General features: G+C 41.9%; 6 protein-coding genes and 1 long non-coding RNA gene across 20 annotated transcripts in view; 3 read left to right on the top strand and 4 right to left on the bottom strand.

The window, feature by feature from the left end:
* Window positions 1–1,397: 1,397 nt before the first annotated feature.
* On the bottom strand, window positions 1,398–3,293 carry LOC144711804 (Terpenoid synthases superfamily protein). The gene is made up of 2 exons (XM_078585879.1): window positions 3,136–3,293; window positions 1,398–2,528 (listed from the first exon to the last, which is right to left on the bottom strand). The coding sequence occupies exons 1-2, from the start codon at window positions 3,205–3,207 to the stop codon at window positions 1,602–1,604; spliced, it is 999 nt and encodes a 332-aa protein (XP_078442005.1). The 5' UTR covers window positions 3,208–3,293; the 3' UTR covers window positions 1,398–1,601.
* Window positions 3,126–29,393, top strand: LOC144711802 (uncharacterized). Of its 6 annotated transcripts, XM_078585873.1 has the most exons (23): window positions 3,126–3,265; window positions 3,376–3,476; window positions 3,546–3,979; window positions 4,226–4,460; window positions 5,024–5,087; window positions 20,059–20,183; window positions 20,292–20,385; window positions 20,489–20,592; window positions 20,739–20,929; window positions 21,030–21,169; window positions 21,393–21,674; window positions 22,879–23,022; window positions 23,432–23,686; window positions 23,927–24,067; window positions 24,151–24,471; window positions 24,546–24,719; window positions 25,188–26,127; window positions 26,205–26,443; window positions 26,613–26,714; window positions 26,801–27,847; window positions 27,921–28,598; window positions 28,678–28,885; window positions 28,975–29,393. In XM_078585873.1, the coding sequence occupies exons 3-23, from the start codon at window positions 3,757–3,759 to the stop codon at window positions 29,301–29,303; spliced, it is 6,036 nt and encodes a 2,011-aa protein (XP_078441999.1). In that variant the 5' UTR covers window positions 3,126–3,265; window positions 3,376–3,476; window positions 3,546–3,756; the 3' UTR covers window positions 29,304–29,393. The 6 variants fall into 6 exon arrangements, with proteins under 6 accessions (XP_078441999.1, XP_078442000.1, XP_078442003.1 ...); XM_078585874.1 differs by lacking the exon at window positions 3,376–3,476 and having other exon boundaries at window positions 3,131–3,265; XM_078585877.1 differs by lacking the exon at window positions 3,126–3,265 and having other exon boundaries at window positions 3,284–3,979; window positions 24,002–24,067.
* Window positions 29,394–29,522: 129 nt separating this feature from the next.
* On the bottom strand, window positions 29,523–31,838 carry LOC144712520 (Tetratricopeptide repeat (TPR)-like superfamily protein). The gene has a single exon (XM_078586813.1). The coding sequence runs from the start codon at window positions 31,836–31,838 to the stop codon at window positions 29,523–29,525; it is 2,316 nt and encodes a 771-aa protein (XP_078442939.1).
* A 5,817-nt stretch (window positions 31,839–37,655) lies between these two features.
* On the bottom strand, window positions 37,656–42,104 carry LOC144712398 (uncharacterized). Of its 2 annotated transcripts, none has more exons than XR_013583786.1 (2): window positions 41,200–42,104; window positions 37,656–37,891 (listed from the first exon to the last, which is right to left on the bottom strand). It is a non-coding gene; the product is annotated as an uncharacterized LOC144712398 (long non-coding RNA). The 2 variants fall into 2 exon arrangements; XR_013583785.1 differs by having other exon boundaries at window positions 37,656–37,906.
* A 14,380-nt stretch (window positions 42,105–56,484) lies between these two features.
* Window positions 56,485–60,552, bottom strand: LOC144711677 (26S proteasome non-ATPase regulatory subunit 7 homolog A). The gene is made up of 10 exons (XM_078585676.1): window positions 60,366–60,552; window positions 58,656–58,748; window positions 58,504–58,585; window positions 58,156–58,252; window positions 58,003–58,078; window positions 57,266–57,324; window positions 57,055–57,177; window positions 56,905–56,962; window positions 56,745–56,830; window positions 56,485–56,663 (listed from the first exon to the last, which is right to left on the bottom strand). The coding sequence occupies exons 1-10, from the start codon at window positions 60,550–60,552 to the stop codon at window positions 56,610–56,612; spliced, it is 915 nt and encodes a 304-aa protein (XP_078441802.1). The 3' UTR covers window positions 56,485–56,609.
* A 94-nt stretch (window positions 60,553–60,646) lies between these two features.
* GTF2H2 (general transcription factor II H2) lies at window positions 60,647–63,230 on the top strand. Of its 4 annotated transcripts, none has more exons than XR_013583634.1 (5): window positions 60,647–61,108; window positions 61,191–62,032; window positions 62,335–62,476; window positions 62,574–62,736; window positions 62,935–63,230. XR_013583634.1 is itself a non-coding variant. In XM_078585674.1 (4 exons), exons 1-3 carry the CDS (start codon window positions 60,785–60,787, stop codon window positions 62,462–62,464), a joined length of 1,296 nt encoding a protein of 431 aa, XP_078441800.1. In that variant the 5' UTR covers window positions 60,647–60,784; the 3' UTR covers window positions 62,465–62,476; window positions 62,574–62,875. The 4 variants fall into 4 exon arrangements, 2 of the variants coding, with proteins under 2 accessions (XP_078441800.1, XP_078441801.1); XR_013583635.1 differs by having other exon boundaries at window positions 62,958–63,230; XM_078585674.1 differs by lacking the exon at window positions 62,935–63,230 and having other exon boundaries at window positions 62,574–62,875.
* A 5,406-nt stretch (window positions 63,231–68,636) lies between these two features.
* LOC144711798 (VIN3-like protein 1) overlaps window positions 68,637–69,726 on the top strand; it is a 4,590-nt gene continuing 3,500 nt past the window's right edge. For 2 of the 5 annotated variants that reach the window (XM_078585863.1, XM_078585860.1), the window contains exon 1: window positions 69,220–69,440. The gene's annotated coding sequence lies outside the window, so the exon portion shown is untranslated. The other 3 variants (XM_078585861.1, XM_078585862.1, XM_078585859.1) reach the window with 3 other exon arrangements.

Below are 69,726 nucleotides of genomic sequence, written 5' to 3' on the forward strand. Positions count from 1 at the left end.
TATTTCGATCGCATCAAGAACCGAGAGGAGCTTTGGGGAAGGCTTATGAACAATTCTGGCATAGTTAAATTTCATTCCGAGCCTTCCTCTATTATCTGATTATAGAACCTTTGTCTTCATTTTTTTTATATCATAATTAACTTTTGGTTGCTCCTAAATTCATCTAACTCATAAAACTGTTACTTAAACAATCCCAATGTTTAAAATTATTTAATAACAATATTTTTATAATATCAATCGACAAATGCTATTTATAAACATGTATCTATAAAACTTTAAATCAAATTTCGACGAATCACTTATTTTTGAATGCTGGGGAATTTTCTCAGAGCCGGCATGCCAGCGACATGAATGCAAAATCAAACCCACTTTGCTTTACGAATTTCTCAATAACTCAGTGTTCCACTTTAGAAGGAATGATTGAAGGAGACAAATTTCGTCAGCATTTCCTCGCAGAATCTTCTCAGTCATCGCTCTTCCATCTCCATTAATGGAACACTGCGTCCACCTCCAACCAACGATTATTTTAAATACAACCCACTTTGCTTATAGCTAGTGTTCGCCCGTCCCGATGCCGGTATTGGACGGATGCTGAACCGGATACCAGAAATAAATTTTCCGGTATCCGTTTTTTCCGATATCCGGATACTGGATGTCGGTATCGGATATCGGTTGCTACAGTGCCGATATCCGGATACTGGATGTCGGTATCAGATATCGGTTGCTACAGTGCCGATATCCGATACCGGTATCCGTCCGATACCGGCATCCGTCTCCGTCTCAGGGGGACAGATGACAGTACCGGATATCGGTTTTCGATATCCGCATCGAATTATTTATCTCTCTCTCTTTCACTCGTTCAGTCTCTCTCCTTCTCTCCCTCTCTCCCTCTCCCCCTCTCCCCCTCTCTCTCTCTCTCTCTCTCCAGCTTTTCATGCCTCGCTCTCTGAAAATATGAAAAGCACATGAAATCATGTTTCTCTCTCCTAAAACTATGGTCGGCTGACATTTCATATTTCGTAGGGGTAACGTTGGCAATGGGGACATCAGAAGAAATTATTATTTCGTCATACAACTAAGTTATTATATACAGGTTACTTTTTTTTATTTGTTCCATAAGGGATAAAGGGATTCTGGTTTTGTGTTAAATGGAATCCCTTTATTCCATTTGGAAAGATAAAAAACAATTTGTTACTATTTATTCGAATGCATATAGTAATAATTAAATTAATATGTACATATAACGCTCTTAAAATGATGATTATAGGCATAGCTATTATTTTAATATTTAATATATATCGACCTCATTTAATATATACTAATAAAAGTTTCTAAAATCTCCCATGTGGGTAACTGGATCCAGAGTTTACGTTAACTTTGAATCCTGTTATCTCATATGGAAGAAAAAAAGAAAAATGCACACTACATAATAACGGGCATTGAATACATATTAAAATCTACCAATGTGATTAAAACTAACTAATATAATATCTACCAATGATGGACGGCGAACACTACAACGAACGCCTCCAAATAGCTATAAGTTTAGTCCGGGTCCTCCGTCATCCTCGGCTGGCAGCAAGTTCGCAAGGAAGCAACGATCAGTAGGAGCTCCTCCACGCGTGCCAGGCCACCTTCATCTGAAACCACAGCGGCGAGACGCCCATCACGCCGCGGGCCAGCCTCGGGTCGAAGACGTCGAACCCAGCCCGGCGCAAAGAATCGAGGAAGACCTGCGCCGCCACCGCGGGCAGCAGCACAGGCAGCGCCGGCGGCGGCACCGAGCCGCGCAGCTCCCGCGCCCTCTGAAGATGCGCGTTCGCCGCCGCCGCCACCTCGAACACCGCCTCGGAGAACTTCTCCGACGGCTCGACCGCAACGTCCCGGCTCCCCGCCGCCACCAAGCCGTGCTTCTCCGCCACCTCCCTGGGCAAGTGTGTAATCCTCCCCGTCCGGCCCAGATGGTAAGGGAAGGCCTTGAGGAGCAGGAGGAGTCCGCTCGCCTTGCCCAGGTGAGACGCCGCGTGGTCCGCGGCGGCGCTCCGCACCCCGGCGGCCTGCAGAATCGAGTACAGGATGCCAGACTGGGTGTTCTCCGCGTACCTCTCCATCTCCGCCATGGTCTCCGGCGGCTCGCCGCGCTCTCTCTGCGCGTCGCTCACCCGGGCCTCCACCGAGCGCTTCAGCCAGCGCTTGCTGATGACTCGCTGCTCGCTGCCGAGGGAGGAGGACAGGGCCTGCGCGACGGGGTGCTCGACGGGCCGGCCGGAGAAGACTTTGTCGAGGGCTTCCTGCCACCAGAGGAGGCGCATCAGCCCGGTTCTGGGGTTGGAGGACGTGTCCATGGCTTTTGCCGTCTCGATGTTGAACGCTCGGAGCGCGAAGGCCGCCTGCCGCGCGGCGGGCGGAAGACGGAGGAGGCAGAGGTAGTGGTGGTACTCGTACGTCCGCACCTGCCGCGCGCAGTACGAGAAGGCTGCCCGCGCGCCCGCGCTGCCGCCGGCTGCCGAGAGACCGCTCATCGCTTCCTGATAATCAACATCGCGATTATCAACAATTGCTCGCGAAAATAATCCACCATTCAGAGAATAGCCCGGTTCATCCACAAAGATGATCGATGAGCATCACCGGCGCAAGACGGGAGTGGGACAAAGAACGAGGATCAGCTCGAGGAACCCAATTTTTTTCTCAGGTTCCGCCTCTATAAATGTATTGCTCTCCAAAAGAGGGGAGGCAAGATGATCAAATGTTGCGCGGATTCGTCGGTGAGTAGGTTTCATCGGACACCGAGATCTCACCAGAATCTGGCTATTCTCGGAGAGAATTCTAGATGACCTGCCGAGTCCATACAGCTCGAAGGGAGAATCTAGGTCGAGATTTTCCGCGGACGAATGGGACGCAAAACTATGAAGGATTAGAACGAGAGGGAAAGAATTCATCAAATTAAACCTGAAATTAAGGTCCATCTTCACACCGTGATCGAATAAGTTTCAGATAATCGCGAGAAAACTCTGCGCGCGCGATGGGGAGACGGATCAGCGGAGTTGGAGGACACAGCGGTGTCCGAGAAGAAGCACAAGGCTAAAACCCAGAAGAGAAGGCGAAGAAGACGGCGAGATCCCACGATGCATATACCTTCAACGCGCCTTCTTCACCCCGCACGACGGCACGACAGCGCAGCCGGAGCAGAGAGCTCGAGACCGACATTCAATGGCGGTGGACGCTTTATAAATTCAGCTTCCTCGACGAGGAAGACAGCCCGGGGGTAAAATAGTCTTCTCTTCTCAACTTCTTGCGCGGGCTTCAGGTCTCTATTCTTCTGGCAGAGTCTGTTTCTTGACTTGCTTCCGCCATCTTCGTTGCGGTTCCGCGCAGACGCTGTAACTGATGATCATCGCCTGCGGCGATTGAAGCGATCGTTATCCTCATCATCATCATCATCATCTCTCGTTCGACTGCCGACTGTTCTTCCCTCGGTTGTTTGCCATTCTTCCGATTTCTGCTGTTCTTGTGGGTTAATGATTCATGTCTCATTTTGCCGGCAGCCATGATAATCGCTAAAGAAAGACGAAGCCATTGCTAAAGGACGAAGCCGTCGGGGAAGAGAGTTCTGCGGCTGGGGTTTTCCATGACGGCGCGTTCCATTCTGAGAACTCCGACGTTTCTCCAGCCTACAATATCAGCTCAATCCCGCTCGCTGGAAGGTCGAGGAGAATCGCGTCATCTCAGCCGTCAGACTCTGAAGGAAGAGAGGAGATGAGCCGTAGTTCATCGGGGGGGTCCAGCAGACGTAGAGAGGATGCATCGCCGAAGACTGTTTGTGGGACAAACTTTGTACGAATCTCCTGCGGAGATGAAACCCCAACGTCCATCAATGCGGGATCGGGAGATATGCCGTCGAATCCTGACAATGTTAGACGGAAGAGAAGGTTGAACGCTCTCACATACAGGACATTGCTGCAACGGAAGATAAAGCCTGGTATGGATACTGCGACGGCTTTCGACTCTGTTATATTTTCACTCAGTGTGTCGTATTTGTTGCGTTTTCTTCTTTGACTGCGTCTGCTTGCATTTATTGGCCTTGGAGTCTGCTTGAACGCTCTCATATATTTATAAAGAATGTTGCCTGAAATTTGGCCTTGGAGATGATTTTTTTTCTCAGATTTTGTGGGTAATCAAGGAAATGATTCTAATATTGGAGGTTCGGCTGTTGATCTAATTCCAGAACCCTTAACGGATCGAAATGAAGATGTGAATGAGGGGCATTCCTCTGGCAACCTCAAAGGAGAGGATGAAGCCCCTAAATCCTGCAGTCAAATTATTTCTGAAGGAATGTCCGTGGAATCAATAGAGAACCGGGAGTCAAATCAAAGCGCGTCGTTGGAAGTTTCTCACTCCCTTTCTCCTCAAGGGGACTGTGATCATCTCAGCACACCGCCTGCTGAAGTTGATAATCAAAGGTTTTAATTGCTCTCTATTTCCAAACGATATACACCTCTCTGAACCTGTTTTTTTTCATATATAGCTTTGAATTTTTCATCCTTGAAATCATTTGTGTACTCTAAAAAATTATGTGTCGCTTTGTAATTTGTTGTAGAAAGAAGCTCTCACGATACCTTTGTTTTACTTTCTTGCTTCTACCCTGTGGGCGTAAATTAGTTGTTGTATGTAGATCCTTCGTATGGATTAATTACAAATATATTATATTTTATTTTTTTGATAAATTTTTACCAATACAATCTAGGTATTCACCAACAATTTCTTTTTTCCGAGGTGGCGACATGTAAAATAATAGATTATGATATATATGGATATATTTTATTTTCTCTGCTCTTTATGGTATACATTTTGTGCTCCCTTTTCTAGCATGAAGGCATACGCTCTATTGGCAAGAAAATAAGATCTTTTTTTTTTGAATTGTATTTCTGAAAACTGTGAGTGCCAACTGTCGTTTTGTTGCATTCTTTGAGATACGTGAGAACCCTTTCATAGCTTGCACGGACAATTTTATAATTCCTTTCAGGATCCATAACAATTTAAGTGGGAATCTTTCTGCGGAGAGTGAGATCACAAGTGTAGTTCATGAGGTCAGCTCGAATCCTACAGTTTAAATATTTCTTTTGCTGTTTTTTTTCCTGATATATATTTCTGGACTAATATTTTTGTTATCCTGCAGTACAAGCATGCTTTCATTCATTTTTGTCTTTCTATTTTTATTTTGCGATGTGAGCATTTAGTAGCCTAGAACTCTGTATAAATTAATCCAAAAACTCCTGTTGAGGAAGTTTGATCACCAGGAGGGGTATTGACAAAAAGCTTCTTGACAACGAGACATGAAGAAAGAAAAATAATAGATTTCGTTTATGGATTTCCCTTAAATAAGTTTACTTATAAAGGTTTGGGCCAAGATTTGTTTAGCCTGTCACATAGGGACCAATTTCCTTGGTGAGATCTCTGGCGAGACCTCCACCTGTCATCGCGCAATGGCTGGAATGAAAGAGACCCAAAAAGTTTCTCAGGATTTTAATTGATTTATGAAAGAGACCCAAAAAACACCAGTTACAAAATGAGAGGGCTCATTATGACTTTATTCTCTAGAGTATGCTGGCATACCAAAATGGGACCCTGAAAGGAACTCTACTGCAGACATACCAATGGAGTGTGGCGACACCCCGAGAATATTGCAAACACACTGCCTGGCTGTTGGCGCAATGTGGCCAGACTGCAGGACAGACTGCAAGAGTGTGGATGCACAAAGGAAGACTGTCTCCTCCTCCTCTCTTAGGTATGCCCTGTTATTGGGCCTATCTGGGCTGATCTGTCAGCTTTCTGCTCGGGCCTGGGTCGTCCTTCATACGTGGGATTGCGTACCGCATCAAGGTCCAATATGTGCTCATGTTGAGGTTGAGTAAAGGCCGTGTTCCTATGTCTATCTACAGCCTCTCTTTTTTTATTCCAAATGTTACTGGTATTGGGTCAGACGTGAAATAGCCCCATACTGCACTGGGTTTGCCTTGCAGAGAGGAGGTGAATCGGATATTATATATGGTCTCGTGACTTGCTCCATAAATTTGGTCCCAGGTCTTCAATCTATCCTGAAATATGGCACTGAATTAACCTCTCTATAGGCCAAGTTGGATCACTACATGCTCCTGATCCCTACTCAGTTGATCGCAGGTACGTTCTTCAAGTCTGGTTTTTCAAAATCCTAATGGGATTGAATCCAGAGTATGAGTCTCTGCCGCCAGTTCATCGATTTGGAGAAAATTCTAACCTGTAACCTTCGTCTTGTTCATGCTGAACCAGCCTCTGTGATGGCTCTTCACCAGATTCAGAGCTCTCATCATGAGCCATTTGGGGGGGGATCACATATGCGACACGAGGTGATGAAGCCATGCATGGCTTCCTTGGCCATGAATTCAGCATTGCCTGGTCAAGGAGCCAAAGGAGATAATTCTCTTTTCTGAGATTATTGTAAGAAAGTTAGTCATGGTGAGGAGGCATGATACAAGCTCTGGCACACGACTACTCACCATAATCGTTTGGTGACCACTCTGGATTTCGTCAGATCCATATGTAAAATTGTGTGGAGGTAAAGACCGCTGCTTAGTAATCTATAAATCATATAAGATACTGGGTGCAAGGTTAATATTTTAAATCAGACTTGACCAGTTATCGGCTTTGCATTCAGCTTACTGAGCCAGTTTATTCATGATCCTTGTGGATTACACCTCTTGGCTGCCCACCTAAAAGGTACTTCAGGATAAGGGATACACTTGAGAAATGCAGTGATAGAACCATCAATATCTACACTGATGCCAATTATGTTGGGAAGATATAGAGGTTCAGATCTGGATACTGAGCACTTTTATATGAGAGCTAAGTTAGCTGGGAGAGCAAGAAGCATACAGTTGTAGCCAGATTGAGTGCTGAAACGCAGATCACTTTGACATGTGATTTGTGAAGGTATCTTTATTGGAAGGATTCTACAGGGACCAAAGGTGATGCCTGATGAACCTATTATGTTATACTGTAAAAATATAGCAATTGCATTTAATCTGGTGTGATGTGAATGGACTAAGCATGTTGCAATTGACTGTCATTTTTCAAGGATAAGGTGGAAAGTGGAGATGCTAATCTGATTTTTTGGGATGATGTGACCAGGTTGCAAATATATTTACGAAGGGGATACGGTTGATTACACATTGGAGACAATAAAATATGTGGATGGAAGAAAAAAAGGGCATAAGACATCGTTAGTACAATGGCAGGTTGGAAGTTAAAGAAGTCAACTACCAGGACAGTCCTGCTAGTCATCGTTATTACAAGGCAGGTGGGAAGTTAAAGAAGTCAACTACCAGGACAGACCTGGTAGTCATCGTTAGTACAATGGCAGGTGGGAAGTTAAAGAAGTCCACTACCAGGACAGATCTGGTAGTCATAGTTAGTACAACGGCTGGTGGGAAGTTAAAGAAGTCAACTACCAGGGCAGACCTGGTAGTGGAGGAAGAAATTTCTTGATTCTATATCAGGAAGGCCCAGGGGGAAGAACATGGCTTTGGGTTTGTGGCGGAATTGCAGAGAGGGCAGCATCTTCAGAGCTGGGGACTGTATGCAGCTGGAGAAATATACACAACCATATCGAATGGTAAAAATTTCTGATGAATGGGACTTACAGATTGGATCCTCACTCCTAGCCCTCGTCGTACAAGAACACCCCGACTTTGTCTTCGTTCTTGCCTGCAGCCACATCCCCTGAAGAGCCTCATGCCGATTACAGCTCCTGCTCCTCAAGAATTGCTCGCTCCACGAAAAGCCCCAAAGCTTCCGTGCTTATTTCCCGTCCTGTATCCTTATTTATAACTCCCTCTTTATTTCCTTCCTGAGCTACTTTTCAAGAAACAATGTGTATACCCCACAACAGTGCTCAGGAGGGTGTATTACATGAATCATCTTGTGTGTATACCCCACAACAGAACAGGTTAGCAGAAAGGAGGATAGGTCATGTAACTACAATGGCTCGATCATTGCTCTCACATTATGCAGTTCCCAAAAGCCTCTAGGCAGCGGGTGCATATAATTAATAGATTGCCATAAAAAACTTTGAACTATGAAAGCCCTGTAAATCTGATGATGAAATTTTATCCACGGGCTCGGTAGACTGATCTGACTCCAAGGATATTTGGTTGTACAGCATTTGTGCATATCCATAATCCAAGAGATAAATTTAGTCTTCGAGCTGGGAGATGTGTGTTTCTGGGTTATTCGCATAATCAAAAGTGGTATATGTGGTATGATCCGACTTCGAGGAGAATGGTGATATCAGCGAATGTTACAAGACTCGAATCATATCATATATTTGAGATGAAAGACTTCCAAGGACTGAATATGATCAGGCTGAAACATCAAGTGAAGCTGGTGAGAATGAAAGTGGTGAAGTTGGAGAACCTGCAGAGAAAGACGCAATTGACACTCTTGGTCGATCAGCCGAGGTGGAAAAAGATGATAGTGGATGTCCTATTGCCCTGAGGGAAGGAAAAAGGCTATGTACTCAGAAGGACAAGTATCCACTTTCCAATGTGGTATGCTATCAACACTTAGGGCGTGCATGCCAGTCTTTTATTACAGCTCTCAGTTCCGTGTCTATCCCAAGAATACATGATGAAGCACTCAAAGAAATGAACTGGAAGAAGGCTATGGATATTGTGATGGGAGCACTAATTAAAAATAACACTTGGGAGATTGTCGATGCTCCACTTGGTAAACGTCCCGTGTGTTGTCGATGGGTTTTTGCTGTGAAATATCAAGCTGATGGTACTCTAGAAAGATATAAGGAAAGACTTGTAGCTAGACATGGTCCAAACCGTGCGAGCGGATCCCGCTCGTGCGGTTGGGCGCATGTGCGGAGCGGTTGTGCGGTAATTCGCACGGCATATTCGCACACCGCACCGCCCACCACACAGGGGTCGGTGCGGTGCGAAAATTTCCTGTTGTGCGAAAATCCCAACCCCTCCCCTTCTGCCGGTCGGTCCCCTCCGGTTGTCCCCGCTGCCTCCTCAGGTCCCGCCGCCGGCTTCCCCCTCTAGCCCTCGCCCCCTCCGGCCACCCCCCTGGGCTGAATGTTCATACTAATAATGCCAACTACTGGAAGTAGTGTGCCATCAGCAGTTTGAACATGCTTTCCAGGAGCAATTTTCTCATATGTTATAAAGATTTCTCTTCTAGATGACATATGGTCTGTTGCTCCTGAGTCTAGGATCCAAGCCTTTTCTGGATTCCTAGTAAACAAAGTAATATGAGTGAATATTTCCCTTTTACCAATGTTGGCCATGGACGTTGACCCGATGACAGCACCCCCAGAGATGATTGACTTCAAGGTCTGGAATTCTTGGATCATCTTCTGGAAGTCCTGGGCTGAGGGTAAGTTTTCTGAATTGGTTGCTCCTTGTTGTGCTAGATGTGCTCTGGCAATATGTGGAGGCTTTCCATGAAGCTTCCAGCACTTGTCTTTGATATGGCCCTTCTTCTTGCAGTAGTTGCAGACCAATTCTTCCTTGTTTATTCTCTCAGTTCCAGCAAGATTCTGAGACTTTGTAGCATATGCTGTATTCTCAATTGCGCCACGAGCTGCATTTAAGCGGCTTTCTTCCTGCTTAACTTTGGACACTGCTTGATCGAAAGTGGGCTCTTCCTCCCTATTGTACAATTTACTCCTGATTAGTTCAAACTCAGGCCTGAGCCCTTGTAGGAACTGACACAGCCGATTCGTTGCTTCATGAGCTCTGGCAACTGGATCTGTAGACGGTGGTCGACAGTGATCCAGCTCATTATGGATATCTCGTAGCTTGTTTGAATAAGTCAAGACATCCATATCTCCTTGCCTGATAGTGTATGCTTGTACAATAAGATCAATAATCTTCGTCTTATCATCCCTTTTAGAATGACTTCGATGAATTGCTTCCCACAAGGATTTTGCTGTTCCACATGTTGAAAATCTTGTTAATTGCTCAGATGCAATTGAATCTTGCATCCATGCGAACAAGAACTCCTCCTCTGTTGTCCACTTTGGAAAACTTGGATGAGTCTCCTCTGGAGCATTTTCTGTGAGATGATGAGTAAGCTTACTGGGCTTCAAGACTGCCTGGATATTCCTCTCCCACAGTAGAAGATTATTTCCGTTGAAAATATTGCACTTGGCAATCACTGGAAATTGGGTAAGCCATCTATGAGCGAACAGAATTTGATGGCTTGAAGTAACCACTTGAGAAGAAACTTTTGCAGCTTCGTGTGCCATAATAAAGAAAATTTTTCTGATGAGATGAAATTCAGCTCCAACGATCTAGAAGAAGATCCTCCCGTGGGATGAACTTCTCCTTAGCAGCAATCTTGGAGCTTCAGCTTTCAACAGGTGATCACAAAGCCTGCTCTGATACCATGTCGATTCTTCAAGTAACTTGCAAGAATGATCTCATGAGGAGAAGGCAACAAGAAGAGAAGGAAAATGTATATTAAAACTGTAAAGAAAAATACAATGGGAGATCCCTTTTTATAGGGTAGTAACTAGCCGTTTGTAACGGCTAGTTCTAACGGCTAGAAAACTAGCCGAGGACTTACCCGATTTGATATTTTCAAATCGGGTAATGGGCCTAAGGTGTTAAGTGACTTTTATTTTAGCCCGATAGAGATTACAATGAGTTTATTGGGCTTAATTATGCCCCGTACATTCAACAGTATACATAGATGCTGACTGGGAAGGATCACTGATAGACAGGAGGTTAACGTCAGGCTATTGCTCATTTCTTTGAGGAAATTTAATAACCTGGAGGAGTAAGAAGCAACCTGAAATTTCATTATCTAGCGCTGAGGCAGAATATAGGGCATTAGTGAAGGTATTAGTGAGACATTGTGGATCAGAAATATTCTTACCGAACTTGGGCAGAAGCAACAGAAGCGTACGGCTCTATATTGCCACAGTAAAGCAGCAATTGATATTTCCCACAACCCTGTTCCATATGACAGAACAAAGCACATTGAGCTAAACAAGCATTGGATCAGGGAGAAGATTGACCAGGGACGTGTTCTGATTAAGCAAGTCAGGTCTGCTAACCACATTGCAGATCTCTTTACCAAAGGACTGAAGAGAACATTTTTGGTCGCATACAGAGCAAGCTTGGGATCAGAAGCATCTGTGCACTGGCTTGTGAGGGGTGTCAACAAGGGACCTCGTCAAGACTTTATTTATTTCCTTTATGTCTTTTTTTCTCTCACTTGTATTTCTCTTAAAAACTTTCTACTTGTAAGTGTCTACGACCCAGTTAGTTTGGGCCCACTATGTAACCCATAAGACTATGGGGGCTAATGAGAAAAAATGAGATTACTTTTTCCAAAACCCTAGCCGATGGATCTCCCTCAGGAAGCTCGACCATGAGGGAGTTCTTCTTCAGTGTAACACAAATCCTAAGCTATTCTCTTTTATGTTCTTTTACGGCCTCTGTGCCCCTGACGCTGAATCATGGTATGTTAGTAATACTGTGGGTAGCAATGAGGAATTCTCCACTAGCACCAGTCTGCCTTTATACAATAGGGTACCATGATGAAGTTTGAATTTGGGATTTGATAGAGGATTGAGTTTCAAATCTCTAATCACCTTCTGAAACTTCGGGTCTTGAGAGATCTCTTTCTGAATAATGGATTGGTCTAACAGTTTTAGTTGTGATATGTGCAAAGACTATGATATGGTTCCCATTATAATATATGAGAGGAGGAAAAGAAGGGGAGCCAAGTAAAGAATGTTGACAAGTCAACAGGCACGAGGGTACCTGATGGCCCATGTGATGCTGACGTGGCTACTAACTCCCAGTCTTGACTGGGAGTGGTAAGAGAATAGATTATGTCTATAAATAAGAGGTGAGACCTCCAAGAAAGGACCTGTGGTCAGTTAGACTTCTTGGAGGGTGTGGGGAGATCTTGGAGAGACCAGCTGTATGCGGCAAGGGTCTTCTGAGGGCGTTTATACCAATAAGGGGAGCTAGCTACTAGGGGATCGGCGTCAACGATATTGGGGTTTTCTTACCAATTCGATACAAATCATATCAGACTGGAGGTCTGAGAGTATTGGGGCTCGGGATAAGGCATCTGCTACTATATTACTCTACCTGGGTTGTACTCAATCTCAAAATTGAAACCCAGTAGTATATCGACCCATTTGTTGTAAGGTTCTTGAATCTGCTTCTGACATAACAAATATTTAAGACTGTACTGATCAGTGCATATGATAAAACGCATATAAGTCAAATATTTAAGACTCCCTCTTTATTTCCCTCCTAAGCTATTTTTCAAGAAACCGTTGCTTACTTGGGCGGCTCTGCACCAGCTGACCCACTAACTTTCAGGCCCTTCCTTTTTCTCCTTTCATATGTTCTTATAGGGACCGTATCAGAGAGTTTGAGGAGAAGTGTCTGAAATGGGATTTCCACTTCTGCCTGAGGATTGACATTCTATCATTTGTTTCTGTGATTATTTCTTCTTCTTTCAAGAATTCGGTCTTGGTTTGGTTGGGACCAAATCAGATGCCAGCATCAAACTTCCATAAACTGACCTGCAACCTCGGTAACTATCCACACCGGGTTTGATTTTTTTTGTTGAAGTGATATGATCATCAACCCTTTATATGAACAAAGAATCCACCAATTCAATATGCTCCTCGTGGGGGGTTGAAGGTGCCTTGTCAGACCAACGACTGACTGATTTCTTGGGCTTGCAACAAGCTCTTAATCAGATCCGCTCTAACCCGTGGGAATCAGATGGTTGGGATTGGACAAGAGCTCCTTTCTCAGAGGGGAAAGCCTATGCACAGATCTGACAGGGCAACGTGGAAGACAAAAATTTGATCCAGGCGTGTCAAGCTGTCTGGCATCTTAAGGTTCCGCTTAAGGCCAAGATTTTTGGGTGGCTCTTGCTCCGAAAAAGACAGATGACCCGTGTCTTTCTCAAGAGAATGTATCCAGATGCCCGGAGGGTATGCGTGTTGTGCACGAGAGATGGCGATTTTGGATGCCCTTTTGCACGCACAGCTGGCGGTGAACACGTCATCAGAGGAGGCCTTTTGGGAGTCCATGCAGAGGACCGGTCCCAGGCATAGAGAAGTGGGGGGACGAGCGCTGACAGTGCTCTCGAGAATCTGGCTACACAGAAATGAGGTGATCTTCCGAGGGGGAAAGGCCTCTACCGACGGGCTCGCTCATGAGATAGAAGGTCTCATAGCATCATGGTTTTCCTCATGATGGGGATGAAGAGGAAAGAGGAAAATGTATACATGTAATAGAGTCCTAGGGCTCGAACCATGTACTTGTCAGGTGGTTACTGATTTGTTCGGGTGACCGCCTCATATGTTTTCAAAAAAAAAAAGCTCCTCGTGGGACGTGTTGACTTGCACCAATTCTGTAACAATAGAATGGAATTGAGGAGATTTGAGAGATAAAGTTCCTGAGATGAAGAGGAGAAAGTGAATGGTCAAGTCGAGGTTGAATGGAGGAGGTAGGGATCGACAGAGGACAAGCAACCTGAATATGCGGTGAAGAGGAGACAATCACAGGAGACGAAGATGGGGATTGCATGTCGACGGAGAAGGTACGAGTGCGTCCAGTAGTCTCCCTGCTCCGTTTCATTCTCTTAGTCGGCCATTTGTTTGGGATATTATAACCTAGGTTCCCAAACTTCGAATAGATGGTGGAGCATAGGTGGCAAGCTGTTATGTAGATTTGATGCTTTAGTCGTAGATGCTTCTCCAGCTCTCGCAATAATTGTTTGGGAGTCTTTCTTGGAGGGACTTCCCAAATTACTGTTGCGGGGAATTCTACTATACTTTGCAGATATGGTTATTGATCCCACGAAGCCTATTCGAAGGTTCAGGCCAGATTGTAGCACTTTTGTGTTTCTATGAGAAGCTCTATGGCACCCACATTCCCAGTTAGGAGTCATTGGCATATTACGCCTAATAAATTATTTTTCAATCAAAAAGGGCCAGCTTACGGGACAGGTGTCTCTCTTACCTGATAACAAGTATCACTTCCCGACACAGCTCTATTAACTGGCCGCTTCTATCGCAAAAGTTTAAAAGGTATTTCATTGTTAAATTTTGATTAAACTTTAAAAGGTACTATAGAATTCGGCCTTCTGGACCAATCCAACGGCTTCTATGAGGAAGGTGTCGCAAAGGAGGCTCGAGGGCTTGTTTAGGAAACCAGCAAGTGTCCAATTTAAGGCGCTTAGGGAGAACGGTAAAACAGTAGTTTTCTGGTCCCCCCTGCTCTGGGGGCGCTTGCGAGCACTGTATGGCTTGTGACTACTTGATCTAGATGTCAGTTAGGTAAGAAAGACCCGATATGAATAATCCATAAGTAGGCGCTCTGAAGGAAAAAAACATATGTGATTTAAGTAGGACACCTGTCATTAAGGGATTGTTTTCTTGACACAATACCAGTTAGGAAGGATACACTGAAACCTTATTATATGAAAGGACTCATGACCAAACGTATGTGTTACGCAATGGAGTTTCATTGATCTGCTTTTGAATTTGATATTTTGGAAGTAGGAATAACAATGAGGACGTTGGTTATGTTACTGTGAAGTGTATTCCCTCTTTTTTCTCCACAACTTCTCATGGTCCCGAGTCTGAACAATTCTTGATACTCAAACAAAGAGATTACAAGGGGTTTTATAGGGAGCCCTAATGGGCTAATAATAGAAAGGGCCCTTAATGGGCTAATAATAGAAAGGAGCTAATAATAGAAAGAAGAAAAGAAAAAGGAAAGGAGACAATAATGTCAACACTCCCCCTCAAGCTTGAGCGTGGATGTTTTCCACACCCAGCTTGGAACAGAGCTCCTCAAACCGAGGGGCATGAAGCCCTTTGGTGAAGATGTCTGCAAGCTGTTCAGCTGACGGAACATATGGCGTGCAGAAATTTCCCGACTCAAGCTTCTCTTTAATGAAATGTCGATCGATCTCAATGTGTTTTGTACGATCATGCTGGACGGGATCATGAGCAATGCTGATAGCCGATTTGTTGTCACAGAACAGCTGAACAGGGGAAGAAAACGGACACCTTAGTTCACGAAGCAGTTGGGTAATCCAAAGTGCTTCACAAAGACCATGCACAAGGGCACGGAACTCCGCTTCAGCACTTGATCGAGGGACCACTTTCTGTTTCTTACTCCTCCAAGTAATAAGATTGCCTCCCAAGAAGGTGCAGTACCCAGAGGTCGACCGACGATCAACCACAGATCCTGCGTGTCGGCATCAGTGTAGACTTCTACGCAGACCACTGTGACGACTAACATTAATCCACGGCCAATGGTGCCCTTCAAGAAAGCGGAGGCGATGGGCAGCATGAAGATGACTCATTCGAGGTTCTGCATAAACTGACTTAGAACACCCACTGTATATGCAATGTCGGGACGGGTGTGGGTGAGATAGAGCAGTTTGCCCACAAGTCTTCGATATTGTCCGGGCTCAGCGGATCTTCATTCTCATCCGCACCAAGTCGATGACTCACATCAATCGGTGTCGAAATAGGCTTGGAGTCTTCCTTTCCCAGCTCGCAAAGAAGATCCACTGTATATTTCCGCTGACAGATGAAAATCCCACTCGAAGAATAAGCCACCTCAATACCAAGAAAATATCGTAATGGGCCAAGATGACGTATGGCAAAGTCCGGCGACAGATACATAGCCAGTTGAGTAATGGACTCGTATCATCACCCGTGATGATAATGTCATCCACGTACACGAGAAGAATAGCCACTCCCCCGGACGTGGAATGACGGTGGAAAAGCGTGTGATCTCCATTACACTGACGGTATCCCCGGTTCTTCATGGCCATGGTGAAACGGCCAAACCAAGCACGAGGAGATTGCTTCAAACCGTACAGCGCTTTCTTCAGGCGACAAACAACTGAACTCGGAGTAGACGGCACTAAGGAGGCATATCCAGGAGGTAAGGCCATATAGATCTCCTCAGTCAAATCACCATGAAGAAAAGCATTCTTGACATCATATTGCTGCAATATCCAGCCCCGATCGGCGGCAAGAGCCAAGAGAATCCGGACAGTGTTCATCTTGGCCACAGGGGCAAACGTTTCCTGATAATCAATGCCATACTGTTGGGTAAACCCTTGAGCCACAACACGTGCCTTGTGCCTTTCAGTAGAGCCGTCGGAATTGTGCTTTACAGCATAAACCCAACGACTGCCAACCAAGTGCTTGCCCGGCGGTAGTGGAACCAGATCCCATGTGTCATTTAGGGCAAGTGCTTGTAGCTCCTCCTCCATTGCCCGGCCAATGAGGAAGAGAGGGCTACGTCCACCGTCTTTGGAAGGGAGATAGTGTCAAGGGAGGTGAGAAGAGCGTGGTAGGATGGGGAAAGACGATGAGATGAGATGGATGCGGCTAATGGATACAATGGAGAAGGATGAGGGCAAGACACAAGTGCTAATGAAGGATTTTCAAGAGGAGTGGATGAGGAGGATGAGGGAACTTCAGGGGTAGGAGGAACACAAGGCTTGCGAGCAAGAGTGATACCATAGCGTTTTCTGGCGGGCAGCGTATAGGTAAAGGGGCACAACATAGTGGGATAGAGGGATCCGATGGGGACTCTGCAGGAGGGTTCGATGAAGCAGAGGATGGATCTTTAGTAAGGACAGGTGGATTTGGGATTGGTGCAGGCAGAGGATCAGAGGACAAGGTGTTCATGGGAATATCAGATGGAGGCTCTTTGAGAGGAACAGGCAAGGAAGGACTTGGGACTGGTGACGAGGGAGATGAGTTAGGAAGAATAAGAAATTCAAGGGGATCTGATTGAGGTGGTAAAGAAGGAGAAGGCGGAGAAGAAGAGGGGTAATACGGAGTGAATTCGTCAAAGGTAGCATCCTTGGTGACAATAAATCGACGAGAGGGTGGATGATAACATCGATAACCCTTTTGAGTAGAAGCATAGCCGACGAAGACACATTGGATGGCCCGAGGATCAAGCTTGTCACGACCAAGATGGTGGTTAGGAGCAAAGCAAACGCACCCAAAGACACGAGGGGTAAGATTGGTTCGAGAGAAATGTTGGGGAAGGAATGCTGGAGACAATCAATGGGAGTAGAGTAGTTAAATCGCGAGACGGAAGACGGTTGAGAAGATGAATGGCAGTTAGGACAGCTTCAGCCCAAAATACTTTGGCACATGCATGTGAAATAAGAGGCTCGAGCCATTTCAAAAATGTGTGAAATTTTCGTTCTGCAACTCCATTTTGCTGGGGGGTGTAAGGACATGTGGTTTCATGGATGATGCCTTTTTCTTGGAAGAAAGTACTTAACGTGGAATTGACATAGTCTCGGGCATTGTCGGAGCGGAAGCGACGAATAGAAGTGCAGAATTGAGTTTGAATGAGAGAGTAGAACTGAGGAATAACAAGGGAGATCTCTGATTTATTTTTCAAGAGATAGGCCCACATGAAACGAGTAGCGTCATCAATGAATATACATAACCACCGAGCACCGGACGTGCTATGAACAGGGGAGGGTCCCCACACGTCGGTGTGAACGAGAGCAAAAGGAGTCATCAAATGGGAAGAAGAAATAGGATACGTAGTACGATGATGTTTAGCAATTCGACAAGCATCACAAACAAAGCGGTCCACAGAGTGGCCTTGGAAAAGTTTTGGAAATAAACGATAAAGAGTAGCAAAGGATGGATGGCCGAGGCGTCGATGGAGAAGCCACAAACTCTCATGAGGCGCCGAAAGGGGAACTGCAGCGGCAGCAACAGCGAGGAGACAAGGAGATCGAACAAGATAGAGACCCTCATGCTCCTCAGCAATGGAAATCGTCCTCCCCGACACCTTATCACGATAAAAACAGGTATTAGGAGTGAATGTAAGATCTTGGTTCAGATCACGAACAAGGCGGGATAAAGAAAGAAGATGATGAGCAAGCCGTGGAACATGAAGAACTTTAGTGAGGTTCATCGAAGGAGAGAGAGACACACGACCAATCCCAGCCACAGTGAGAAGATCACCGGAAGCTGTTTTAACTTTGGAGGAGCCGGAAACGGGTTCATAGGTCACAAAAGCTCTAGGATTGGGTGTCATGTGGGCAGTGGCACCAGAGTCAAGAAGCCAAGTGGATGATGATGGCAGCGGAGATGGTGCAGGAGGAGGAGAAGGAATGGTGGACATACCCGCGTTAGCTAGAGAGCACGAGCCCACGACTGGAGGGTCAAGCAATCGCCGAAGACGTTCCACTTCTTCAGGTGTAAAGCCGGGAAGAGAAGCACTCGCCGAAGATGCTCCACTTGGAAGAAGACCATAGGACAGAGGCACTTGACCAGGCATCGGTACTTGGTTGACAGAAGGTGCAACCGTAGCGAGATTGCTCTGTTGTGTTCGCTTCCGTTGAAGCTTAAAGCACGTCTCCTTGGAGTGACCCCGCTTTTTGCAGTAATTGCAGAAAAGGGAAGGATTGCCTTTGGAGGATTCCTCAGTCCGAGTAGATGGACCACGAGACGAAGCTCCTGCTCCAGTCGATGTGGTCGTCACCGAGGAGCGCGTGGAGGAAGACGAATGTGCTACAAGTGCAGAAGCCGGGGTCTGGGACTGCTGGCGAGATTCTTCAATTCTCGCGCTGCGAAGCGCATCCTTGAAGGAAAGCTCTTTCTCCCGGTGTATAAGCTGAGCCCGTACCGCTTCATATTCCGGGTTAAGTCCTATAAGGAACTGAAAAACCCGAAGTTGAAGAGTGTACTTGCGATCCACCGAGTGAGGGTCCGGAGGCATGTAGTGATCAATCTCATTCCATAGAGAAATGAGTTCTGTGCTGTACTCCATGATCGTCCTGTCTCCTTGACGCAGATTGGCGGCCCGATGCACTAGCTCATACAGTGTGGCAATATTATTTTTCTTGGAGTGGCTGTCAAGGGCCGCTTCCCACACGGCCCGGGCAGACTCAAGAGACAGAAATTCACCCTTGATACTCGGTGAAATACTATCCAAAAGCCATCGATGGACCACCCCTTCAACGTCTAGCCAGTCATAGTACTTGGAGTCTGTCTTGGAAGGCCCTTCTTCAAGTAAATGACGCATCAGTCGTCCCTTGAGAGTAATCTGGATATATTGCTGCCACTGAAGAAGGTTAAAGCCGGTGAACATCCCATCTGGAGGCATCCGAGGCAGAGAAAACGGTCCAGGTGAAGCCGACCAATTCCCCGACTCAAGAGGTGCCTCCGAAGCATTTGACGTTTGACCCACACTGGGTGGCGTCGATGCTGGCGTCACACCGGAAACCGATACAGGCTCCGTCATCTTGATCACAGAATGAAGTGTCGCACGAGGAGCACACGGCTGCAGGAACGCCCGCAGCTATTGGCTGCGTGCGCGGCTGAAGAGTCGAGGAGGGAGCGCGGCCGCGACCGAGAGGAGAGCGCGCGGTCGAGAGGGAAGCGTACGCTGCCAAGAGAGAAGCACAGCCGAGGAGGGAGTGCGGTGCGGGAAGTGGGAAATGTGGCCGGAAAGAAGCTGCGCCGCCAGGAGCAGGTAGCCAACCGGAAGGAGGAGGAGCTCAAGATCGTGGCGAATGTAGAAACGCCAGAGATCGGAGCTACGGTTGAGCCCAGGAACCCGGATTAGGGTTAGGGTTAGGGTTCTGATACCATGAAGACAAGAAGAAAGAACAATTCTTGATACTCAAACAAAGAGATTACAAGGGGTTTTATAGGGAGCCCTAATGGGCTAATAATAGAAAGGGCCCTTAATGGGCTAATAATAGAAAGGAGCTAATAATAGAAAGAAGAAAAGAAAAAGGAAAGGAGACAATAATGTCAACAGTATTCCCTCTTTTTTCTCCACAACTTCTCATGGTCCCGAGTCTGAAGAATTTTCTTCAGGAATGATATCATTTTCTGCGGGGATATATATCTATTGTGACGTGGAAAATGGGCTTCTAATGAAACTTTTGTGTCAACCCTTGAGATTTTCATTTCATTCAAGTGATTGCAATGATTCTATTCCTTCATTGTAGGGTATCTGTGATCTCAACCATGAATTAGAATGCGATGAAGAAATTGCAGCTAACGTTCCAAAAAAAGGTGACCCTGTCCAAATGTTCGATAAGACTAGCGCAGAGGCATCGAATGAATTAGAGGGGTACGCTTCTTTTCCCACATTTCTCTGTCCGTGTTTATGTTTTCAAATGTTATGCGTTCATTTCGTCGGATGATTTCTTATCATTGTTTGAAAGGAATCTCAGTTCAGTATTTGGCACATTTTCCCCTGCAAGATTTGCAGACAAAAAGCCCATCCTATTTTGTCGGGAAATTCAGATCTGGATTCCTTTGCTTCTGAAGAGGTTTATTTCTTCCTTTGATTTTACCTGTTTTCAGATCCAATTACATCTGATCGTTACACTGTAACTGACGGTCTCAAGTCTTACTTGAAACTTTCCAAATCAGGTTGGAGATGAAAACGGACCATTAAAAGTCCTTGACGCAAGTAATGGCATTCGATATACTGTCCATGATATATGTGTCATATGCGAACGCCCAGGGCTGCTATTGTGAGTGGCGCTCATTTTCTTTTCTTCAGCTTTCTGCTCATCTTTCAAATCTGTGTTTGTTCCACTCTTGCCTATCCTTGTTCTAGAATGTGTACTAGGAGGTTTTATTTATTCAGTTAGAGACTACTGATTTTAGTATTTTACAGGCATTGTAATGGTCAAGGCTGTAGCAGAAGGTATCATCTTTCTTGCCTTGATATGCCTCCATCGGAGTTTCCTTCTGGACGTTGGTATTGCCATTGCTGCTCAGAGAAGATGAAGCTCACGCCTCTTTCATTTTCTGAAGAAATAGAGTCTATTATCGATGCACGTGTAGTGTGTTCATCAGATTCAAGCGGTATGAATGAGCAGTTGATTATCTTCATTTTCTGGTTCACTCATACTTGATGAATGTGATTTGTTGTTTGCGAATGGAATTTGAATCTTCTTACCTCTAGGAACAGGACAAAAGAAAGAATTCTTGGTCAAATATAGAGGTCTTTCTCATGTCCATAACAAATGGGTGTCTGAAAAAGAGCTTCTTAACAAGGCTTCGCATCTTCTTGAGGAGTTCAAAAGAAGAAATAGGACAGAGAAGGTTCGTCACTTTTAGTTCTGCGATGGATATTATTTAGTTTTCTATGTGATCTTTTTCAGTTGATCTTTTTATGGGCTATCAAGCCGTGTTGATTATGGATTTCTGAAACGTAGTATCTTATATTTCAATGGAAAAGCGGTTTTAATGTATTCATAGGCCTGGATTGATCATGCTTGTACATCGAATTCTGAGGTGCTTTTAACCTCATTATTTTGGTTTCCAGGCAAAACTCTGGAATACAGAGTGGACAATTCCTGAGCGTTTGTTGAAGAGAAAACTAATTTTACCCCCAGCTATTGCCGATGAATCTTGTAGTGATCGCTTTGCAACACCTTGCGACCACGTGTGGCTAGTAAAATGGACTGGCCTTGGTTATGAACATGCAACATGGGAATCCGATAAATCATTGTGTTTAAACTCACCCAAAGGCATTGCTCTTATAAAAAGCTTTGAAAGCCGCCAAAATGAAGCAAGAAAATCATTCATCTCTCCAGAAACGGATGAGGTTCCCTCCAAGCCTGAGTTCTTGAATTAATTGTAGACGTATTGCCGATTAATGGACTCTGTTTACAATGGTTGATAATTTTCTCGATTTGAATGTGTTTTCTATTGCAGACTAGCGGGTGGTCCATAACTTATTACCCTAGTACCCTTGTAACTTAATAGTTAAACAGTGCTCCCCAGTTCATATCTTGCAATTTTGTTCCTCTAGTCAATTAATTTTCAGTTTCAGTTGTAAAATATGTCACGAGCTTCCCCTTCTTCCTCAAATTTTTTTTGGAAGAGATTTCTTCCTCTAGTTTTTATAAAAAATAATTATCTTCGGCTAATCTATCAGTGCTATCTTTCTAGTGGATGGGGAAATTTGACTTTAGTCATTTGTATATTCGGGCATTGGGAAATCTTGTCTACTTGAAATATCAGAGTGATCGTGCTAATCGTTTTGTAGCAGAGCTATCTGATGGCCACAATATAGTTCAAAAAAAAAAAAAAATCTGATGGCCACATTCATCGTCAAAGTTGTTTGCTGTTGACCAATATTCGTTTTACATGAAGTAGAGTGCAACATGAGGTGAAAGATCATGATCGAAGGGTATGTGCGTGGTCATGTTTGCTAAAGCCAAACCAACAAAGCCCCGATTTGATTGCCAGTCTAATGTCATTTGCCTAGAGAGAATGAGAAGGCCTATATGAAGGGTGCCTGTGTTGTTTACCTCTTGTGCTTTCTCGTTCTTTAGGAAGAAAAAGGCTGATGCTCAAATTAGCTCATCTTGTTCAGCTTGTTTCACAACAATCCTGTGCTGATTGAGAATAAAGGGCGTTTGATTCGTTTGTCACTTAATTGGTATGTGCAAGTTTGAGGAAGATGTGGTACCACAGGTCCACCATAGAAGTGCCATCAGTATAACAGTGGTCTGTTGGGAAGTCTACTTTTATAGAATTCACAAAATATACGCGTTCTATACTTTGCCAGTCGATGCTGTTTGTATTCTATTTTCTTTGCGGCAGGCTGTCCGATCTTTATATTTACTTCTCGTATAATATTCTCTTTATGTTCTTTCAAAAAAAAAGTCTTTATGCGTAAATAATAACTTCTCTGAAAATAGTTAACATTTTCTCTAATTGATTCGGATCATAATTTCAAATATTTTTCTTCTTCTTTCTCGTCATCTTGTCACTGACAGGAATAATGGTTTGTTTTCGTGAAGCTAAGACAATCGGCAGTCATGTCTAAGTTGCCGTTGCTGCCAGAAGGTTCTCTGTCTGGACAAGTTGACGATTATCTGCATACTCTTAATCAGCTGCGAGAGAATTGGCTCAAGGGCCGGAGTCTAGTTTTATTGGATGAGCAGGTAGTGTTCATATTTGCTAATGTTTTGACATTTAAGTCGGGTATCTTACCGTTTGCTGTGCTTTCTCATTTTGAATGGCCTTAAATATAATTTACCTCACGCGTTTGTGCTTGCTCCAAAATACTCGAAATTATAAGTTGATGCGTTCATGTAAGTATTAGAAAGGAACCAGCGTAGAAATAATTGGTACTTGATCGCTTTCTAACGTGAGCCTCGGGTACTTCTCGCCTTCTACTATATCCTTCATTGATAGGAATCCCATAATTTGTTTTGAGATTTTATGTGTAAGGCCAGGTGTACATTTTATAGTTGAAAGCCATGCCTTTTATTTCCTGTCTTTTTTGCTTTTACCATGACTTGCCAAACTTTTTTATTCTCTTTGAGATTGTCTAATCTCAGAATGCTGCAGGAGAAAATGGCTAAAGTAATACTATTCATATTATCGACGGAGACAGATGTCACTTCGCCATTCTTGATCTTATCGAGCGGGGAATCTATCCCCCTTTGGGAGTCCGAGTTTAAACGCTTGGCCCCTTCCATCAACGTTATTGCTTACCGTGGAAGCAAAGATGGCCGAAAGATCATCAGAGATATAGAGTTTTATCGGGAAGACGGTTCCCTTATGTTTCAAGTTATTATATCTCTTCCAGAGTTGATTCTTGAGGTACCTTCGTGTTTCTGCTTCTCTTTCTCGACAACTTATAATGTTTCTGTTATTTAACTCGTCATGTTTGATTAATCTGCTCATGATAAAAATTGATGCAATTTTTGTCTTCACTATTGAGAAAATTATCAATGTGAACTACGTAAACTTGGAGTACAAGGTCGGCAGCTACTTAGCACGGTTTCTTGCCATTTATCTTGTATTCTTGACGTTAAGAACAGTTTTCTATCCATTGTTTAGGATTATGATTCTTTGAGCCTTTTTCGTTGGGAAGCATTGATAGTTGACGATTGTCATAATTTTCGAGTATCCAAGCATTTGGACCAGCTAAATAAACTTCCGTCTGATTTTCGGCTTATTCTGGTTGACGGTCAATTACAGGTATGTCGATAACGTGTCAATGTCATTCTCTTATTGCTCTTATGTTTTTCTTCCTAAAATTATTTTTTGCTCGACTTTTTTAGGATAACATCGGTGTATATCTAAGTTTGCTGTCATTCCTTGATTCTCGGGGAGATCAATGCTTTGAAAATGATGGAACTGATAATGAGAACTGTAGGATGTCCGACCTCGCTTATGCGAAAGAGAGGTTGTCACATTTCACTATTTGTAACCGAAAGGCTCGGCAATCTAAATATTTGGAGTTCTGGGTCCCTGTTGAGCTCTCCACTGTTCAGTTGGAACAAAACTGTTCTACCCTTGTATCACACTCTTTGATGCTAAGATCTCCAGCCAAAACTGATCGTGTCGGAACTCTAAGTAGTATCGTTATAGCCCAACGCAAGGTAAGCTTGTAAATTTGTCATAGTCAAGAAAAGGCCTAACAGCTTTTAATTTCCGCCTATGTGTTCCATGTCAGTGTTGTGACCATCCATATCTAGTGGATGACTTTTTGCAAGCTACATTAACGGAGAACCTCTCAGCCACGGAAAATCTGGATGTTGGGGTACAGGCCAGCGGCAAACTCAAGCTTCTTGACAGGATTCTCCAAGAGATGAGGGATCGCCGGCAAAGAGCAGTTGTGCTTTTTCAGGTTGGAAGTTCTTTCAATTCCGTATTGTCTGTATTTATTAACGTTCAATCTTGCATTAAATATTCTGTCAGTAAACTCCACCCAGCCGCCTCCTCTGGGCGCCGCACTTGCTGTCATGCAGTCCAATATCTCGTTGTCATTTAAATGCTGTATCATTTAATAAAAATGGCGGTGCTGGTTACATTTTTCCTGTATCATTTAATTGCTTTAAAGAAACCTTTGCTTCTGACGCCTCACTTTCCCATGTCCCCTCAAGTCACCTTTTCTACCTATTTCTTTATCAGAAAAAATATATTCATTCTTTTAAAGCTTTAGACAGAAATTAGTGGGTTCCTTAATCGTGGGTCGTGCACGTACCATTCTCTATTAGATGACTCAACAAGAGGGTGTCTTAAAATTGGTTTGATGATAATTTTCTGGCAGTGTGTTCACAAAGTATAGTTGAAATATGTTATTCTTGTCAAACAGGTCCCCGGAAGAGATGGAAAGTGTTGCATAGGAGATATATTGGATGATTTTCTTCGTCAAAGATTCGGTGAAGACTCCTACGAGCGCCTTGACAGTGGAGTATCTGCGTCGAAGAAGCTGACATGTTTAAACATGTTTAACATTAAAGAGAAAGGAAGATTTGTCTTCTTAACTGAAACTCGAGCTTGCAGTTCGACCGTACGTCTAACGGCAGTTGACGCTGTAATCATCTTCAGCAGCGACTGGAACCCAACAAATGACCTCAGAGCGCTCAATCGGATGCGCTTGGAATCGAGCGCATGGCCTATTAAGATTTTCCGCTTATATTCCGTGTTCAGCCTAGAGGAGAAAGCTCTGATTCTTGCAAAACAAGATTCTGCCCTCGATAGCAACATCCAGAATTTCAATTCTGCTGTCAGTCGGTCTTTGCTCAGTTGGGGAGCTTCCTATGCGTTCAGTAAGCTTGATGAATTCCATGGGAATGAGATGCGGAAGATTGGCCCAGTCAGTTCCTTCAAAACTCCGATTCTAGATGAGGTAATTAAAGAGCTGCAGATAGTTTTATCACCAGATGACGCAGAGATATGTACTGTCAGGTTTTCCAAGATTTCAAAGTGTGAGCATACTGGCCCCCACTATTCAAAGGATGTGCTTCTTCTTGGCGAGAAAGAATCAGCAGGTTCCACCGAGGAGCAGCCTTCTCATGTCTTTTGGTCTAGGATTCTCGAGGGGCGAAGTCCGAAGTGGAAATTCGTATCTCTGAGGTCTCCCTGGGCAAGAAGGAAGCCCTGTTTTGATTCTTTTGCGGGGAAGGATTCGTCCGACGATGAAAATGGTGAATCGAGTAAGAGACGCAAGAAAATGATGAAAATTAATGTTCCTAAAAAAGATGAAGCTTCCAGATTACAACCAGTTCCGGGTAGCCTCAGACGAGGATCTGGTAAGTTATTGAACTTCATAGATATTCCTCTTTGTTTTGCTATTCCCAGATATCCTCAGACTTCATGGAAATTACAGGACGCTCGAAGGAAGGGAATTCTAATGTGCAGCAAAATCAGAGTTCATCAGGTTTTGAGGTTGTCGCCAGTCAGAGGGGTTCAATCTCTCTTACTTCACCTGGAAGCGTGCCAGCAAGAACGATTGAAACTGCCTTGGTTGAACCTGGAGAGAAGACAATGGCGTGCCTTCCGCAAAAGGATACCCATCTTTCTGTGAAGCGTAACTTGGAGCAACTGTGTGAAACGTTGCAGCTTTCGGTAGCCTCCACTTGTTCACTTGTTAATACCTTTGTATTTAATTCAGCTTATTGCGTGAGCTTTCGAGATTTTTTTCTTTGAAGAAACTGGGGCAGTCGAGATGATCTTAAAATTTTGCATATCTATCTTTGAATTAATTTCTCATTACGCTGTTCGTACCTCTTTTCAGCCCAGCATTAGCGAAATGGCTAAGATGCTTCTTACCTACGTCCTTGAAAACCATCGGATCACGCTCGAACCAGCAATAATGCAGGCTTTGATAATATCCTTGGTAACTATATATTTTGTTTTGGCATTTTCTTCTCTCTTTGACTGTATATTTCATGTGCGCTGAAATACGATCTTCATTTTTTACAGTGTTGGCGAGCAGCCTCCACTTTGGAACACAAGCTGGACCATAGGACATCGCTTCTTCTCGCCAAAAAGACGCTAAAATTTCAGTGCACCGAGGAAGAGACGGAGTCCGTATATCAGAAGGTCCGGACGTTGAGAAAAAAGTCGCAGATTGTAGAGGATTTCAGGCGAAAGATGGGCCACGAACCGGAATCCCGTGAAGAAGACGGGAAAAATCTCGGGCATGATTTAAAAACTGAGCAGCTTGAAGAAGGGGAAATTCCACCGCTGGAATGTGAAACAGCTGTTCCCGAAACTCATCCCTCAAGACCTGATTCGCGGTTAACTTTAGCGAGGGATGAGAGCCTCCTAAGGTTAAGGATTAAACTCTTCGAGAAGGTCTGCTCTAAAAGGGCAGATAAGCTGCGCAGGAAACACGAGCTAGAGATTGAAAAACTCAACAGCTTCTGGGAAAGTCAAGGGGCGAAGCTTAAGAAAGCCCTAGAGGTCGAACAGGATCTGATCATCTCCATAGGCTTGCCCTGTGAAATAGTGCAGGAAAGATCGGACTTCGCTGAGCAGAAATTTCAGAACAGAATGCGCAAGTTTGAGACCCACATGAAGAATCAGCTGAAAAGACTCATCTCATTGCAAGCAGAGGCGAAGAACAGGGAGCAAAATTTGACGGAATCTTGGTTGGCAGAGGTGAAGGCGGGTAAAAACCCAGAGTTATTCGAAGATATTCCTTTGGAGGACACCTGTTTCTCCATCGAGGAGTTTGAAACTCTAGATCGGCCTGGAAATCTCATCGATCCGAGAAATGCACGTCATGTATCTTCCCTCCAGCCTGCCTGCGCCACTCTCCCCCGCATTCCAGCTTCAAGCAACCCACCAGAGACTTCAACGGCGGCAGCCACTGAGTTGACCGAAGAGCGAAATCTACAACCGAGTGAAACTGTTGAGACTAACCCACTCAGCATTCATAATGATTATGTGGCCTCTCCATGCGCCGATGCTACACAAAGCAACGCAGAATGCCTTGCGCTGTCACCACCTTGTGGCTCTCAACAGGTTTTTAGGTTTTCCTTCTTCCATGGCCGTCTTCGATGTGTTAGTTCATTCATCGCGTTGTGATTATTTGCAGGCGAAAGAAAGCAACGATGTGAGTGGAAGGTCGACGATTCTGGCGGATGACGGTGCCAAAGCAGGCATATCCGTCCCACCACAGATCTCCGAACCCTCACCTCAAATTCAAGCGGCTCTTCCTGGCGGCAATGACATCACATTAAGTCAGCTTTCTTCCAAGCAAGTGGCAGATGGAAGCCCATGTCAAAGCAGGGACAACGTCTTTGAAAGCCAGATAGCGCAACAGTCTCTTCCGGCCACTGCCATTCAATCACAACCCGTGTTTGACAGAGAAGAAGGGAATTTTGCAGCGGCGGCGGTGGCCTCGCAGGCTGAGGATCGCAAGCCCATCGTCACGGCTTGTCTTTCTGCGCCACCACCACAGCCGGGCCATGGCCCATCTTCGGGTCCGCTGGTCAACTCCAGACAGGGCATCGCGGCGATTTCAGCGGGGGCCGCGGTGGTGACGCCGCTGTTTGGTTCTGTTCCTCTTCCCTCGGTGGCTTCCCGACCATCGACATCGTCGGCCCACAGCGCGGCGAAAGCGGCAGCGGCGGGTGCGCCGCTCGGGTTGCCATCCCAGAGCTCTGTCGCCCGGTTGGCGCCGCCGGCCTCGTCGCCTCCGGACCCTCTTCTGAACGAGCTGATGAAAATTCAGAGACAGGGAGAAAAGGACGCCGAGCTCCACGACATGAAGGTAATCAATCCTCCGGTCGTGTTTCTGGGATACTCTCTTCTTTTAACCCAAGTGCGGGCGGGCCGCCGGATTTGCGCAGAAGAAGCGGCTCTTCTCCGACCGAGAGCAGGAGCTGGACGCGGTCCGCAGAAAGTACGAGGCCCTGTTCAGCGAGGCCGATAACTTGCACGCGGAAGGGAAGAAGGTCCAGGCCATAATGTACGCCAAGGTCCAGCTCCACTGGGCCCTGGCCCAGGACATGCGCTCCCGGTTCGTCGACGGCAGCGCCTCCGCCGCCGGTGCGCAAGGTCCGTCTTCTTTCTTCGTCGGCAGGTGCCCCGAGCCTCTCTCTACTTGTGGGCCCTCGCTGACCCATGTCTTCTCCGGTGGTTTTCAGGGACCGCGCAGTCTTTCAATTTCATTCAGCAGCTCGCGCAGCAAGCATCGCTGCCCCGCCATGGCCAGAGGCATGGAGGGTTCGCTGCGGGCCATCTCCGCGCGCCTCTCGCCACCGCCATGGCCAGAGGAGACGCGCACCAGCGCGGCGGAGCCGCCTCCCCGGCGCCGCCGCCGGGCCCCGCCCCAACCGCCAATCTGTTTCTGCCCAGGCTCCCGCCAGGGTTCCTGCTCGCTCCCCAGCCGGGCCCGGCCCACCGGCCCGTCCTCCCGCCCGCCGCGGAAGCGCTTCACCCTCTCTACGACGGCTGGCCGCCGTCCCTGTCCTAGCCGTCCATGTGGTTTTTTTTGCTCACAAACAATTTTTTGGCCGGGAACGCCACCGGACAAGGTAGATGCTACACGATAACACAAACCAAAGGGAGGCGTACGGAGTTTTGATCCCGCCATGCATCATGTAAAAAAAATACCAGTTTGATTGATGAAAGAAGAAGAAAGACGAATTAACGAGTGATGATGATATTTCTGAGGAAATGGGGACGACGATGATCAGCAGCAGGGGTCGGCGGGGCGAGGCTTGCCGAAGACGAGTCGGTAGAGCCGGTCGGCCTCGTCCGTCTTCCCCTGTTCGACGAGCGTCTTCACGAGGGCATGGCAGCCCTTCTGGTTGGCCATGAGCCCGCCCTTGCTCTTCAATTTGCAGAGCAGCGCGTAGGCCCTCATGGTCTTCCCGTCGGCGGTCAGCGCGTCCAGGACCCGGTCCAGGGTGGAGACGGCGACGTCGCAGTCCTCGTCGAGCGCGAACTCCGCCGCCGACGCGGCCGGAATCGTCTTCCTCTTGTCGCAGAGGGCCAGCAGGAGGCCGTCCATGTCCGGCGCGCAGCCGCTCAACCGCAGCATGCGAATCCTGCCCAGCGCCTCCTCGACGTGGCCCCTGCTCAAGAGCGCCTCCAGGACCCGCTGCACCAGGTCCTGGTTCTCCTTCACGCCCTTCTCCACCATGCTCCGCATCAGTCGGCTCGCCGTCTGCACTCGCCCGTCCTCGAACAGCGCCGCCATCACGCCTCGGAACAGCTCCGCGCTCGGCAGCTCGCCCCGCTCCATCATCGCATCTAGGCTCGTCTTGGCCGCCGCCGGGTCCCCTTGCCGGAGGAAGCTCTCCGCCAGCGCCGCCAGGGCGCCGCCCTCCACCGCGATTCCGCGCCTTCCCGCAATGGAGAGCATGTCCGTGGCGGCCTCCGGTGCGCCCTCCGCCGAGTGCCCGCGTATCAGGGCGCTGAAGGCCGCGCCATCGTCCGCGCCCCTCTTCATCAGATGCCTGAAGAGCGCCTCCGCCTCCTTGGTCGACCCATTGCCACACAGGTGCTCGATCACCGGGATGTACGCCCCCGGGCTCAGCCCCAGTGAAGATGAAGATGGCGGCGACGTAGAGGAGGAAGAAGACGAGCCGCCATCGCCGTTGTCGCCGGTGAGGATGCTGCCGCTGCTGCGAGGGTCGAGGATGAGGCCTCTCTCGACGATCTGGCGAGCCAAGTCCGCCGCCCGGGCTTGGCGGCCCTCGGCGCACAGGCTCTTGATCAGGACGTCGCAGTGGGCGAGCATCGGCCGGGCCTGGAGGCCCTCCTCGGCCGTCTGCAGGACCTGGAGGGCTTCGTCGGAGCGGCCCGCCTCGCAGAGCCCGGAGATCAGCCTCAGGACGGCGGAGGCGGCGCCCCGGAGAGGAATCCGCCGCTCCGCCATCTCGTCCAGCAGCCTCTTGGCCTCTCCCAGCCTCCCCGGCTCGACGCAGAGCCCCGGCAGCAGCGCGGCGTAGGTTTGTTCCGTGGGCCTGATCCCCTTGTCCCCCATCTTGGCGTAGAGCTGCAGCGCCGCCTCCAGCTCGCCCGCGACCACGCAACCCTTGATCAGCAGCGAGTAGCTGATCGAATTGGGCGCGAGGCCGGCCTGCGCCATCTCCTCGAACACCTTCTGGGCATCGCCCAGCTTCCCGCAGCGCACCCACCCTCCGAGCAGAGTGTTGTAGGTGACCGCGTCGGGGGAGACGCCGCGGTCCTTGGCGGCGGAGAAGAAGCGGGCCGCCGTGGCCATTCGCCGGCAGAGGCAGAAGCCCCAGATCAGGGTATTGAAGGTGAAGATGGTCGGCTCCACGCCCTCGCGGAGCATCTGGTTGAAGTAGCGCTTGGCCATCATCGCCCGCCCGCTGCGCAGAATGGCCTTGAAGAAGGCCTCGTACGAGCGGACGCCGCGCGCCACCCCGAGCTCGGGCATCCGGCGGAAGATCTTCACCGCCTCCTGCGGGATCCCGGCGAGGCCGTAGCCCTCGATCAGCGCCGCCAGCATCTTCTCGTCCGGAGCCAGCCCGCGCTTGGGCATGTCCTCCAGGATGAGGCACCGCGCGTGGTTGAGCATGCGATGGCGGGCCAGGAGGCGCACCATCTCGCCGTAGGTGCCCGCGCTGTGGCGGAACCCCGTCTTCTCCACCCACCGGAAGAAGTGCAGCGCGTGGTCGGGCTCGCGGGCGCCGCGGACGACGGCGAGAACGAGCTCCTCGTCGAAGGAGGGGCAGATGGACCGGATCGAGTTCTGCAGGCGGGTAGTCCACGCCCGCTTCGCCATCATGTGGCAGATGGTCTCCTGCAGCGGGGCCGATCCGGCGGGGCGGCGCCGCCCCTTCCTTTCCGCTCCTTTCTCCGTCGTCGTGGTGATGGTCGTCGTCGGAGCCAGATCGACCGATTCGGGGACCGCCTCGCCGACGGACTGGTCCGTGGCGGTGCAGAAGCCACGCAGGAGCTGCGGCGAGGGTGTGCAACGGCCACGACCGATCGAGAAGAATCTAAGACGGGCGGCGGCCATGGCGGACGCCATCGCGGCCAAGATCGCAGCGCAGCTACGCCCTTGGAGACGAGTTGGGGGAGAAGAACCCCTCCCTCGGAGAATGGGGGAAATTTTCACTAGGAGTGAGTAGGGTTTTGGTAAAAACTCAAATTATTAACCAACCTTGTAATATGAATGAGCGAGATCTGAACATATGAATATTGATTTACATCCCTAATATAAAACATGAATATTCGTGTATTAAACCACATACTGATATTGCATGCGAAATGTGAGTTCCTCAACGAAATCTAATGAGAATGTGCGTCCATGAAGGTGATTAGGTATTAATCATGTTAATAAACCATTTCTTAAATGTTTGAACTGAATTAATGGTACTATGAAACTCGGATGAAGGATTATATTGCATGATATTGATTTAGAAGTCGTCAATGTAAACTCTTGGGCATCCAGATTAAGGATCAGCAAACGTCATCCGTCACGTCACAGGTCACCGTGACGGATCACAAGTCACAAATGTCACAACAAACGTCAAACGTCATCCCAACAAGTACGACATGCATCATGATGATTATTATAAATAAATGGCAGGCTATCTCTATGAAAGGGAGATCAAACGATAAGTCCAACGTTGCTCCTATGGTTCCTTTGTCTAGGTTCCATTTTTTCTAGCAAATATGAACATTGTGAAAGCCTTTTTAAAGATCCCTACCATTAAGGAAAAAATGAGAAATAAAATTTCAAAGATATGAAGGTATGGGATTCAGTCCTCTTATAATAATTTATCAAATACTTTATGTGCAAGTCATTATTTGGGAATGCATATTGTTATTTTTATCTCATGAAAAGCGTAATTTGTCGAGATCATACAAAAAGTTATGGACATTTGTGTCACCCGGATTTGTAGATACTACAAAAATATCATTCTATGAAGGAAAAATTGATATCTATGCTGCACATTATATGCTCAAAAATCTAATCACATTTCAATATCATGTTTAAATCCATTGAAATCATTCTATGAAGATATCATTCTGTGCCCAACAGCCCAATCAAATTTCAATATCATGTCTAAGTTCATTGAAAACATTGTATGAAGGTATCATTCTATTGCCAACAGCCCAATCAAATTTCAATATCATGTTTAAGTTCATCGAAAACATTCTATGAGGATATCATTCTACGCCCAACAGCCCAATCACATTTCAATATCATGTTTGAGTTCATTGAAAACATTCTATGAAGATATCATTCTATGCCCAGAACCCAATCAAATTTCAATATCATGTTTAAATTCATTGAAATCTTTCTATAAAGATATCATTCTATGCCCAACAGCCGAATCACATTTCAATATCGTGTTTAAGTTCATTGAGAACATTCTATGAAGATATCATTCTATGCCCAACAGCCCAATCACATTTCAATATCATGTCTACGTTCATTGAAATCATTCTATAAAGATATCATTCTATGCCCAACAGCCCAATCACATTTCATTATCGTGTTTAAGTTCATTGAAATTGTTCTATGAAGATATCAGTGCACAACAACACAATCACATTTCAATATCATGTTTAAGTTCATTCAAATCGTTCTATGCCCAATAACTCAATCACATTTCAATGTCGTATATAATCTCGTGTGATGTTGATAAGAAAGTCTTTACACATATGAAATGACTTAGAGGACTATGATGATATCATAATACATTGATCAACATTTATTCAAAAATATTTTCATTCAAAAAATATTTAATATGGACATGATAAGTAAGGTTGATCAGGTGGAGATTATTGTAGAGAAACTAAGGATTGATGAGGGTGCTCTTTAGGGAAAGATTTTACTGAATTTACCTATATGAATCCCTGAATGGTATTATACCCAACTGTCCATCATGTTGATTCATGTCATGGACTCATAAGTAGTCCTAAGCTTTGAGATGTTAAAGAAATATTGTGGACGGATGTTTGTGTTATGACTATAAATTAGAAGTCCCTAATCAATGGATGTGAATCAGTCTTAGCTTGGATATAACAATAAATACATGAAATTGATTGAGTGATGATTATAATAGGAGATAGACTCAAGCAAGAAGACATGTTAAATTTCCTGGCCACGATAGTGGATATATTGTATAAGATTTCCTCTAATATAACTGTTATGCATCAACATGAACTTGAATGACAAGTTAGGTATTGATGGTTAACCATACCCTGTGTAATTAGTGTCTTACACGATGGACTATACATATACGGTAATAGATGACAGTAAAGGTTTCAGGAGAGAGTTTATTTACTATTTTGTATCTTCTAGATCATGAGGTGTAGATCAATTGTTCAGGTTAAATTGATATCTGGTTAGTTGACACCTCATGATCTATAAGATCAATTTAACCTGAACAATAGATAAATTGAGATTAGTGAGGTGTAGGCCTTAGTCAGTATATTCTATTAATAAGTTTACACAACAAATGTTATTTGACTATTAAATTTAATAACTAGACTAATATATGTACCTATTCAAGTTATGGTGGATATACTTAAACTTGAAATAGTTTTATTAAACTTCATATTTAAGTATACATAGATGGAGGCACCCAATTTAGCTGCCCATGCCAGCCAGATCAAGGATCCCCCCTAACCAATATTATGTCCTTCTTAGCTTATTCTCCCTCATAGCGAGAACTTGATGGTGAAAATGTCAACTTGATGGAGAATTGAAGAGGTTAAAGAGCGGATCCATCACTGTAGAAACCAGATGAATAATTCTGGAACCGAATGCATAAAATCTTGAAGGTGAAGTTATTGTCCAACTTTATATTGAAGGTGGAATTAACATCCCAGGGAGAAATAGAGAGTGGGGCTAGTTCCATGAAAGGCCGCATAATCACCTCGTGCTTTGTAATTTAATTCAATTTGATATAAATGAATTGAACTTCATAAATCATTTTTGGAAATACAATCAAGCCTGCAGAATCCGGCATTTTTATTGTGTTAAATGAAAATTTACTTTATTAATTGATATATTACTAACCCTCAATTATACAATGATAATGAACAAGTTGAGGAATAATAAATAAGTGTATGCATAAACAAATAATTCAAAGAGGTTAATGTATTGTCAATGCATGGTCATAAAATTAGGGTGTTTTATGGTGTGCATGGCATGGAGATTAAAATTTTAATATAGTGGAGCTATAAAAATAAAAAATCTTAAATTAAACTTGATAGACTAGTCCAAAGTTTGATGTTTGATCTGCGATAACATGCATCGTGTACATGCACATACACGTCATATAACATGCTTTTAAAGCTTAAACTCATATGTAATTATGGATGCTATCATTGTTTTTGGAAAATTCTTCGTGGGCATGTCATTCTGTCAAATTTCCTGAATTTTAATATAATTAAGAATAATTATATGATTTTAAAAAAGTTGGCCTTTCTTAAGGTCAACGTCTTATGAGACTAAATATTTGTCATGAGTTTGATGATGCGGAAATTGAGTGGTGTTGATAACATGATAAATGCATGAATATTTCTATAAATATTATATGTTTTGTATCATGAATTTAGAATTTTCATGTTATCAATTGAATTAACTAAAAATTCATGCACTAGTTATAAATACTAATTTTTTCACATTATGGTTACTTTTTACTAAACTCCTTGACTTATTTGAAGTCAATAAATTTGAGTAATGATGAGTATTCTATAGTTTCACATGTGCAGAAATTTACAGGAACGAGAAGATGATAACTCTTAAAGAGTTAAAGAAATTTTGGGAGCTTAGTGATTCTACAAAGGGGCTTGAAACAATCAAGTGGAGTTGTGGATCTTCAAAAAAGAAATCTGAGGAAGATGGGCCACCAACTTACCTGCCCATTGGGCTCTCAAAAGCCTAATAAAGAAGGAAGCTAAAGGTTACAAGGTGAATCTCTCAACCAATGGAGAAAAAGAGGCAAAATGGCAAGAAAAGGGAATAGAAAATGCACAAAGGGGTATTTTAGTAATTCTACAGAGGTATAAATAGACTTTTTCACACTCATTTCCCTTCATTCCAGACGTGATCTAGCATGGGGCTAGTCAGCAGGACAAGGCATTTTTTAGAATCCAAGTTGTTTAACCCCATCTCTTGTTCCATTGAAAAATGCCTGGTCCTGGCAAAATATAATGAATCAAGACTTGAGAGAAAGCATTGAGGGCTCTGTAAACTTGCATTGAGGTTTTAGGAACTGAGATTTCTATTTCCCCATCCTTATCCATCCGTTTACACTAAAAATCTATCATTGTCTCAATCTAAACACTCATTTTCTCTACTTTATCGTTATAGAATCATTAATTTATCTCTTCAGACATTCATCCATATCCCTAGTTACTCCTCTAAACATTTCATAAAAAATCTTCTTCATTTGCACCTTCAAATTCTATCTCGAACCCCTTCTACCCTCTCTCTTCATTTTTTCTCTCTATCTCCTCAATTCGGTTTTTCTCTTCATAAAAGTGGCTCTTTGTCTCTCTAGCCATTTATCCATATCCCTAGTTCATCCCCTCAATTTTGTATAAAAGATCTCCTGCATTTACACCTTCAAGTTCCCTCTCAAACTCTCTCTACACCATTTCTTCATTTTCTCTCACTATCCCTTCATTTTCTTTCTCTATCTCTTCATTTTCTCTCTCTATCATCTCATTTCAAACTTTTCTCTAGACATTCAATCATTCCCCACTTCAAATCTTAAAAAATCCCATATAAATATCACTTTTTATCCATTCAAATAGAGTAGTGTGTGCTGTGCAGTACGAAAATTTGGACCGTGAGGTTTCGTGTGGAAATCGGCACCGAGCATCGCACAAACTAACACATTTCAAAGTTTCATTATTTTTTTTATAATTAATTTTAAAATTATTTTGAATGCAAAAATAATATAAATTAACCGTTAAATTCAAAAGATACTGGATAAAATTTGTCAAAATTCTAGAAATTTCTTAATTAATTTTAAACATCATTTTTAATTATAATAAAATATAAAATCAACCTTTAAATTAAAAATATAATCAATAGAAGTCATTTAAATTCTAGAACCTTATAAATTAATTTAAAAAATCATTTCTATTGCAAAGAATAATATGATATTAACCTATAATTTCACAAGATAATCAAAAGAAGTTGTTAAAATTCAAGAAGATTCTGAATTCATTTTAAAAATAATGTATAATGCAAAAATAATATAAAATTAACCGTTAAATTCAAAAGATAATTGAGATGTTTTTAAAATTGTAGTAAATTCTCAATTGATTTTAAAAATCATTTCTAATTCAAAAAATAATAAAAAATTAGCCGTTAGATTCAGAATATAATCGACAAAATTTGTTTACGTTGTAGTAAATTATTAATTAATTTAAAAAATAATCTCCAATGCAAAAATAATATGAATTTAACCGTTAAATTTAAAAGATAATTGATGGAATTCGTTAAAATTCCAGAGAATTCATAAATATTGAAAAAATCATTTCTAATGGGAAATTAAATATAAAATTAATTGTGAAATTCAAGAGATTATTGATCGAATTTGTTAAAATTATATAAAGTTCTACATTAATTTAAGAAATCATTTCTACTGGGAAAAATAATATATATTAATTGTTAAATTCAAAAGATAATCGATAGAATTTATGAAAATTCTATAAAATTCTTAATTAACGTTAAAAATCATTTATAATGGAAAAAAAAATTGAAAATTAATTGGTAAATCCACAAGATAATTGATAAGATTTTTTTAAAATTGCAGAGACTTCTTAATTATTTTTTTAAAAAATCATTTCTAATGCAAAGAATAAAATAAAATTAACTGAAAAATTCAAAATATAATCAATAGAATTTGGTAAAATTCTTTAAAATTTTTAATTTATTTGAAAAAACATTTCTAATGCGAAGGAGGCCCGCCGGAATTCACCCTCTTCCTCCGTTGTAGTCTCCTCGATCATCACCAGAGAATTCTTCAAAATGAGCAACCCCTCTTAAATAGGGGCAGAGCTGTTCATCCATGTAGTTTCCAAAACTTAAGCCCTTCTCCTCTGCGCCTGCAATATAAAGCTCTGCAATCAAAATCAATATTTCTTCAAGGCTTTGGTCCAAAGATGAAATATTTTGAGGAAAAAACTTGTTGGGTTCCAACTAATCGGTTCAAATTTTGTTCACCACACCCACAAAAATTGACATGTATGCCGGAAGAAGAAGGATAATTTTTTAGGAATCACCACAAAAATGTTCTCCTTTGCATCAAAAATCCTCATTGATGCAGAAAATGGGTAGTTTTATCGTAAAAGTCTATGTTATGATCTAATTAATATGTTGTCAATCACCAAGTCGTTCAACGTCATCCAAAAATCGCCATTGATGCAGAAGTTTTCATAAGAGTATCTGATGGGTTACGATTAATCTTTTGATCTGTTGCCAACCAAAATTGAATGAAATGAAAATTAATAAAATAATAACACAACTCACTTTTTATTTTTAGATATCAAATATTAAAATAGCAAGTAGTAAAGCATACATTTTGAGTGCTTCAAAAAATTAAAGGAGAGGAAACGAGATTAATGAAGAATGGGATCTTTGTCGCTATCTTCGTCTTATCGCTTCATATTAGTGTCGTCACCCTCTTCTGCTTGCCACCAAAACTTTAGTGTCATAAGTAATTCAATGTTCTCTGCCATCAATCTTGAACGCTTGTAGTTGATGACTGCACAATCATTAGAAAATAATCTTTCCGATGGAGCACTTGTCGCATCGGAAAGCATGCAGAGGAATCTGAACGAATGACACTTTCGTCATTTGTGATATCAGGGGACTGCAATAAGCTTTGCACATACGTGACTATTTCGTCCTGTCGGTCGCGGTCCAATAACCGTAACTATGGAGGGATCAACGAGAGTTGCAACAATTAAGGCCAGGTTGCGAGTGAGGGCTGATCATCATAGTCTTCATTCCCCTCCTCCCCCCCCCCTCCATTCATTGTGCACTAATGTGCGTTGCTCGGTGGACATAATATTGTTGACTCGTAACATCCTTCCCTCTCTGATACCAGCCATTACACCATTAAGGTGTCTCATCACTGCTCTGATGATAACAATTGCCTCATTTTTTGTGGGTGCTTTTGAATGACATGTTATTGTAACATCCAACTGAAGGGGTTGAAATACACCCGCAAACTCCTTGAACATTGCCCATTCCTCTTCACATATGACTCGTTTCTATAAGACATATGCGACGATATCTACAACATCCCTTTTCTAGACATTTGTCACTAACATGGAATACATAGAATTTTTTTATGGTCAGGCAGCCCAAATTGCTTGCATAATGCTACATAGTGTTCCTATGACTATCTTGCGGAGCCGGAGTGTGACATCACCTAGATTAGATGTCGAGAACGCATCAAATATGATGCCTTGTTCTGCATCGTTCATATTGTCTAAATCATCCCTATCCATAATCAATGGCTCTGATGGCGCCTCTGTCACATGTAGTGAGCTTATCCCAGCCTGGACCATAAGGTTTAGCATGTGCGCTACGCAAAGCACGTGTCGGCTTGCACTGAATTGAGGGTTCTCCAACTTCAGTGCTCCTCTAGAATAGTGAGCATCTTTCTGTTGTTTGATGCATTGTTTGTGGTAATTGCACACACCTGTGTATTTTGGATTAATCAGTATAATGGAACGATGAAAATTAACAATAATTCAAGTTTTTTATGTCATAACCCATACCTTCTTCTTCATTTCAAACTCATCCACATTTCAAGAATGTGTGCACTCATGTTTTCGCCAGTGTGGGACCTAGTCAGTTGTCATAGTCCTAAAACACGCTCATACAAAGTCCCAACCTTTTTGAATTTTTTTTTTAATATCTTGATAGAGTGAGAAGGCTTTCACCTTGATAGTCTTCACTAACGGGACTGGCATTTCTTTTAACACAATATAGTGAAGAAGTCGTATGAAGTATTTCTTCCTAACAATGGTCCACGACCAGCCAGACAGACATATGAACCGCACTAGCTCTTCTTTGGTCTTCTCCGCGGTACGTCCAGTGTAGCAATGTTTCTTGGTATCTCCACCGGCAAACATGTCTAGTACTAATCTCTTCTGTATGACTCGACCTGTCTTTGCTTTCAAAGACTGGAATAATTTGAGATGTAACTTTTTTAGTTCCTCCACAGAGGCGTACTGCTTTGGTACTTGTTGTGTTCTACAGTGATATCGCACAAGTTGCATTCATATTTATTCCTGCCTACATTTGTGGAGTAAATTAGTGTGTCACATGAATTATGGTGTGGCTTTTCTTTCTCATGTTTCGGCTACCGTAGTCTTTCTTCTTCTGCAGACTTTTCTGCAGTGTTTGATTCATGCAAGGGCACACCAACTTCCATCCTACATTTACAGGTTCATAATGTGGACAGATCTTGAAAATAATTATGGAAAATATTTTCCCAAAGTATGATGTTTCAATATAAAAATGATAGTAATAAAAAAGAGAAAATAACTCAAATGATAACAAATTGTTGAAGAAGAAAGATAAAAATTGGTAACGTGGGGGGCTATTAAGTAGGTAAACAAGAAAAATCTGATGATCCGATGGGGATGATCTTGAGTGATCTTGAGTTCTCATGTCTATTTTTTTCAAAAATAGTTGTATAGAGATAAATCTATTGGTTTCATCATTCATGAACATGCCAAGAGATGTAAAAGTTAGAAGAAAATGGGAAAATTTTCCATACTAGCTTACCGCAAGATAGTAAAGTACATAAACCCACAAAATCAAAAAATTTAAGATACCCGTACATTACAACTGATCTTGAAAATGAAAAACCCAGTCCTCAAGCACTAAAGATTGAAGTACATTCCCTTCAAATGTCTTTCAAAGGTATTGATGCAGGACGACGTCGGGGATGAGGTCCGGCCGTCACGGAGGAATGGGGCTCGGTGCCGAGAGAGTGAGTGGCCGACGACAAATCCGGGGTAGTCGTTCAACACAGTCTCCTAAGGGGATGACCTACGTGAAATGGATACTCGGGTTTCGGGTATATGGTACGTGCAGTTGCCGACAAGCAGAGGGGTGCCGACGTCTGGGCCCGATGGGGTCGCCCGGAGACGGGTAGGTAGACCTCCTAATCCTCGTCCGGATGGACGAGGTTGCTACGGTGCCGAACGGGAGTTTCTCCCGCCGGATGTGATCGCACGTGACGGGCGAACCCGTCTCGTACCAAACCAGGTAAGACGCTCAGCAATATCAATTCGTCACTCGACCTTACACGCTCACCTACGTCTAACCCAAGCACGGTGGAGGCAAAAGAGAGCGTACTGCAAAAGATAAATGACGGGTTGGAACGGAGTACCTCGTGTCGACCGACGGGACTGAACGCCTTCGTCTCGGTCAGGAATTCAGCAGATGCGTTGGCTGCGTCGGGGCGAGAGTGGTGGAGGGCGTCCAGGGCGCAGGGGCTCTAGCTCGTGACGGCAGTGCTACTCGACGCGGTGGCGAGAGGGCGGATCGCGTCGACGGAGCGGGAGGCAAAGCTCAGTAGACATAGCTCGAAAGGGGATGCGGTGCAGCCAACATGCGGGGGAGGGCGACGCGAAGGGCGTGGCGCAACTCGTCCGTCGGGCGCGAACAGTGCGACCAGAGATACACTGCAGGGGCGACCAGCAGCGGCTCCGGGCTAGGACTCGGCGTCCGGCCAAGTTAAGGCGATGCTCGGGCATCGGAGTGGTGGTGCAACAGGAGAGGGCGACGGCAGGCACCGGGAGGATGGCAATTCGTTTACCAGCAGGGTGCGGGACGTGCGCTCTCTGCGTGGACCAGTTGCAGCGGGCGAAGGCATCTGCGGTGGTGCAATTCTCGCGCGATGGCGCGGGTTTTTGCGGTCAAGCAATCGAGCAGCTCGCGGGCGAGGAGAAGAGTTCCGACCACGCGGCTGGGCTTCGCAACCAAGCGTTACCATCAACGAGTCGATTCGCGTAGCTCATTCCAGGCGTCAGAGCGTGCAGAACGCTGTGCCGGCGCCGGGAAGGAGCGCGGGCGAGTTGCACCGTACGGGAAGAGCCGGGACGCGGCGGTTGGCGTGCCCGTAGGGAGGAACGGGTCGGCGGCGACCAGGAGGGGCGACCGTGGACCGTGGGACCTCTGCCCACTCTTCCTTCTCACCTTCTCTTCTTCAGTTCTCCTTGCTCCTCTTCCACCTTCCTCTTCCTTAGGCCGTAACCCTACTTCTCACGGTGAAAAAAACATAACTCTTCAACTTTCAAAATTCATCGATAACTGATTGTTAGGGCACCCATCCTACCCTTATAAAGGGGGAGGTATGGGGGCCCTTAGACCAAAAGACCCTTCAACTAGACTAAATTAACCCTTTGACCTAAGGACATGAAAAAGATGAGGAAATCAAGGGAAACGAAAACAAAACATGAAGGGGGGGAGGGGAGATCCTTATAAGGTCGAACCTCCCTCCTTACACGTGATCAAGACGCGTGAGAAAACACGAGCGACGAAGTTCAAAACTGAAAACAAGGAACAAACGAAGACATAAAGACAAAGATAGAGAGTCTGTTACCTGGAATACTTGAATCTGGGTGTGCGTACCATCGCCTTGGCTTGCCGAGCGGCCTGAACACGTACGGCTGGCGGTGTCGGGGGCGACGGTGACGTCTCCGAAGATGTATCCGGGGTTGCTGCCGGTGCTGCCGGGAATGACGATGACGTCTCCAAAGACGTTTCTAGTGCTGCGCCATCAGGCATATATTGTTATTGAAACATCCTACTTCTTGGAAAACTATTTTCCATAGAAGAGAAGGAGAAAAAAGGAAATCCAGCAAACAAGAGGAAGGCAAGGGAAAATAAGATGAGACGAAGAGGAGAAGAAGATGAGAAGAATATGAGAAGAAGAAGCTTGAGGAGAAGATTAAGAAGGAAGGGTGAAGAAGAAAGACAAAGGAAGAAGGGGAGAAAAAAGAAGAAAAAAGGCAAAATAAGAAGAAAACTAGAGGGAGAAGAGAAGAAAAAAAATGAAATCCAGAATAAAAAAATGAGAGTCTCGAATGCAAAACGTGCATGAAATTTGCTCCTCGGGAGCCCCTCCTATTCTCCATATATTCTTAAGCACTTTCCAATCCTAGTATCATTTGAATGGTGCTGATTGAGAAGAAGACAAGGAGATCCGACAGTCCTACGATCATGGAGATATGTCTAGAGGCAAGACAATTGTGTTGCTTGAGATGACTCATTTGAGGAACTACATGTTAGATGATTCAATTCCACACAAAGTAATTTCATTTTCATGTGTTTGTTTTTGTTTTAAAGGTCCAATTGGATTTGTTTCTTCTGCAACCCAAAACTCATCAATACCATCAATCTTGACAGAACCCAGCAATAAGATCAATGTTAGATATGGCTTTTTAGGAGCCATCATCAGTAACATAGGGACACATGAAATTACCCAAAAATGGATCTCGGTACAGTTGAAATTCAGAGAAGTTCTCTAGTCAATGGCTATTGACTGAAACCATTCCCCAAAGGAGAGCAACCAGCCTTGTCGTGCTTATCAGGTCATCTACAGACCCCATGTTGTGGGAATTTTGTCCTAATTGGATGACTTCAAATTTTGGGCACTCCATTATGAACCATAATTAATTGATCAGATGAAAGTCGACAGATACGTTTCAAGTCCAGATTCTTTCCGAGGAAAGTCCAATATGCCATTAGGAAAACCAGCTTAGCGATTATCTGATCGCTGAATAGGCAACAACTTTTGGACAATGACTTCAGGATACAGGGAAATTAAATGAATCAACTAATCCAAAGAAAAATATGAGAAAATATTTTTAATGGGGAGACAGTTTCGTACTGGACAATAATTACTTCAATTTGCAAATCTGATTAAGGACTCCGATCCAACCCTCAAGATTTTTAGGCCAAAAAATCATGATAGAAGGTACTGTAAGTCGACAAGATATTTGTAACCTGGACAAGATATTTATTTTAAGTACATTAAAATAAATGTGGTGGTTTAAACAAGAGCTGCCAGTTCTTACTTGACTATGCATGTTACTATAACTCAACGAATTCCAACGAATTCCATAGCTATTTCTTTGTTGTAATATTCATCCCCAACACCCAAAGGAAGAAAAAGTATTGGACTTTAGAAATATCTCAAACCGTCAACAAATCGATCAAGATACTTACTTTCTAACTAGCTCAATGAAGTTTTTTTAATAAGCATCCACTTTTCTCAATCCAAAAACTGCACAAATTCAAAGAAAATGCTACTCTGCTCCAATTCCAAACAAAATTCTTACACCAAAATGACAGTTTTGGTAGACCGATAGAGCAGAAAAGGGTGAATTCTCACACCTCCACTCTCCATCTTCATAGGGCAAATAATCCTAGATGATTGCCAGCTGCATCAAACGACCAAATTATTTTTATTTTCTGGCCGGGCTTGCTACGCTCTTTGACTCGTTTTGATCCAGCATCCTTGATAACATAAGCATATGGATCGCGTGGCCTCGTGATTGTCTAGGATTTTGTGCATGAAGTCGAGATTGAGAAGAGGATGAGAAGAAGAAGATCATCTAGGATTCTGATCATGTAATTGGGGATCTATCATTAGATTGAATAGGAATCTAAGAGACCATTGATCTTGACGAGATCAACACTCTTCCTTTGATTGAATAAAGACGGGAAAAATAAGCAAAAAAATATCGCAGTTGGAGATCTCTAGGGCTGGTAAGTTCTTTATTTTCATCATTTAAAAATATTTAATATCAGTAAAAATAAAAACAAATTAGAAAAATTTATTTTCTGCATTTAAATTCCAAAAAATAAGGAAAAACTCATAAAATTTATATAATCAATCTATAGTCATTTTAACATCTAAAAAATTTAAAAATCTCTAACTCTCACTTTTAATATTTCTAGTGGTTTTTAGTGTAAAATTAATTCAATAAAATGCTAATATATTTATTTTTGATTTCTTTTGTTAAGCAAAATCAAGAAAATTAGTGTAAAATATTTTAGTGTTTTCTTTGTATTTTTGCTTCTATTTAAATCGTAAGAAAATATATAAATTACCTAAAAAATAAAATCCCAACATTTTTATTTTTAATTATTAAAATCATTTTCTTCATCCCAAGCTTGAGAAACAATTCTGAAATTAAACTTCTGCCTCTCTATGGATCGACCCCTTACTTTCCCAATATGAATATGGAGGGTTTACGTGGAAATTTTCATAAATATTTTTTGTTAAGTCTGAATCAAGACAACATCATAAAACCCCTAAATTTGGACTTATCAAGTGTGCAAACCAAGAAGATGATAAGAGGATGTAATGGAGATTTCCGAGTCAACTCTTGCAAGGGACCAAGTTCTTCTTCACAAGGAAAAAATGAGAATTTCTCACATGATCAATCCTTCTTAGCTTAATAGCATGAGATTAAATAGAATTTTATTTGGAGTCTAACTGCAAAACAATCAGCAAAAATAGCGAAGTATTTTAATTTCCATTAATTTTAAAGTTTAACATATTTAATTCCATTTTAAAATGCATAAAATAGGTAAAAGGTAGGGCATGCACGTAGCTGACTTGGCAGCACTGCCAGGTGGCAATATGTTTGTGTGCCAGCATGGTGCGTAGGTGCCCAAGCCGCACACAACAGGTAGGGGTGCCACAAATGATGTGGTCCCATAACCAAGTGGCAGCACGACCAGCGAGCTAGTGCGGTGTGCGCAAGCCGGGTGGAATATCGCTGTCAAAAGAGACACCTAAGAGAGAGAGAGAGAGAGAGAGAGAGAGAGAGAGAGAGAGAGTTAAATTGTGATGTGTAAAGATTTATCATCAAACCCTTATACGTCATTCGATTAGCAGTGATGTGTTACAGGGATAATTGGATAACTCTAATATCCTCAATACCTTGGCCAGGGGTTTTCTGCATCATCTTCCTTAAGTCGATATCCTCGTATACCGAGGATGGATGATCATGTCTTGACCACTAAATCATCTCCATGAGCTTCTTACTAAAACTGAGATATGACTTGTTTGAATCCCATGATTAGAGGTTTGTCAATCGTAGTCAAAATGTAGTCATCCAATCATGAGACGTATGATAATCTCAATTTGAAGGGTTTAATTCATTGTTGGTAATTGAGATTATTCAATAAAAATATATTTAAATGTACTTAAGGATACTTAGTCAGTGGTGAGTACAGGTCGTCTCCACCGGGAACGATGATTAAGGAGTTAACTTCTTATGATATTGATGATCAACAAGAGAATAGATAAAGACTAGAGTAGAGGATATGAGATAGTTATATCGAGTAAAAGGATGTAAGTTATATGTTAATTTAACAACAAATAAGCGAAAATGAAGAGTACAATGATGGTCGAGGTTAGAGAGACGAGATAAGAGAATATAAATGAGTAAAATGTGAGTGAAGATATCATGGAAAATACTAATTAAGAGAACGAGGGTGTTGGCAAAGGAGCAACGTAAGGCGAAGATACTTACCTTAGATCCTTATGTTTCTCCAATATCACGTCAATTTACGAGTGCCAGTAAGCACCTCCACTACTCCAATGCTTCTTCCCACTACTCCAATGCTTCTTCAAAACTCACTATCTTTTAATCTTCCCACACAAGTAGGAAGCAAGTTCAAGATGAATTTCACAATGATCCAGTCCTCTTGATTGGTCCAAACTAAGGGGTAAAATTGATCTTAAGTCATTTGTAAGAATAGTTATGTACCAATCAACAATTTTATTTACTTACTAGTAGTATTTTAGTAAGGGTCGATCCCTCAGGGAGGTAGGTAACTAGTTAGGATGAATTTCAAGTAGTATTTCAAGTTCAAGATTTGTATAAACCTCTATTGTAATATTTTTAGCGATTAAGCAAGCTTATATTCAATTAATAAAGATGATATGAATTTTACCAAGTGTGAAAAATTTCCGTAGGAAGCTTAGACCGAGAATGATTTTTGAAAAAAATTTCAGAATTTTTTTATCGTCTGTAGGGAGAGATAAAAAATTCTGAATTTAATTGAGTGAGAAAAGGAGAGTAAGAGAGAGATAGCGCACAATGTGGGCGCTTCCACCGCTGAATGGGTGGGCAGAAGGGCCTCTTGTGCGCTGATGCTTCAGCGCTCCGCTCAAGTGCGGTGGACCAAAACGACGATATCTGGAGTTCCAGATATCGGTTTGACACGTGTGAATAGGCGTTGGAAAGCTTAAGACGTTGGCTATATGCTTAAGGATCCAAGAAGCTTAGGAAAATTCCAGGAGGAGATAGGATGAGAAGAAGCACGTAACCTTTTTTGTCACACCCCAAAGGGCCCAAGGTTGTTGCTCCAACTCCCTACCAACTGGCTTGAGATCCAGGATGCTCCTAGAAGACTCATTGCACCGCCATAATGAAGGCGGACCCAGGAACAAGCTCAGAAAAGAAATAAAGTGAACAAAACAATACTGGATTCTTGGATGCCCTCAAGGAGGGTGAAGGGGGCCCTTTTATAGGGGTACATGTGTTTGTTTCAGCCATTCTTGGTGGTTGGATTATGGATGAACGTCCAAGATTGAGTTCTTGAGGCCTCAATTCAGGTTGTCAGACCCCAACCAACCAGATTCTTTCCCTCCAGGTTGAATTTGGAGGTAAAAAATAATTTGGTTAGAGTTAGTTACAAGTCATCTCTAGCCCTTGGATTTGGGCTGGAATGGATGGGTGGATGGGTTCCACCTCATGGATCCTGGGCTGTATCTCAACCCTAGGCTCTCCTCCAAATAAGATATGCCAGCTGGAGTCACCCTCATATGTCTTGATCAACCTGGAAGCCTCCAAGGGCGTTCTAGAAGGTTTTCTTCAAGTTCCTTTATACCAAGCCTATCGATTAAGTCAACTCCACTGGTTGGCATGCATATTTTTCTTCATAGCTCCTTTTGACTTGAAATTTTGTCCCAAGCCTCAGGACTCCTGACTTGACTTCTCCATAAAATTTCGTAATTTTATGACCACTACAAGTCAACCTTTGACCTGAAAAGTTAACACACTAGGGAAATTGACTCAATGAGTCAAGTGGGGGTTAGAAATATCCCTCAAGTCTTCTTAATAGTAAATTCCAAGCTGTGTAACTTTGTAAAACACATTTCAAAACATTGACGGAAACCTTAATTAAGTAGAAAATGTAAGCTTTTTAATCATTGGAAAAGTGAAAGGCATGATCTCATTAATATGCAAAATAAGAGTTTTTGGCAATGTTGTACTTACTTTTAGGAGATTTAAGATGAATAATGCATGCAAATGACTATCCTTATTTGAGTTTATCACCTCTATCTATAGATCAAAGGGTATGGATGGAAAGAGGAGGGAAGGATGAAAGTTATGGCCGTTTGAAGTTGAGACAATCCTAGCCTCCAAATTCCTTCTCTCTCCACGTCAGCATCCTCATTTTCCATGTCCTTGAAGAAGTCAAAGTGCTTGAGATTGTGCGCTTGTAGTGTTCCATGCATGCACCTTTGTTATCCCGCGCCACGTGTACCTAGAAAAGGATGAAGAAAAACACGATAAAAGCCTAAAAGAGCTCTTTCTCGAGGCTGACACGGTGGTGCATCAGTGTGCCACGTCACCCTCTTTCTGATTTTTTCTTCTTCTTTCTTTTGTTTTAAATGCATGGATGTGAGCGTGCCATGTCACCCTATGCCATAAGCAAACTACATGTGCTAGTTATTAGTGTGATCATCGCTTCGTGAATTCCAAAGCGTTGATTGCTTGGTTAATGATTGGCTGACACCAATCAGCTAATAATTGGCTGATGCCAATCATCATAAAGCGCTATAATTTTTCTCTCGTTCGACAAATCGAACATCCACATGTGGCGGCACAAAATAAAAAAAACTTCAAAAATTCATATTAAATAAAATGAAATCCCAAATTTAATGACAGAAAATTCCAGAAAAATAATATTATGTCTCAAAATTATATTTTTTTAGAATCTATTGTTAGAATAATCCCTAAAAATGCATAAAATTCAAAAAATTATGTTAAAAATAGATTTATTCATTTTAACCTTGATAACATGCAAATGTGAGTGATCTAATACAAATAGACATGTAAATACGATGAAATTAACGTACTAAATATGCATGTTATCAATGTCCTTGGTGTCTCAGGTCAGTGGATAACTTATATAACCGTGACATTAATAAACCTGATTGACGTTTAGGTATAATACCATTCAATGGAATTTGTATGGATCAATTCAGTGAACTCTTTCTCCAAAGAGCACCCACTATCTATTCTTATTGTTGCCACATAATAGCCACAATATCAACTATACTTATCGTATAAGTAGGATCATCTAGTGCTATTATATCCGGATTATTTGATGTCTGTCTCATTTATTCATCAAACAGAAATATTTAAAATACATGTTTAAAGAATAATGATCACTGTATTATGCTTTCATCATAATTCACAATGTCATTTCATGTACTCATAGACTTCATTATAAACATCACACTGAATAATAATGAACATAGTATTTTTTATTCAATGAACGTGAATAAACATGGTGGTGTGATTTGGCTTGAAGGCCACATAACATGCATCAATTAGAAGCGTCCCAAGTTATCTTTCTATTCCCATCAAATTCATTTCATTTTGAAAAAAAATTCTCCTTATATTGTTGTTTGACCAATACATCCTTCTGGTTATAGTGATGTTGAGATCTTTGAGGTGAAACCTCAATTTTCTTTGATTTTGATGTCATTGGTACCATTGTGTATAAAGCTTTCCAACGCTATCAATTTTTGAAAATTTGGATAATATTTGTCCCCTCAATCAGGCATTGGCTTTTTGTTGCTTACAGGTCAAAGTCAAAAACTTTGACTTTGACGGATCAACTCCATGGGTCAAATTTAAAATTTTGACAAAATCAAGATCTCTTTAAGACTCTCTCGGATTTTCCTACCATTTCTCTTTAGAAATTCCAAAAATTAGATTAGTTGGCCAAGTCAACTTAGGAAAGTCGACCTACTTAAAGTCAAACCTTAAATCCTTGTTGATATGATCTGTACTCCTGTTGTACTCGTGTTTAGAGATATAGTCTGAGTCAAAAAACTTGCACTTAGTTGCTTCTTTTCATCATCTAATTGTGCGGTTTTTTATGCATGGCCTGACACTGCCCATCAATGTATCCCATTGTCGGTGAAATATGCTGCCATTTGGTTCCTCAAAAGAGTTGTCTCAACGTGCATATGACCGACCTCTAGGTGAAATAGTCCTTATCATGTTAGATCTCCCTTCTTCTTCTTCATCATAGCAGCTATATATTTTTGAAGATATTCTCCCCATTCAAATCAGACTAGGAGGGAGGCCTTTGAAGAAAAATGGACATGGTGGATGTCCAAGATGAAACTTGCGTAGATATTTCTCTACATATTTTTTTCTTTCACATATTTTTCATGAATACTTAATGGTGAGGTACCAAGTTGTGTCACATATTCTATTGGAGATTATCGATGCAAGTTTTGTAAGGCGAAGGAGTTGATTGTGAAAAAGATAAGACATGAAGCACAATAAGGCTATGGACACACTTCATGTCGTAGTTCATAGACAACTTAAGCCTTCATCTAGTCAGAAATCTGTATTAGAATATTTTCACATTGCAACAGAATTTACAAGTAGAACACCAATGCAAACAAAAGAACTATTAGATCTCATCATTAGTAATGATTTGTCATTCTTGATAATTGAACATCAAATTTTCAAAAAAATGTGTCAGTACTTTGCACAATGTAGTTTGAAGCTTCCAAGTGCCAAGACAATAAGACGTGCAGCAAATCAAAGATTGGATGAAGAGAAATCACAGTTTAAACATGAGATTAGCCGATTAGAAAAGTGTCAATTACACTAGTGATAAATCAATTTTAAGTGATTATAATGTGTCATTTTAGGCAAATCAACTTGTACAATCAATTTATAACTCCTTAATAACTAAATAACCTAATATAGAGTGAGCAAGGATTGATCCACAAGGAGGAATGGTATCTAGATTTAAATTAGGATTTCTTTAAGCATATGGAATAATGAGAAGGATGATGGAATTATTTTTATGTATTTATCTCCTTTCGTAGATCAAAAACATAAATATCTAAGTGGTGATTTGAATTAGGGATATTTATATAAACCTAAAGTTATTCTAATAATTATTAAAACAAAATCTATTATTTATCTAACCTTGCTTTCACCTCTATGTGAGTGATGCTCTCTTCACATTCATATCTTCATAGACCCGTATATTTTTCCCGGTGCCTCGGTGTCTTACTCAAAAATGAATCAGCTAATGAGAAAAGAATAAATTCACTAACCTTTTGATCAAAAAAAAATTATTGATGTCACCTTGGGCTTTGTTTTACACCAGATAACCATTTTATAGAAGCCACACAAAAATGGAAGAACTGGATGCTTTGAAAATTATTCTTTCACAACTTTTCTAAATTTTGAGAACAGAAAAAAAAATGAATTTAAAATTACTTTGAGGCATTTTGTAGGCGTTCTGTAGGCCACAAAATAGGTAGTTATTAGAGGAAGCCACCAAAAAAATTTTAAGTCAAAAGCCCTCGGGTCAACAATTATTGCCAATTGAAAAATATCTTTTTTGGCACTTTAATGATTTTTTAGTTTTTTTGGCAATTTCTCGATTTTTTAATGAGTGCAATGATCCTCAACTGTCGTATCGTCTGATCATCACAATTAGGAGCATTTTTACCATTGTATCTACTCTTTGAAATCAGGTTGCTTTCTGGCCATCAGATCCGGATCCAAAATAGTCAGACCCAAAAAACTTAAATTATGTTCAAATTAATTCAAAATAATTATCTTTTTAGGAAAATTTAGATGATAATAAGGAATATAACTTACCAATTCAGCCCAAGGAATGCATAAATTGTCATACATAAACATATATGAATTGCATATTATCAACTAGACTCTTCGACTACCACCAACCGCGTTGGCTATTTTTGGGATGACAGTTCTTTGGATCGATGCATAATGGAAGCTCCGTGAACGAGTTCTCAGTATAAAGCAATTAATTGATTGCATGAGGGTTCATACTTGGGAGAGAAGAATCAGAAGAAGAAAAGAATAAGAAACAAAGATGAAAATAAGAAGAAGAGAATAAGAATAAATGAAGATAAAAATAATAAAAAAAATAAGATAACGTCAAGAAGAAGAGAAGAACAAACGAAGATAAAAATAAAAATAAAATAAGAAGAAGAGAAGAAAAAGGAAGAAGAGGAAGAGCACAATAAGAATAAGAAGAGAAGAAATGAAAGAGGAAGAGAACAAAAAGAAGAAGAAGATAACTAAAAGGAAAAGGAAGAGAAGAGAGAAGAAGAAGCGAAAAAAAAGAAGAGGAAGAGAAGAAACAAGAACAACAACAGAACAATGAACAAGAACGCGAAGATAAAACAAAATGTAAAAGTGAGGAAGAAAAGAAGAAGATTATATACAAACATAAGAGAAGACAAAAGAAGAAAAGGAAAAAATGAAAAGCAGCAGGGAAAAAAAGAAGTTTCAAAAAATGTAAAGGTGAAGAAAAAATAAGAAGAAGATAATAGAAGAACATAAGACAAGACCAAAAAAAGAAGAAAAAGAGTAAAAAATGAAAAGAGCAAAATGGAAGAAAAATGATGAAGAAAACAAAATGTAGAAGCGAAGAAGATAATAGAAGAAAATAATAGAAGACAATAAGAATAAGAAGAAGAAGATAAAAAAGATGAAAACAAGAAGAAGCGAAGAAAAAGGAAGAAGAAAACAAAATATTAAAGCGATGAAGAAAGTAATAAGAAGATAATAGAACAATGTAAGAGAGAGCAAGAACAAGAAAAAAAAAAGAAAAATAAGAGAATAAAAAGGAAATATGAAAAGAAGGAGAAGTGAAGAAAAAAACAAGAATAAGAAAATAAATTGAAAAGAAGGATGAGAGAATAAAAAATGAATCTGAGAATAAGAAGAGAAGAAGGAGAAAAATAACAAGAAAAGAAGAAGAAAGATTAAGATGAGAAAAAAAAGAGTAAAAGAATAAAAGACTAAAAGAAGATAAGAGAATAATAAAGGAAGGAGAAAAGAAGAACACAAGAGAAGAATGAAGGAAGCTGAAAATAAGATGAACATAACGATAAAAGAGGAAGAATAGAGGAACAAATGAAGACAATAAGAAGAAAAAAAAGAAGAAGAACAAACGAAGATAAAATAAGAAGAATTTAGAACAAGAATTAAAATAAGAAGATGATAAGATTAAAAGAAAATGAGAAGGATAAGGAGAAAAATAAGCTGAGATGAATGAAGAATATAAATAGAAGAAAACAAGAATAAGAAAATAATACATAAATGACTTTCCAATTGTACGCAGGTTGACTTTGAAACGCAAGTCGATAGTGGGGGAAGGGAGTTGTGGGGGGAGATGGGGTTCAAAAATGGCAGACCAGAAATCCCAGTTCGGTTTTCTCTGACCAATCCCCATACCAAAATGGCAAACTCTAAATATGTGTTCATAATATTCCTATTTGAAGGATACTGAAGATGGACATTAAAATATTGTGATAGAATAGTATTGTGTAATCCCACTCATAGGATACGACCAATCTGATAGAAATTAGTGTGGATAATGTATGCTCTTTAGACAATGAATTCACTAAATTGATGTGTATAAATAATATTATCATAATTGTCAATACGGTTGATTCATCACACTAGCGTATGTCACACATAGAGTTGAAACACCAAAGACTTATTGTGGATGGACATTTGTACTTTGACTATGACTTGCAAGTTCCTTTTCATGCGATCCCAAAAAGTCTTAGCTCGGGTACAATACAAGTTCATAAAGATGCTTGAGTGGTCGAAATGGGATTGTCCTACACAGGATAAGACAAGATAGCTTAAGTTGATGCAATGAAATCCTTGACCAAGGCAATGAAATATCAGAGTACTTTTTCAATGATTCCCAATTGCATTAATGATTTTTTAATGAGATAACCAATTAGAGCTTGGCAGTTGACCATATCCAAAGTCATCTTATGAGTGTCAAGCATATGAGAGATTATACATACAAGGTAAATAATGACAAAAAGGTTTCATCTGGGAGTTATAAATCTCCTTTGTATCTTCTAGGGGACGAGGTGTAGCTTGGCCCCCCACGAACCAGAGACTTAAACAACAAAAGTTTTTTGTATGTGGTATATTGAATTCATAAGGTTGGACAAACAAATGTTTTTTGGCCACATAACTTATTAACTCGGTGGATACACGGGGGTAGAGGATCGCACACAAGGCTTCTAAAATTTGGTGGATATACTTTAAGTTCGGGGGATTTTATTAATCATTCTTGACAGAGACTCTTATGAAAATTTCCAATGGAGTTTTATCAAATATTATCAATAGAAGGGCCATCAACATTTGATAACCGTGCAAGTCATTGTTGAGTGCCCCCACTTTCTTTTCTTGCTCTTCCTTCTTGTGTGTTGCTTTGAGAGGGTCTAGATGTTGAGGAAATCCTCTTGGATTCATTATGGCTCAATTCAAGGATTGAAGAGGAGATCCAATGATCTGAATATTGTGTGGATACATCCAGAGACTTCACTTTTGGAAAGCTTGACGAAACTCATAAAAAGAACCAAGTGATCGGGAAAGTTTTTTGCGCCAAGTGATATGATCCCTTTTCGGTTCTGTATTTCACAACAGAATTGATTTCAGATTGTTGATCAAAGCAACAAATCCCAACACTTTCTCGACAAGTTTTAAACTTCAATAGTTCAGTTCTGAGAGATTTTTCTATTGAATTCTTCTTCTGCACGAGAACATTAACTTGTGGTTGTGGACTCTAATACTCCTGATGTCAAGGACTAAAGCAATTGTTTCTATTGACTCAGACCACAGGTTCTTTTAGTAGATTTGAGATTTTTGGATTCATGGCCAAGCTGTGCAACTGTTCATGTTGCACATGTGACAATATGAGTGTTTAAGAGCTAAAGTGGTTACCTAAGCTGTGCAACTGTTCATGATGCAGAATATTATTTTATGAATTTTTTGAACTTGTAATCGGAGAATATGAATTTTCAGTTAATATATATATATTACATTTTTATGACTTTAAATTATTTTATAATAATTTATTGTGCTATTTTTTAACTTTAAAATGCGCCCACCAAGTGTCGCCATTTGGTATGTTGAATGGCAACTAATGACAATTATTGTGAAAAGGAGCAATTATGGCATCACGGATCGCGATGTGGACCAATGAAAAAATAAGTGATTTGAGTTGTAATAAATGCAATTTGAGAATTGACAGAGAAAATGATTTTAAAAAGCCCAAAAAAGTAAGTCAACTATTGTGGCGGCACACGTGGTGCACACGTATACCCCTGTAATTGATCAAAATACCAAAAAGGTGATGATGTGATCTGAGAAACTATGTGTCGTGTCAGACACTGACAAGAGAAAAAAAGATAGTCCATGATGTGGCGCGCAGCAACGCAGCACCATGCGATAATACGATTGATCAAAAGTATTTTTTGTCCTTTTCTCCTATAGGTACACATGGCAACTTGAAGCATGCGAACGCAGAAGACGAGGCAATCAAAATCATCACATAATATTCAACAATTGGACAACTCAACCAAAACGGATAAAGAGCAAGCGTGAATGCCGCTGACAACCCACATGTCTGATTAGGATTTCTCCAAATTCAGAGTGTGATCTCTGACAATCCACATGTCTGATTGTGCTGAAGTTTTTATATTTGCTTTGTGTCCTTTGTCTTTCAATCCATTCTCTCTGATTTATAAATAGAGGTCTAGATTAGTATCAAAATCATCATTAAACTTGCTTCCTATTCGTATGGGCTGATTAAAAGATAGTGAGTTTTTGAGATCTATCAAATGTGTTTTTGATGCCTTGGTTGTGTGAGAAGAAGCATCGGAGAAAAGGGGGAGCTAACCGACACTCATAAATTGTCGTTATCCTGGCAGAACATATGGGTCTATGGTAAGTGTCTCCACCTTACATAGCTCTTTCCAAACATATTCAATAGCGTAATTTTGTCATGACGCCACCTCCGTGTCTTTAAAATCATGTATTACCATCATTGTAATTGTACTGTTCACTTGCTCGCTAAGTATCATATCTGACTCATCTATCCTTCTCCCATCACACCTCTTGTTATTTTTTTTTCATTCTCACTTACATTTATTTGTTTCAAACTTAAATTATCATTGTCTAGTATTTCCTATATCATTGAGAATTAAAACCCTTGGTTCGACATCACTATCTTGCCTAGTATTTCCTCGTCATTTGACTTCATCTTGAGAATTCTCTTATCATCGCAATAATCACCATGGTAAAATTATTAAGTTCTCAACCATTGTTCCCGATAGAGATGATCCGTACTCATCACTAGCAAAAAAATGACCAAGTGTTGGTTTATATATTTGTTGAATACCTCAATTTCCAATGACGATTTAAGATCCTAATTTTGAGACTATCAAGATTCAATGAGCACCCACATTCCATTCGCTCTAGTAGGAGATCTATTCATGGAAATTTGTTCCCACTCTTGGAGAAGGTTTTGAAACTTGGGCCTAATATTTCTATCATTTCATTGAATCACAAAAATATGAAATTGCCAAGTCTCTGCGGGGAGGGGCGGCTTAAAACTTAGAATAAGAAGATTCCATCAGGTTAAGTTTTGAGCTTTGCATCAAACGGGCAGGGGCTGCGTATCTTCTGCCTTTTCATGCTCCTTGTTCAACATCTGCGAGAAAAAAAGGATAACATGGCATTGGGAGTTTTACAGAATCCCACTGGATAACTAGACAGTGCTGTGGGCGTGTACCTTGTTGTTTATCAAGTTGTGAAGGGCTATTACACTCCGGATAAGTGACGACAGGTAGATCACCAGCATCATGTCGTTCGTTTTCACTGTTAATGATAAAAGTCATGTGGAAGAAGAAAAAAAACAGCCTCTAAGGGCAAACGAGAGCTAAAATGCTCACCTGAAAATGCCTTTATCAACTCATTTAAGTTCAGGTTGGGCAGCAAATTGAACACATCCTACATCGAGGGAGCGAGATCATTGAATTGCATGGGGGGTTTCCTCACCCCAAGAAGCTAAGAAATTTAAGGTGGCCAGACCGGTTTCTCACCTGTAGATGATACAATATCTCATGATTCAAAGGGAGCTTTCCGTCGATTACAAGGTCCAAATAGCCACGAATGTCACGGAGGCGGGCATCCAGACCCTTCAAAGCTGTCAGCTTTGCGGTGACCTGTTGATTGAATGCCCGGAAGATCAAAGGTTTCTTCTTGGGACTGTTGCAACAATGAAAAAAAAACACACAGAAATAAAAGGCAAACCTCTGTCGCAAGAGTACTGATCGTTGTGTCCTTGACGTCTCTTAGCAAATGCTCCACACCTATATTGAAAGCATTTGGTCAGTGAGGAATGACTGCCCAGAAAGGACGATAGTATGTAAGGTAAGGGGATGAGTCGATAGAAGGAATAGACCATAGACAAAGTAATAATATTCTAATAAGATTCTACATAGAACCTATCATGAAAAGAAGAGACGCCATTCAGCATGTGAGACCATTCAGGCTCATGCTGGTTTGAATCCATAAAAGGCAGGAGCGGGCAGCCTACAAATAAAGGAAGACGGATATTGACCAGGCCATTGATCAATTTCTCGATTCTCAAGGCAGGAGGGTCAGCTTCCGGGCGGAGCAGGGAGGTTCTCCTGATCTCGCACCGTTGGAGAGGAGTCAATACAACTCCATCTCATACCTTGTTACTCTCTTTTGGATCTAGTTTGACACTGAATTCTTGGACGGTTTAACTACGTTAAGTTCTTAACAGATTCCTTCAACATCATAAGAAAAAGAGGAGCACAAAAAGATGCCAAAAACGATTCGCATGACCAATGTTTACAACGCCACAAAAAGTAATAATTAGACATTTTCTTCGACTTTTTGCACCACAAAAAATGGATGGCTAACTAATTTCTTCAGCATGTTACCCATCAAGTTCAAACTAAAAATGCCATGAAAGAAAAAAACACACTTGGACAAAGTACTACGGGGAATGGATAACTTACCGATTTCTTCGACCTCATGAGCAGCAATCTCTGATGGCACGTGAACGAACACCTTTTGGCTTTTTTGCGTCGCATTCTGAATCATGTCCATATGTTATTTATCAGGCCTTGTCGTCATGCCATCCACAATACAAGAGGTTCAAAGATTACTACCTCTTTGACCTCTTCAACAGCACAGTACGCCTTCGTCGGTAGACCTAGCTCCTTTGGTTGCACGTCAATTATCACCAACACAGGATTTGGAACATCACTGGAGAAATGATTTCAGAAACATGAAATGGCCACGTAATCTGGCGAGCATAACCAATGAACTGATAAAATGAATTTCAACAACCGGACATGTGTATCTTCTCTAGTTATTGAAAAACTCTAGAGGTTTATGGGCGACAAATACAATATTAAGAACTAGTCAACACATATTTCGAGGAGAAAACATTGGAAATCTAGTTTTTTGATAAATTTAAAAAAATCGATAAGTCAGCACATGAGAAAATAACTTACTCGTAAAATAAGGCATGAACGTCCAGATCATTCTCCCGCAACTTTGGGCCAGTGCTATACCAACCGACGACATGTTCCTTGGCTGAAGGTCAGCACCAGAAAATTATAAGAGACTTATTCATGGTTTAGTAGAAATAGGAATAGAAGAATACCGTTTATCCTTTTAAACATTGAAAACATAGATTCGTGGTAATTGTGATCAAGAAACCAAATGGTGGGATCCTTGTCGTCTTCCTCAAAAGGAACTGCAAATCATAAGAGAAAAAGAGGCGTATGTTATTCACAAGAAAGAAGAAGGAAATTAAAATAAAAAAAGTAAAACCTCTGATAAAACAAGTCAATATTACAATGGGGGGAATTAAAGAGCACAAAGGCGTACATTAATATGTAATGATCAATATGTAAAATGACTATGTGCGCCTATGATAGATATTGAACAATTAGTCAAAAGTACTTCTTTTGAAATGTCAAGAACAGAGTTAGTATGGAGAATCAAAGATGGTTGTGCCACCCTGCATACAGGATGAATGGCGAAAATTAAATGACACAAATCCAACGTACAAGCCAAATCACATATTTTGACGAGTTGAGCCGGATTAGATGTGAGAACAATATCTCCATCCACCTTCAATCCCAAATAACCACTTCTTGATACCCGATCAACAGCTACTCCCAGTTATTTATAGCAATCAGTTTCCCCCCTTTATCATTTGAACTCGGACGTACACCCGAGTTCTCACATGATGAGTTGTATATGCGTTTCTTCTCGCCATGATAAGTCCGCGGTCGGGCCTTATCAAAAGCTTCTACGATCAGGATTTTAAAAAAAACATCTACGATCAGGATTTGTTAAACCGCCATCAACATTTTCTGAAGAAAACTGCCATAAAAAGAATGTAGTCAATTCTTTCAAAAGAATGTAGTCAATTTCCAAATTCAAATGAATAAAAATACTCTCGAATGACAAAATGGAAGCGGCAAAGTAGGTTTTAGCAGTCTTGCTACGGTAAAGAGTACAAAAAAATTGTATACAAAGGAATGTGAAAAACAAACTAGTTAAAATACCACAAAAAATAATGCCGATGAAGACTCACGAGTAGAATGAACCCCCCGGTTCAAACAGAAAAGTGTTTCAATCCAGGTATTTCATAACATGAAGAGCACTTTACTAGTAGAGATTTGCTTCTACACTTCTTTCATAAAACAAAAACCCACCACGCTACGTTGCTGAAACGGAAATTATGTAGACTGCGAGCTGGAACGCACTTGTAACTGCATCCATTTACCCCGAGAAGATGCCAATAAACGTTGTCGCTTACCTTAAAGAAGTTTTATTGCCAACGGTTTTGCATAGATCTTCAAGTCCAAAGTAGAAAGAAATAAATAGAAAGGAAAGCTATAGATCAGACGATAGTGTCAAGGGGATGTCGATCACGCAAAAGACAGGACGAAGGACAGTACAAGGTCTCCTAGTTGCACGAAGAGAATGCATCGTTGAGGAAAGAGCATCCTCTGGAAGCCAATTCAATCCCTAATTTCCATGAACCTACCTGTTATTCCCGACTGCTAGATCACCGTGAACGACAATGACCCAATTTAAACTCCAAGTCAGCGTACGAATCCTAGCCCCTCGACTGTATCTCAGCTTTTTCCTACAATACTTGGTTCAATTCTCTCCCCCAAACAAGAGACGGGTGGACGCAGAAACGAGAAGTTATACAATATCTCCCCTAGAACTAGACCCAGAACGCAAGTTTCTTCAGGCCAAATGCAATAGAAACCAACCTGTTCGACCTGGAAATTCCACTGCCGGATCGAGGCACGGAACGGAAAAAGGTAAGAAGTAAAGAGGAAAAACGCACCCGCGTAGCTGTTGGTGACATCGACGGTTCCCCTGGAAGAACTTCCGAGAAGCACACCAACAACGCGCTTGCGGGTGTCCCTGGCGACGCGATTGTAGTGGTCGACGACGCTCAGGAGCACAAGCGGGTGCACGACGACCCTCTCCACCGGCGTCGCGGAGATCTGCTGGGCCTTCACCACGTCCATCTCCTTGAAGGCTCTCCCGAGAAGGGCTTTCCGTCGAAGATCGATCCTGGGTCTGAAGACTCTCTACTCCCAGGGAAAACTTGGGCAAGAAGAAGGAATTTTTCTCTCATTTTTCTCGTATTTATTCAAGTTGGGTGATGGGTCTTTTCCCAATGTAAAGAGGGTGCCCTCAAGACTCAATTTTTAGAGGTGGGGAGGGGTTCCGCTCGCGTTCCACTCTTTGGGGGCGTCGATGAACAGCTTCGACCGCAATGGCTCGGGGCGGCCGGGAGGAAGAAAGCCCGGTGGACCCAGAGGAGAGGAGGACGAAGAAGAGGAAGAGGAGGAAGAGGGGGCTGAAGGAGATGGCCTCGCCGCTTGGGAGCGCGCCTACGCCGACGAGCGTTCGTGGGAATCTCTCCAGGAGGACGAGTCGGGCCTTCTCCGGCCCATCGACACCAAGACTCTCCAGCACGCCCAGTACCGCCGCCGCCTCCTCCTCCGCACAGCCACTGGCGCCGCCCGTATCCAACGGGGTCTCATCCGGTATCTGTACGTTGTCCTCGACTTCTCCAGGGTATTTCCATCAGCCTTTCACTCTTGCCCACCATCTCCCCCGCCCTTCATCGCCGTCGTCAACACCGCGATGTGAACTGCAGGCTGCATCCGAGACCGATTACCGCCCAAGCCGAATGGCCGTCGTCGCCAAGTGCGCGGAGGGGTTCATCCGAGAGTTCTTCGATCAGAATCCGCTGAGCCACATCGGCCTCGTGGCGATGAAGGATGGGGTCGCCTACCGCCTGACCGAGCTCGGGGGCAGCCCCGAATCGCAGATCAAAGCGCTCTTGGGAAAATTGGAGTGCTCCGGAGACCCTTCGCTGCAGAATGCGCTGGATCTCGTCCACGGCTTTCTGTCCCGGGCCCCCTCGTTCGGTCACCGGGAAGTCCTGTTTTTGTACTCCGCTCTCAGCACCTGCGACCCGGGAAACATCATGGAGACCATCGACGGCTGCAAGAAGGCTAAGATTCGGTGCTCCGTCATCGGCCTTTCGGCAGAGATTTACATCTGCAAACATCTTTGTCAGGAAACGGGAGGAACTTACACCGTAGCATTGGATGAGGCTCATCTCAAGGAGCTGCTTCAGGAACACGCGCCTCCCCCTCCTGCCATTGCAGAGTATGCCACTGCCAATTTGATCAAGATGGGTTTTCCTCAGAGAGGATCCGAGACGGGATTCGCCATCTGTTCTTGCCACAAGGAGCTCAAGATTGGCGGCGGCTACACCTGCCCTCGATGTTTTGCCCGGGTGTGCGAGCTCCCCACCGAGTGCAACATCTGCGGATTGACCCTCGTTTCTTCTCCACATCTGGCCAGATCTTATCATCATCTATTTCCCGTCCTGCCATTCGACGAAGTATCTGTCGGACCGCCTCAGAGTGCCTTCAAGAAATCGGTCAAAACATGCTTTGGCTGTCAGCAGGACATCTCTGATTTCGGCAAGTATTCCAATTATTAGTCCTGGTCTGGTTTTGAGATTCAGTTTTTCCCAAATGTCCCTACTTTGATGATACGGAACTGATTGCATTCCCATCAGAATCATATCTTTCTTCCGCTAGGACATGCATGATGATTGGGGGAGACCTCACCCATCAAATCTTAACCAATAGACTTAGATCCACAGAGAAGGAATATCTTGGATATGAAGTGGATTTCATCATTCCTATGGCATGCAACTTAAAAGGGTCCTCATTTCATCATTCCTATTTTCTTCAAAAAAAAATTCGTCATTCCTATGCAGGAAGCAAGCCCAGCCTTTACGTTTGCTGCCCCAGTTGCAAACAGCATTTTTGCCTCGACTGCGATATTTACATACATGAGAGCCTGCACAATTGTCCTGGCTGCGAGAGTCGGAAGCAATCTATTTTGTCATGAGTTTTATCCCAGGTATGATGTTGATGATCATCGTCATCATTATATCAATATCATCTCGTTTGGGAATTGGCCCACCACCTACACGTGTTCTTATAACTATCATTTTCAGTGTTGACTTCGCAGGCAGGGGGTAGCTTGATGATCGGCAGGTGCAAGTAAATGAGTGGGATTTCTAAACTCGGAAGCAAAACACGGACAAGTCCTCGTGATCCTTGATTCAATGCACCTTGGCCTTTCTTCTGATCATGCAGCATTACAAGATCATACCCAAGGTTTCTTCTTTTTATCTCGGTGAAAATCATGTTTGAATTCATGAGAAAGTGGACTTTGGCATACGATTCCTTCAATATACGAAGCATGTGATTCATAAAACAGTATACATTTAAAATACATCCCTGTTTCATTTGCATATGAGAAGCATTCGACAGTCGATGTTCAAAAATAATAAACTCACTTTACCTGTCACGTAGGATTTTTACAAGTTGAAGTGCAGGTTGATGGAAAGCTGGTATTTTCATCGATTCGAGTGCTTTCAATGAAGTGTTGGAAGTTATGTGATGTATCGGCTCCAAGCTTAAAAAGGATTATGTCATAACTACCTGTGCCAATCCTCACCGCCACAGGATCTAATAATGTTTTATTATTTTGTGAAGAAACCATGCATGTTAAATAGTTTTCAAATTACTTCAGTATTTTACGAGTCAGTTCCATTGACTACTATCTTAAATGCTCAAGGAAGAATCCACACCATATGCGTGTTCTTTTTCATGAGATTTGTTGGACGATATTTTTTTTTGTTGGACGATATTGTCTTCAACTATGAGACTTTAATGATGCAAATCTGGAAAAGGTTATAATTGTTATAGATTTTTCTTTATTTTTTCAATTTTTCTGCTTTTTAAATCGGAGTCCCCCTAGCTGTGTAGATTTCATCGGGATATTGAGTAAACATACTACGAAGGCTTTGAGTCAGTTTCACTTGTCTTCCATTGAAGTATTTCATACATTGCGAGTGGCAATTTAAATTATTCCTTTAATTTAGTGAACAAGGCACATGTCCCCTTTGACTTAATTAGCACTAATCAAAACAAGCACAGTAACGTACCTCTTCGTCACTTTTTTTTTTCTTCGCCATCTTGATGATAATGAGGCCCACTTGAAGATATTATATGAACTAGTAGAAAGTACATGGAAGGTTTTGAAATCCAGTCATGAGAAAGTTTCAAAAAAAATAAAAATAAGGGCAGTCTAATGGTATTTTTAGTGTTTCTGTCGAAATTTAGAACTTTTTGATTTTGTTGAATTTTGAACGAGTTCTTCAATATTTAGGGTTATTGAGTATTTGTTAGCTCTTTTGGAATTTCAATGGAGGAAAACAAAGTAACTACAATGCTCAACGGCAGCCGAAACGAGTGTAGATAAATTTTTTTTACACTTGCCTTGCCAGAAGAAACGAAAAGTTGACATTGAACTCTACTCTATAGCATGTCTTGCATAAGAGGCCGCAATTGGATTACTTATATTAGTGATAATATATGTAAATGTATCAGAAGTAGGGCTCGGTACTCTTCAGTGTCATCGACCATCAATGACGTTGATGATGACAAAGACATTGATGAATGTTAGGGTGGTTTATGATGACACTGATGAGGTTTTGTGACTTCGATCAGGTGTCAACATTGTTAAAAAACTTGTCAATTGTCCTAGTTGTCGATGCCAATTATGAGAAGTATGGACAGTTAGTGATGACAAGAATAACACCTGTTGATGACGACAATGTCATTAGCAAACTGTCAATCAGGATCAACATAAACCCTAATTGCTAGGCTTAGAGTAAGTGAATCGTCTTTTGAGCTTTTGTTCGTATCTCTTACAAGATGTATGAATTTGAAAATTAAAAAAGTAAAATATTAAACACAACACATCAATAAGTATTAAAATTAGTACAGTTTCACAGATGATAAATCAGCCCTAACTTGTCAGCAATATATAATTCGCAGCATCTTTCAAAAGAAATATAATTCGTAGTCTTACGCGAGATAGACGGCAAAGTTTAGAATTTATGCTTTGCAGAAAAACAGTATGCAATAAATTTCGCGAAACATACTACGATTAATCGAACTGTTCTTGATTTCACTCAAATCCGTCCCTCAAAACTCCAATTCAAGACTTATGTCATGCATACTTCTTCATAATTCTCCCTTTCTGATGACGATTCACAAATATTTCAACAAATACGAACATAGCATGAGGGATTGGATAGTAAGTGTGCAATATCTGTCAAATAATTTTCCTGCATTAGAAATAGTGTCAAGAATTGCTAAAGATGACTAAGAATGGAGAAAAAAAAGTGTTCTCAGGCTTAAATTTGTACATCGCTCTGAAGCAACATTTTTCAATATGAAAAAAGAACCACGAACTATGATAGAACAATTTTCTACATAGAGATGGGGTATAAAAATAAAATTATCTGGGGAGAGACAATAGATTTTTTAAAATTCCGGAAGGAAGATTCAGGGAGACAGGGGAGGGTTGGGAGGTATAAATATGAATAAATTTTTAAAAGATAGCCTAGAAACGGTTCAGAGACTATAAGAAGAAATATGAGAGGTATAGTGTAAAAATGTGATGAGAGAGATAAAAACAACGGAGAAAGAGACTACAGATGAAGATATCTAATGATTTATACATAAAAGTATACATTTTCTGAAAAATGAAAATTGAATATAAATAGAATGATAGAACAAAGGGAAAAATAAACAAAATCTATGATTCTAGTATAATAAACTACTAAAAAATATGGCAAGATTTTTAGTAGTGTATTTTGTCTGAATACGTTAGCCTTAAATATGAAGTATTCTAACATGATAGCCCATATTTATGGATATCCACGTTGAGTGTGTTATTTAAATGCTTCATGAAAATAAATATTGGGTGAAAAAAATACCAGTATCATAATGATTAAAAATGCATCAGTATACAAAAATATTAAGCTAAATTTTTTAATTTCATTTCATAAAATTTAAAATTGTGATTTAGTCACCTGCATGTATTAAAGATTTTCGCATCCATGGACATGCTATTTATTATGTCACAAATAAAGAAATGAAAAAAGGAATGACCATCAAAATCTTAGTAATCATCTGAATTTATATTCAGATTTCCAATCTGTTGGGTTCTAAGGCCTTGAATGAGATGAAACTTAGTCGATTAAACTATAGAAATATTAAGATAGAATCTTATTAGCATTTAAAAATTAACAATCAAATCATGGGTGCGCATTTCAAATCCCTGATTCCTCAATTCCTTGCGGGAGCGGGTTGTGCTCTTCGTGTTTCCAGCCTATATACAATTCCACACAATCTCTGGTACATTGAATATCATCCTTCATTTATGTGTGTCCCCTGAATGGTCTTCTAGCACCACTTCACTGCTCTAATTGCATCAGGAGTGGAGAGGAACAAAGGGGAGAAGGAGAAGAAGAGTGGGCACCTGAATAATTCAGGCCTGATTGAATTTCATTCAGGGCCTTATTATTTTCATACTTTCTGGAAATGTTTTCAAAAAACCCTTAAATTTTAAGTATATTTTTTGATGTGCAAAAGACCATTTGTCTCCAACCCTCTAGGCCCATGTAATTGTCTTATTAACGCCTTCGGTAGCCCAACAACCTTTATTGCAATTCCAAATGAATTATGTATATGTCATCATATATACACATTAAACACACATTAATTCAACTTAGTCATATAGGTCAAGTTTCTAGCCTGTGTGTTACCAAGCTACTCCTTGTTCTCGAGAAGATACAAATGTGCGGATTGACTTGTTTCTAGAACATTTCTATCATTATTTACGGTGTATGTATATTACGTGACCCACTTAATGCGCTTAGGATGAATTGGATTTTGGTCAACCATCAAAGTATCAAACCCGAAATAGTGGTACTGGTTAGCACTAATATGTTAAAAAAATTAGATAACTGTTCAAAAAAATTCTGCTGCCTTTTCCAAGGACCACATTGCATTATCTTCCTCGAGTTGTCTCCTTTTATACCAAGGGTCTAAAATCTCATATTGAACACCCAATCTATTTGAGAGTGTAATTCTGATTTTTTGGATTTAATGGTATTTTTAAATATTTTTTCAAGATCATATCCTGAAAAAACAATAATTTTATGACCTGAAATATATTTTTTATAAATATATTGACATTATATTTATAGAGATATTAATTTTCTAAGTCATAATATGGATTGATTATATTTTTACAACTTAGGATTTATTTTATACATATTAATTAGATTTCTGGTCTTTAAATAACATGCCTCGTCATGTGTCGTCATTTGTTTCAATTCAATGGTAACCAATCAAGAGATGCAGCAATGATTAGCTGCATTAATCATTACGGAAATTTGTAAATATGGCATTAAAAATTGCAATTCCAGAATGCTCAACCAGTGATTGACACTTTTTTTATCGAAGGAATGACACAGACTAATTTAAAAAGATCAAAATTAAAATTGTGATAAATACAATGAAAATATTGAGAGAATAATTAAAAAGACGACAGTTTCCGTCCTACACATGGGATTTACATGTACTACCACAATCAATTAGGTGCTAACATGGTACGGAAGAATGTGATGCCATGTCACGCAATGATTGTACATCTCTTAGCCTTTTATGATGCAAATGACACACAAAATTCATTTAATAAAAAAATAAAAAAGAGAGAAAGTGGTGATATACTCGTGGTGATGTGCTTCCACGTCACACAATGATTACATAACAAAAAAATGACTTTTCATGTTCTTTCTCTATGTAGGGACACATGTCACCCTCAAAGTTGCATTTGTAGAAGACGAGGGATCAGTGCCAATCATTAAATGAAAGAATATTTAAGATTCCAAAAGTTAATGGAAAATAAGGAATGACATTGCAAATGACAAGGAGAGAAAAAATGGACAACCAGATTTTTCCGAATTTAACGGTTGATTTTATGATCCAGAAGGGTGGTTGAGTTGAAATTTTGAGGGTTGCTTTCTCTTCAACCCCTCTTTCCATACTTGCCCTCCAATCTATAAATAGAGGTATGTATCTCAGACAAAATTATCCTCAAACTTTGTTTCCTACATTTGTGGGTTGATTGAATGGTAGTGATTTTGTGGGATGATTGAAAGGTAGTGATGTCCATCAAGCATGATCTTGGTGTATTGGGTGTGTGATAAGAGGCAACGTATAAGAGGAGGAGTTTACCTGCACTAAAAAATCGTCACGATCCTGATGGAATGTAAGGATCTACCGTAAGGATCTACCGTAAGGATCTACATTGGTTCTTCTTGGCACCATTGTTAGGTTACAACCATTTCACATTTCTGTTCCATCATCACATTATGTCTTTATACCCTTCAATCTTGCCTTGCACACCACCATCTCTTTGTCATCTCACCTATCATCCCCCTTACACAATTCATTATTTCTGTCATAACACCCCAGTTTATTTACGTTCTTATCTCATTATCGTCACTCCATTCTCATCCTCATTCTCATTCTCATTCGTACATGTAATATCATTATCTACTCTCTATGATAATAATATTAATTCTATAAGTATTTAACACCTTATCAACTTACATTTTATTGTCTCTTGATCCCATATTGTATACGTATCTTGCCTCATCTCATCAATCGCTATTTAAAGAATATTAAATCCTTCATTACCCTTCCATGCGGAGACAACCAGACTCATCACTAGCTAAAATTCAACGAAGTGAGCACTTATTTATATTTTTATTGATTAAACTCAAAAATACCAAGGACGAATTAAAACCCTAATTTTGAGTTTATCACCCCCTAATCTTTGCCACAAAACTTTTGGTTAAACTAATCCTTTAGTGTTAGTAATAAAATCTCTTCTAACAGGAGATAAAGTTATCTGCCCCCAAATTTTCCATTCTTTATTTCCATTTCAAACTTGTTATTGCCGTTCAGGCGCACTATTAGGAAGGGAAGCGGAGCAAGCAAATGCAGTCGATGGCACCAGGCACTAGAAATTCCTTTGGATGCTTGTCTATGGTGATTCTGCTACCCCCTTCGTGGTTCATACCAAGAAAAACTCATAGCGATAATTAGGGTGGGGTGTGTGGATTGACGACCCGTCATCTCATTATCTGTTCTGTCCCTTTAGCCGCGTGTAGAATCGGGGCGTGGGGGCCGCCGAAAAACCGCCAGTAGCCTTCCCAGCAACGCCCACGTTTACTTCACCGCGCGGGCGGAGCGTGACGTTCCATCCGCCTGCGCCCACTATCAGCAGAAGCGGCGGATCTCGTCCGCGCTCTCGCCCAGGAAGAAGGAACCCCACAACAACATTGCGTTAGTTCTTTCGTGCTCTTCCGTGCGCAATCCCGTCCGTCCCCCCTGTCGTGGGTCACCTACTGGGTTTGTGATTTGTGAGGCTAATCCGCGGTTGTGTCTTGACTTATGGGGTTTGTGGTAGCGCTGGAACGACGTTAAGACAGTGACATCGGCAAGAGGCTTTGCGACTTCTCCCCCACCTGGGTGTTATTTTCGCCGCGGCTACTCGGGGATCGAGGTCCCTTCTCCGCAATTTCACGGGCTTGTTCGAAAAACGGACGGTACTGGAAGGCGATATCTTGGAAGGAAGAACACCGTGTTACGGCGCTGAGTAGCTGCGTCCATGTGTCAATCGCCTGGACGGTGCATTGAGGAAAATCTAGGTTTCCGCTGGAGGTGAGAACTTGAGTCGTTTTCACGGAAATTTTGCAAATTTCTGCCGGCGATGATGATCCTGTTTGGAAAATAATTCTCCGGGGCCGAATAGGAATCGTTCGGTAGATCAGCGGGGCGAATGATCCAGTTTTCGTTGGCTTCTCTCCCCATTGATCTAACGGATTGGCTTTTTGAACGGCAAATCAGAGATTCACACTTTTTGTTTGTTTCTTCTTATCTCGTGAAAGGTATGAAGATATTTGCTTTCTCTGCGCTGATTTGTTGTTGAAGTTTTATTCGTGCGCCTTCAAAGGAATGAACTTTCTACTCATCAAAAAATTCTATACAAACGAATTCGATGTAAAGGGTTTTAATTTAGGATACGGTGTGTTTGAGCACCTTCTTGAGAAATGAAAGTTTTAATTTTTTTAGTCTGCTTTTCGACTCGCAGGTCCATGTCCCATTGTTTGAACTTGAATTTCTCTGGATTTTCTGCCCCATAGTGGCTCAAGTCGACTACGTTTACCCCGCTAC

The sequence above is a fragment of the Wolffia australiana genome, chromosome 14 (genome assembly GCF_029677425.1).
Source record: "Wolffia australiana isolate 7733 chromosome 14, ASM2967742v1".
Classification (NCBI taxonomy): Eukaryota; Viridiplantae; Streptophyta; class Magnoliopsida; order Alismatales; family Araceae; genus Wolffia; species Wolffia australiana.

Bases quoted from the DNA above. Each gene is read 5' to 3' on its own strand.
- LOC144711677 (XM_078585676.1), bottom strand. From the start codon at position 60,552: ATGGACGTGGTGAAGGCCCAGCAGATCTCCGCGACGCCGGTGGAGAGG. The intron at 58,586-58,655 runs GTATTCTTCTAT...GCTGACCTTCAG, and splicing joins AATGTTTAAAAGGATAAACG to CCAAGGAACATGTCGTCGGT. The intron at 56,963-57,054 runs GTGAGAAACCGG...CCCTCGATGTAG, and splicing joins AGATATTGTATCATCTACAG to GATGTGTTCAATTTGCTGCC.
- GTF2H2 (XM_078585674.1), top strand. From the start codon at position 60,785: ATGAACAGCTTCGACCGCAATGGCTCGGGGCGGCCGGGAGGAAGAAAG. The intron at 61,109-61,190 runs GTATTTCCATCA...TGTGAACTGCAG, and splicing joins TTGTCCTCGACTTCTCCAGG to GCTGCATCCGAGACCGATTA. The intron at 62,033-62,334 runs GTATTCCAATTA...CTATGCAGGAAG, and splicing joins GACATCTCTGATTTCGGCAA to CAAGCCCAGCCTTTACGTTT.
- LOC144711804 (XM_078585879.1), bottom strand. From the start codon at position 3,207: ATGTCGGTCTCGAGCTCTCTGCTCCGGCTGCGCTGTCGTGCCGTCGTG. The intron at 2,529-3,135 runs GTATATGCATCG...GTTGATTATCAG, and splicing joins GTGAAGAAGGCGCGTTGAAG to GAAGCGATGAGCGGTCTCTC.
- LOC144712520 (XM_078586813.1), bottom strand. From the start codon at position 31,838: ATGGCGTCCGCCATGGCCGCCGCCCGTCTTAGATTCTTCTCGATCGGT.
- LOC144711802 (XM_078585873.1), top strand. From the start codon at position 3,757: ATGAGCCGTAGTTCATCGGGGGGGTCCAGCAGACGTAGAGAGGATGCA. The intron at 23,023-23,431 runs GTAGTGTTCATA...AGAATGCTGCAG, and splicing joins TAGTTTTATTGGATGAGCAG to GAGAAAATGGCTAAAGTAAT. The intron at 24,068-24,150 runs GTATGTCGATAA...CGACTTTTTTAG, and splicing joins TGGTTGACGGTCAATTACAG to GATAACATCGGTGTATATCT.